At 47.4% G+C, this 68,401-nt stretch overlaps 1 protein-coding gene across 1 annotated transcript; it reads right to left on the minus strand.

Annotated features, from left to right (window-relative positions):
• Positions 1-40,961: 40,961 nt before the first annotated feature.
• Positions 40,962-57,192, minus strand: LOC120043410 (integral membrane protein 2A-like). Its single transcript, XM_038987992.1, has 6 exons — positions 56,987-57,192; positions 54,808-54,951; positions 54,512-54,697; positions 52,707-52,817; positions 52,140-52,284; positions 40,962-41,173 (listed from the first exon to the last, which is right to left on the minus strand). Exons 1-6 carry the CDS (start codon positions 57,062-57,064, stop codon positions 41,079-41,081), a joined length of 759 nt encoding a protein of 252 aa, XP_038843920.1. The 5' UTR covers positions 57,065-57,192; the 3' UTR covers positions 40,962-41,078.
• Positions 57,193-68,401: the final 11,209 nt, after the last annotated feature.

Raw genomic sequence — 68,401 nt, forward strand, 5'->3', positions numbered from 1 at the left:
ACATTGGCAGCACAATGTAACCTACAGTAATTCACAATGTAACCTACAGTAATTCACAACGTAACCTACAGTAATTTACAACGTAACCTACAGTAATTTACAACGTAACCTACAGTAATTTACAACGTAACCTACAGTAATTCACAACGTAACCTACAGTAATTTACAACGTAACCTACAGTAATTCACAACGTAACCTACAGTAATTTACAACGTAACCTACAGTAATTTACAACGTAACCTACAGTAATTCACAACGTAACCTACAGTAATTTACAACGTAACCTACAGTAATTCACAACGTAACCTACAGTAATTTACAACGTAACCTACAGTAATTCACAACGTAACCTACAGTAATTTACAACGTAACCTATACTAATCTACAGTGAGTTGGATGAAGCTGCATCTCCAAAAGTCTTTCACTCTCAGCTTTGTTTGACACTATAGTCTGTCACCACTATAGGCCATATCAAGATGCATTGTCACAGCACTGATATCAATGGTAGATGTGTAGAACGGTGCATTGTCACAGATTTAATATCTCTCCCCCTGCTCTCTGCCCCTGCTCTCTCTCCCCCTGCTCTCTCTCCCCCTGCTCTCTGGACCCTGTTCTCCCCCCCTGCTCTCTGCCCCTGCTCTCTCTCCCCCTGCTCTCTCTCCCCCTGCTCTCTGCCCCTGCTCTCTCTCCCCCTGCTCTCTGGACCCTGCTCTCTCTCCCCCTGCTCTCTCTCCCCCTGCTCTCTCTCCCCCTGCTCTCTCTCCCCCTGCTCTCTGGACCCTGTTCTCTCCCCCTGCTCTCTGCCCCTGCTCTCTGGACCCTGCTCTCTCTCCCCCTGCTCTCTGCCCCTGCTCTCTCTCCCCCTGCTCTCTCTCCCCCTGCTCTCTACCCCTGCTCTCTCTCCCCCTGCTCTCTCTCCCCCTGCTCTCTGGACCCTGTTCTTTCCCCCTGCTCTCTCTCCCCCTGCTCTCTCTCCCCCTGCTCTCTGGACCCTGTTCTCTGGACCCTGTTCTCTCCCCCTGCCCTCTGGACCCTGCTCTCTCTCCCCCTGCTCTCTCCCCCTGCTCTCTCTCCCCCTGCTCTCTCTCCCCCTGCTCTCTCTCCCCCTGCTCTCTGGACCCTGTTCTCTCCCCCTGCTCTCTGCCCCTGCTCTCTGGACCCTGCTCTCTCTCCCCCTGCTCTCTGCCCCTGCTCTCTCTCCCCCTGCTCTCTCTCCCCCTGCTCTCTGCCCCTGCTCTCTCTCCCCCTGCTCTCTGGACCCTGCTCTCTCTCCCCCTGCTCTCTCCCCCTGCTCTCTCTCCCCCTGCTCTCTCTCCCCCTGCTCTCTCTCCCCCTGCTCTCTGGACCCTGTTCTTTCCCCCGGCTCTCTCTCCCCCTGCTCTCTCTCCCCCTGCTCTCTGGACCCTGTTCTCTGGACCCTGTTCTCTCCCCCTGCCCTCTGGACCCTGCTCTCTCTCCCCCTGCTCTCTGCCCCTGCTCTCTCTCCCCCTGCTCTCTCTCCCCCTGCTCTCTCTCCCCCTGCTCTCTGGACCCTGCTCTCTCTCCCCCTGCTCTCTGGACCCTGCTCTCTCTCCCCCTGCTCTCTGGACCCTGCTCTCTGGACCCTGCTCTCTGGACCCTGTTCTCTCCCCCTGCTCTCTGGACCCTGCTCTCTCTCCCCCTGCTCTCTGCCCCTGCTCTCTCTCCCCCTGCTCTCTCTCCCCCTGCTCTCTGGACCCTGCTCTCTGGACCCTGCTCTCTCTCCCCCTGCCCTCTGGACCCTGTTCTCTGGACCCTGTTCTCTGGACCCTGTTCTCTCCCCCTGCTCTCTGGACCCTGTTCTCTGGACCCTGTTCTCTGGACCCTGTTCTCTCCCCCTGCTCTCTGGACCCTGTTCTCTGGACCCTGTTCTCTCCCCCTGCTCTCTGGACCCTTCTCTCTGGACCCTGTTCTCTGGACTCTGCTCTCTCTCCCCCGGCTCTCTGGACCCTGCTCTCTGGACCCTGCTCTCTGGACCCTGCTCTCTGGACCCTGTTCTCTGGACCCTGTTCTCTCCCCCTGCTCTCTGGACCCTTCTCTCTGGACCCTGCTCTCTCTCCCCCGGCTCTCTCTCCCCCTGCTCTCTGGACCCTGTTCTCTCCCCCTGCTCTCTGGACCCTGTTCTCTGGACCCTGCTCTCTCTCCCCCGGCTCTCTGGACCCTGCTCTCTGGACCCTGTTCTCTCCCCCTGCTCTCTGGACCCTGTTCTCTGGACCCTCCTCTCTGGACCCTGCTCTCTCTCCCCCTGCTCTCTGGACCCTGTTCTCTCCCCCTGTTCTCTGGACCCTGCTCTCTGGACCCTGCTCTCTCTCCCCCTGCTCTCTGGACCCTGCTCTCTGGACCCTGTTCTCTCCCCCTGTTCTCTGGACCCTGTTCTCTGGACCCTGCTCTCTCTCCCCCTGCTCTCTGGACCCTGCTCTCTCTCCCCCTGCTCTCTGGACCCTGTTCTCTCCCCCTGCTCTCTGGACCCTGTTCTCTGGATCCTGCTCTCTCTCCCCCTGCTCTCTGGACCCTGCTCTCTCTCCCCCTGCTCTCTGGACCCTGTTCTCTCCCCCTGCTCTCTGGACCCTGTTCTCTGGACCCTGCTCTCTCTCCCCCTGCTCTCTGGACCCTGTTCTCTCCCCCTGCTCTCTGGACCCTGTTCTCTGGACCCTGCTCTCTCTCCCCCTGCTCTCTGGACCCTGTTCTCTCCCCCTGCTCTCTGGACCCTGTTCTCTGGACCCTGTTCTCTGGACCCTGTTCTCTGGACCCTGCTCTCTCTCCCCCTGCTCTCTGGACCCTGTTCTCTCCCCCTGCTCTCTGGACCCTGCTCTCTGGACCCTGCTCTCTGGACCCTGCTCTCTCTCCCCCTGCTCTCTGGACCCTGTTCTCTCCCCCTGCTCTCTGGACCCTGCTCTCTGGACCCTGCTCTCTCTCCCCCTGCTCTCTGCCCCTGCTCTCTCTCCCCCTGCTCTCTGGACCCTGTTCTCTGGACCCTGTTCTCTGGACCCTGTTCTCTCCCCCTGCTCTCTGGACCCTGCTCTCTCTCCCCCTGCTCTCTGGACCCTGTTCTCTGGACCCTGTTCTCTCCCCCTGCTCTCTGGACCCTTCTCTCTGGACCCTGCTCTCTCTCCCCCTGCTCTCTGGACCCTGTTCTCTGGACCCTGTTCTCTGGACCCTGCTCTCTCTCCCCCGGCTCTCTGGACCCTGCTCTCTGGACCCTGCTCTCTCCCCCTGCTCTCTGGACCCTGTTCTCTGGACCCTGCTCTCTGGACCCTGCTCTCTCTCCCCCTGCTCTCTGGACCCTGCTCTCTGGACCCTGTTCTCTCCCCCTGCTCTCTGGACCCTGTTCTCTGGACCCTGCTCTCTCCCCCTGCTCTCTGGACCCTGTTCTCTGGACCCTGCTCTCTGGACCCTGCTCTCTCTCCCCCTGCTCTCTGGACCCTGTTCTCTGGACCCTGTTCTCTGGACCCTGTTCTCTGGACCCTGCTCTCTCTCCCCCTGCTCTCTGGACCCTGTTCTTTCCCCCTGCTCTCTGGACCCTGTTCTCTCCCCCTGCTCTCTCTCCCCCTGCTCTCTGGACCCTGCTCTCTGGACCCTGCTCTCTCTCCCCCTGCTCTCTGGACCCTGCTCTCTCTCCCCCTGTTCTCTGGACCCTGCTCTCTGGACCCTGCTCTCTCTCCCCCTGCTCTCTGGACCCTGCTCTCTCTCCCCCTGTTCTCTGGACCCTGCTCTCTGGACCCTGCTCTCTCTCCCCCTGTTCTCTGGACCCTGCTCTCTGGACCCTGTTCTCTCCCCCTGCTCTCTGGACCCTGCTCTCTGGACCCTGCTCTCTCTCCCCCTGTTCTCTGGACCCTGCTCTCTGGACCCTGCTCTCTCTCCCCCTGTTCTCTGGACCCTGCTCTCTGGACCCTGCTCTCTCTCCCCCTGTTCTCTGGACCCTGCTCTCTCTCCCCCTGCTCTCTGGACCCTGCTCTCTCTCCCCCTGTTCTCTGGACCCTGCTCTCTCTCCCCCTGTTCTCTGGACCCTGCTCTCTGGACCCTGCTCTCTCTCCCCCTGTTCTCTGGACCCTGCTCTCTCTCCCCCTGTTCTCTGGACCCTGCTCTCTGGACCCTGCTCTCTCTCCCCCGGCTCTCTGGACCCTGCTCTCTGGACCCTGTTCTTTCCCCCTGCTCTCTCCCCCTGCTCTCTCTCCCCCTGCTCTCTGGACCCTGCTCTCTCTCCCCCTGCTCTCTGGACCCTGTTCTCTCCCCCTGCTCTCTGGACCCTGCTCTCTGGACCCTGTTCTTTCCCCCTGCTCTCTGGACCCTGCTCTCTCTCCCCCTGCTCTCTGGACCCTGCTCTCTGGACCCTGCTCTCTCTCCCCCTGCTCTCTGGACCCTGCTCTCTGGACCCTGCTCTCTCTCCCCCTGCTCTCTGGACCCTGCTCTCTCCCCCTGCTCTCTGGACCCTGTTCTCTCCCCCTGCTCTCTGGACCCTGCTCTCTGGACCCTGCTCTCTCTCCCCCTGTTCTCTGGACCCTGCTCTCTGGACCCTGCTCTCTCTCCCCCTGTTCTCTGGACCCTGCTCTCTGGACCCTGCTCTCTCTCCCCCTGTTCTCTGGACCCTGCTCTCTCTCCCCCTGCTCTCTGGACCCTGCTCTCTCTCCCCCTGTTCTCTGGACCCTGCTCTCTCTCCCCCTGTTCTCTGGACCCTGCTCTCTGGACCCTGCTCTCTCTCCCCCTGCTCTCTGGACCCTGTTCTTTCCCCCTGCTCTCTGGACCCTGCTCTCTCTCCCCCTGCTCTCTGGACCCTGCTCTCTCTCCCCCTGCTCTCTGGACCCTGTTCTTTCCCCCTGCTCTCTGGACCCTGTTCTCCCCCCCTGCTCTCTGGACCCTGCTCTCTGGACCCTGTTCTTTCCCCCTGCTCTCTGGACCCTGCTCTCTCTCCCCCTGCTCTCTGGACCCTGCTCTCTCCCCCTGCTCTCTGGACCCTGCTCTCTGGACCCTGCTCTCTCTCCCCCTGCTCTCTGGACCCTGCTCTCTCTCCCCCTGCTCTCTGGACCCTGTTCTCTCCCCCTGCTCTCTGGACCCTGTTCTCTGGACCCTGTTCTCTCCCCCTGCTCTCTGGACCCTGTTCTCTGGACCCTGTTCTCTGGACCCTGTTCTCTGGACCCTGTTCTCTCCCCCTGCTCTCTGGACCCTGCTCTCTGGACCCTGTTCTCTGGACCCTGTTCTCTGGACCCTGTTCTCTGGACCCTGTTCTCTGGACCCTGCTCTCTCTCCCCCTGTTCTCTGGACCCTGTTCTCTCCCCCTGCTCTCTGGACCCTGCTCTCTCTCCCCCTGCTCTCTGGACCCTGCTCTCTCTCCCCCTGCTCTCTGGACACTGCTCTCTCTCCCCCTGCTCTCTGGACCCTGTTCTCTCCCCCTGCTCTCTGGACCCTGTTCTCTCCCCCTGCTCTCTGGACCCTGCTCTCTGGACCCTGCTCTCTCTCCCCCTGTTCTCTGGACCCTGCTCTCTGGACCCTGCTCTCTCTCCCCCTGTTCTCTGGACCCTGCTCTCTGGACCCTGCTCTCTCTCCCCCTGTTCTCTGGACCCTGCTCTCTCTCCCCCTGCTCTCTGGACCCTGCTCTCTCTCCCCCTGTTCTCTGGACCCTGCTCTCTCTCCCCCTGTTCTCTGGACCCTGCTCTCTGGACCCTGCTCTCTCTCCCCCTGCTCTCTGGACCCTGTTCTTTCCCCCTGCTCTCTGGACCCTGCTCTCTCTCCCCCTGCTCTCTGGACCCTGCTCTCTCTCCCCCTGCTCTCTGGACCCTGTTCTTTCCCCCTGCTCTCTGGACCCTGTTCTCCCCCCCTGCTCTCTGGACCCTGCTCTCTGGACCCTGTTCTTTCCCCCTGCTCTCTGGACCCTGCTCTCTCTCCCCCTGCTCTCTGGACCCTGCTCTCTCCCCCTGCTCTCTGGACCCTGCTCTCTGGACCCTGCTCTCTCTCCCCCTGCTCTCTGGACCCTGCTCTCTCTCCCCCTGCTCTCTGGACCCTGTTCTCTCCCCCTGCTCTCTGGACCCTGTTCTCTGGACCCTGTTCTCTCCCCCTGCTCTCTGGACCCTGTTCTCTGGACCCTGTTCTCTGGACCCTGTTCTCTGGACCCTGTTCTCTCCCCCTGCTCTCTGGACCCTGCTCTCTGGACCCTGTTCTCTGGACCCTGTTCTCTGGACCCTGTTCTCTGGACCCTGTTCTCTGGACCCTGCTCTCTCTCCCCCTGTTCTCTGGACCCTGTTCTCTCCCCCTGCTCTCTGGACCCTGCTCTCTCTCCCCCTGCTCTCTGGACCCTGCTCTCTCTCCCCCTGCTCTCTGGACACTGCTCTCTCTCCCCCTGCTCTCTGGACCCTGTTCTCTCCCCCTGCTCTCTGGACCCTGTTCTCTCCCCCTGCTCTCTGGACCCTGCTCTCTGGACCCTGCTCTCTCTCCCCCTGCTCTCTGGACCCTGCTCTCTCTCCCCCTGCTCTCTGGACCCTGTTCTCTGGACCCTGCTCTCTGGACCCTGTTCTCTCCCCCTGCTCTCTGGACCCTGTTCTCTCCCCCCCTGCTCTCTGGACCCTGCTCTCTGGACCCTGCTCTCTCTCCCCCTGCTCTCTGGACCCTGTTCTCTCCCCCTGCTCTCTCCCCCTGCTCTCTGGACCCTGCTCTCTCTCCCCCTGTTCTTTCCCCCTGCTCTCTGGACCCTGCTCTCTCTCCCCCTGTTCTTTCCCCCTGCTCTCTGGACCCTGCTCTCTGGACCCTGTTCTCTCACCCTGCTCTCTGCCATTGGTCATTGGGCTGATCAGTTACTGAAGGTGCATTGCTCCCACCTGCTGGATCACAAAAATACTGCCGCTGTAATTCATTACATTACCCCTCTTACCTTCCTACTGTTGATCTCAACCATCAAAGCAACAATGCAAATTAAGGGCATTTAATTAAGTTGGACATTAAGGGTGTCATTTCCAATGCTATCAAGTTGCCAACACCGATTGGAAGGTGAGTGTTCAGCCAATATTTTCTCTGTATCTATCTGCAGATCCAGAGGCATCAGGTAGGAGCTCCTCTGTTATCCTGGTCAAATTAATTGTAGAGAATTCCTATGACATTCTGAATCACGATCTAGCTTTATTGTGGCCATGGAACCTTTGGGTCAAAATAGTGCCCACCAAAATTCTACAAAAACCATATGAGAGCTTTTATACCTAAGTCTTACTTCTAGCTTTGTACACTTTTGTAATTACTATGCTATGGGGAGAAAAAAGAGACTGAGTTTCTAGACCAGGGGCATGATTTACTACAAAAAATACCACATTGGTGCACATTGTTGAAATTAGGACAGAGACTGGTGTGTTTTACTAAGCCAAAACCAACTGGAAAATGGGCTTTATGCTTCAAGTTACCCTCTAAAACGTAGAGTTCCAAGTGTCATCTGTCGATTTTCAGTCAAAAAAAGCACACTTGAAGCAAATGTAAATATTTAATGAAACCAATTTAATCAAAGAGCAGTTGAACAAGAGGAAGCAAAGTTGAAGGGGGATAAAGTGGGTGATGTTTGCCAGCGTGAGATTGGTGCCAACAGCAAAGCAATTTCCCCTAATCAAATCAAACTTTGTGCGCCGAATACAACAAGTGTAGACTTTACCGTGAAATGCCGAATACAACAAGTGTAGACTTTACCGTGAAATGCTGAATACAACAAGTGTAGACTTTACCGTGAAATGCTGAATACAAGTGTAGACTTTACCGTGAAATGCTGAATACAACAAGTGTAGACTTTACCGTGAAATGCTGAATACAACAAGTGTAGACCTTACCGTGAAATGCCGAATACAACAAGTGTAGACTTTACCGTGAAATGCCGAATACAACAAGTGTAGACTTTACCGTGAAATGCTGAATACAACAAGTGTAGACTTTACCGTGAAATGCTGAATACAACAAGTGTAGACTTTACCGTGAAATGCCGAATACAACAAGTGTAGACTTTACCGTGAAATGCCGAATACAACAAGTGTAGACTTTACCGTGAAATGCTGAATACAACAAGTGTAGACTTTACCGTGAAATGCTGAATACAACAAGTGTAGACTTTACCGTGAAATGCCGAATACAACAAGTGTAGACATTACAGTGAAATGCTGAATACAACAGGTGTAGTAGACCTTACAGTGAAATGCTGAATACAACAGGTGTAGTAGACCTTACAGTGAAATGCTGAATACAACAGGTGTAGTAGACCTTACAGTGAAATGCTGAATACAACAGGTGTAGTAGACCTTACAGTGAAATGCTGAATACAACAGGTGTAGTAGACCTCACAGTGAAATGCTGAATACAACAGGTGTAGACCTTACAGTGAAATGCTGAATACAACAGGTGTAGTAGACCTTACAGTGAAATGCTGACTACAACAGGTGTAGTAGACCTTACAGTGAAATGCTGAATACAACAGGTGTAGTAGACCTTACAGTGAAATGCTGAATACAACAGGTGTAGTAGACCTTACAGTGAAATGCTGAATACAACAGGTGTAGTAGACCTTACAGTGAAATGCTGAATACAACAGGTGTAGTAGACCTTACAGTGAAATGCTGAATACAACAGGTGTAGTAGACCTTACAGTGAAATGCTGAATACAACAGGTGTAGTAGACCTTACAGTGAAATGCTGAATACAACAGGTGTAGTAGACCTCACAGTGTAATGCTGAATACAACAGGTGTAGTAGACCTTACAGTGAAATACTGAATACAACAAGTGTAGACATTACAGTGAAATACTGAATACAACAGGTGTAGTAGACCTTACAGTGAAATGCTGAATACAACAGGTGTAGTAGACCTCACAGTGAAATGCTGAATACAACAGGTGTAGTAGACCTCACAGTGAAATGCTGAATACAACAGGTGTAGACATTACAGTGAAATGCTGAATACAACAAGTGTAGACATTACAGTGAAATGCTGAATACAACAAGTGTAGACATTACAGTGAAATGCTGAATACAACAAGTGTAGACATTACAGTGAAATGCTGAATACAACAAGTGTAGACATTACAGTGAAATGCTGAATACAACAAGTGTAGACATTACAGTGAAATGCTGAATACAACAAGTGTAGACATTACAGTGAAATGCTGAATACAACAAGTGTAGACATTACAGTGAAATGCTGAATACAACAGGTGTAGTAGACCTCACAGTGAAATGCTTACTTACAAGCCCTTAACCAACAATGCAGTTAAGAAAAAAATACCTACAAAAAAAGAAATAAAAGTAAAAAATATTTAAAGAGCAGCTGTAAAACAATAATAGCGAGGCTATATACAGGGTATTACGGTACAGAGTCAATGTGGAGGCTATATACAGGGTATTACGGTACAGAGTCAATGTGGAGGCTATATACAGGGTATTACGGTACAGAGTCAATGTGGAGGCTATATACAGGGTATTACGGTACAGAGTCAATGTGGAGGCTATATACAGGGTATTACGGTACAGAGTCAATGTGGAGGCTATATACAGGGGGTACCGGTACAGAGTCAATGTGGAGGCTATATACAGGGTATTACGGTACAGAGTCAATGTGGAGGCTATATACAGGGTATTACGGTACAGAGTCAATGTGGAGGCTATATACAGGGTATTACGGTACAGAGTCAATGTGGAGGCTATATACAGGGTGTTACGGTACAGAGTCAATGTGGAGGCTATATACAGGGTATTACGGTACAGAGTCAATGTGGAGGCTATATACAGGGTATTACGGTACAGAGTCAATGTGGAGGCTATATACAGGGTATTACGGTACAGAGTCAATGTGCGGGGGTACAGGTTAGTCAAGGTAATTGAGGTAATATGTACATGTAGGTAGATTTATTAAAGTGACTATGCATAGATAAACAGAGAGTAGCAGCAGTGTAAAAGGGGGGCTATACAAATATTCTGGGTAGCTATTTGATTAGATGTTCAGGTGTCTTAGAATATGTGGACAACTACAAATACCTAGGTGTCTGGTTAGACTGTAAACTCTCCTTCCACACTTACATCAAACATCTCCAATCCAAAGTTAAATCTAGAATCGCCTTCCTATATCGCAACAAAGCATCCTTCACTCATGCTGCCAAACATACCCTCGTAAAACTGACCATCCTACCGATCCTCGACTTCGGCGATGTCATTTACAAAATAGCCTCCAACACTCTACTCAAAAAATTGGATGCAGTCTATCACAGTGCCATCCATTTTGGCACCAAAAGCCCCATATACTACCCACCACTGCGACCTGTACGCTCTCGTTGGCTGGCCCTCGCTTCATACTCGTCGCCAAACCCACTGGCCCCAGGTCATCTACAAGTCTTTGCTAGGTAAAGCCCCGCCTTATCTCAGTTCACTGGTCACCATAGCAGCACCCACCCGCAGCACCCACCCGCAGCACACGCACCAGCAGGTATATTTCACTGGTCATCCCCAAAGCCAATTCCTCTTTTGGCCGCCTTTCCTTCCAGTTCTCTGCTGCCAATGACTGGAACGAACTGCAAAAATCACTGAATCTGGAGACTCATATCTCCCTCACTAACTTCAAGGTCCAGCTGTCAGAGCAGCTCACAGATCACTGCACCTGTACATAGCCCATCTGTAAATAGCCCATCCAACTACCTCATCCCCATACTGTATTTATTTATTTATTTTGCTCCTTTGCACCCTGGTATCTCTACTTGCACATTCATCTTCTGCACATCTATCAGTCCAGTGTTTAATTGCTATATCATAATTACCTCGCCACCATGGCCTATTTTATTGCCTTACCTCCCTTATCTTACCTCATTTGCACACACTGTATATATACTTTTTTTCTACTGTATTATTGACTGTATGTTTGTTTATTCCATGTGTAACTCTGTGTTGTTGTATGTCTCGTACTGCTATGCTTTATCTTGGCCAGGTCGCAGTTGTAAATGAGAACTTGTTCTCAACTGGCCTACCTGGTTAAATAAAGGTGAAAAAATAAAATAATGATGGCTTGGAACTAGACTTGGCGCTCCGATACCGCTTGCCGTGCGGTAGCAGAGAGAGCAGTCTATGACTAGGGTGGGTGGAGTCTTTGACAATCTCTAGTCAATGAATAGCATTCTCACATAGGTGTTCCTTTTGTCCAGGTGTGAAAGGGCAGTGTGGAGTGCAATAGAGATTGCATCATCTGTGGATCTGTTGGGGAGGTATGCAAATTGGAGTTGGTCTAAGGTTTCTGGGATAATGGTGTTGATGTGAGCCATGACCAGCCTTTCAAAGCACTTCATGGCTACAGACCTGAGTACTACAGGTTGGTAGTCATTTAGGCAGGTTACCTTAGTGTTCTTGGGCACAGGGACTATGGTGGTCTGTTTGAAACTTGTTGGTGTTACAGACTCAGACAGGGAGAGGTTGAAAATGTCAGTGAAGACACTTGCCAGTTGGTCAGTGCATAACTGGATATTGTTGTATTGAATGTGTAAGAAATAGCTATGCTAAGGATCAAATACTAATTACACTAATTGCAGCTCTTTATTAGCCTACACAGTCAATAAGCACCAACCAGACAGAAGATCTAGCAAAGTTACATACAGAAAGTCATGTAGAAATCTTTCTGCAGCAGGTACCTCTGGCCGGGCCACTTCATCTTGTAGCAGATTGAGGGACTAACGTTAACTTGCTTCCACTAGCTAGCATGAGGGACTAACTTACTTCCACTAGCTAGCATGATTATAGCCGGTAGCCAGGTAGGGCTAGCTAGCTAGTCAGTTAGCCAGCTTGCTAGCTAGTCAGCAATAACTTTAGCCGGCTAATGCTAGCTAGGCAGGTAGTGCAAGCCAACTTTGTTCAGTTGTTGTTGAGTTCATTCTATTGGCATGCAAACTTCATGATAAGTTAAACATCTTAGCTAACATTTCTATTTGTATCTTCCTGTCACTAATCCTTTCTCTGTGCTGCTGACACTGCAGCTCAACCTAGACCGTAAACACATCTGCTTCATGAATATTATATTACGGATCGTGTACTTTCAGGTATGAACAAAATAAAATAAAATCATTTTTAATGATACATCATTATTATTTGTTACCCAAGTGGAAATTAATAGTTTTATATTTTTTCTAGTTTAAAACCAAAAACATCCAAATTGGGCATTTACTAACAGAAAACAAATAATGACAACATTGGTCAGTGTGGGTCCAACGTTGGTCATTGTGGGTCCAACGTTGGTCAGTGTGGGTCCAACGTTGGTCAGTGTGGGTCCAACGTTGGTCAGTGTGGGTCCAACGTGGGTCCAACGTTGGTCAGTGTGGGTCCAACGTTGGTCAGTGTGGGTCCAACGTTGGTCAGTGTGGGTCCAACATTGGTCAGTGTGGCATTTACTAACAGAAAACAAATAATGACAACATTGGTCAGTGTGGGTCCAACGTTGGTCATTGTGGGTCCAACGTTGGTCAGTGTGGGTCCAACGTTGGTCAGTGTGGGTCCAACGTTGGTCAGTGTGGGTCCAACGTTGGTCAGTGTGGGTCCAACGTTGGTCAGTGTGGGTCCAACGTGGGTCCAACGTTGGTCAGTGTGGGTCCAACGTTGGTCAGTGTGGGTCCAACGTTGGTCAGTGTGGGTCCAACGTTGGTCAGTGTGGGTCCAACGTGGGGCCAACGTTGGTCAGTGTGGGTCCAACGTGGGTCCAACGTTGGTCAGTGTGGGTCCAACGTGGGGCCAACGTTGGTCAGTGTGGGTCCAACGTGGGTCCAACGTTGGTCAGTGTGGGTCCAACGTTGGTCAGTGTGGGTCCAACGTTGGTCAGTGTGGGTCCAACATTGGTCAGTGTGGGTCCAAGTACTTTTTGGCCAATCGTTTTTGGCCAATCGGTTATCATCGTTGCGGTCCCCCCTCTGGTGGTTGACATTGGTAGGTTCTATTGGGAATTTTCCAGTACATGTGTGCCCATTATACATTTTAGAGTAGTCAGCAGGATAAGTGCACTCGTGTGTCTAGGTCATTAGACACCATTAGACATGCACCTGTCTGGGGAGTGGACATGTCTGTTTATTTTTGTACCATTGCTATGGCCTAATGTTTCTATGCCCTAATGTGAAACCAAACTAAAATTAGTGCAAGGCAGAGGGGATGAATCATTAGTTAGGAGTTACTATGTGTGTGATGTAAGGATGAAACCTGTATAAAGAGTGTGTGCCAAGGCTGGAAAGGGAGTTGCTTCATGAACCAACTCGGCTTCTATTACTTTGTAATAAAGTCTATTTAAACTCACAAGCTCCGGTATTTGAGAAATATTATTGACTGAATATTTCCACGACAGTTCTCTGAAAGCGCAAAGTACCACAGGAATGGCCAGGGGATGTCCTAGTTGGTGATCGTTGTTGTGGTCCCCCTCTGGTGGATGACCTTGTTAGGCTCTCTGAAAGCGGAGCAGTCCAACCCAAGGATGTGCAGCGGATGTCGGGATTGGGAACGCCGTTCCGGACCCTGCTCTCTCTCCCCCTGCTCTCTGGACCCTGTTCTCTCCCCCTGCTCTCTGGACCCTGCTCTCTGGACCCTGCTCTCTGGACCCTGCTCTCTCTCCCCCTGCTCTCTGGACCCTGTTCTCTCCCCCTGCTCTCTGGACCCTGCTCTCTGGACCCTGCTCTCTCTCCCCCTGCTCTCTGCCCCTGCTCTCTCTCCCCCTGCTCTCTCTCCCCCTGCTCTCTGGACCCTGTTCTCTGGACCCTGTTCTCTGGACCCTGTTCTCTCCCCCTGCTCTCTGGACCCTGCTCTCTCTCCCCCTGCTCTCTGGACCCTGTTCTCTGGACCCTGTTCTCTCCCCCTGCTCTCTGGACCCTTCTCTCTGGACCCTGCTCTCTCTCCCCCTGCTCTCTGGACCCTGTTCTCTGGACCCTGTTCTCTGGACCCTGCTCTCTCTCCCCCGGCTCTCTGGACCCTGCTCTCTGGACCCTGCTCTCTCCCCCTGCTCTCTGGACCCTGTTCTCTGGACCCTGCTCTCTGGACCCTGCTCTCTCTCCCCCTGCTCTCTGGACCCTGCTCTCTGGACCCTGTTCTCTCCCCCTGCTCTCTGGACCCTGTTCTCTGGACCCTGCTCTCTCCCCCTGCTCTCTGGACCCTGTTCTCTGGACCCTGCTCTCTGGACCCTGCTCTCTCTCCCCCTGCTCTCTGGACCCTGTTCTCTGGACCCTGTTCTCTGGACCCTGTTCTCTGGACCCTGCTCTCTCTCCCCCTGCTCTCTGGACCCTGTTCTTTCCCCCTGCTCTCTGGACCCTGTTCTCTCCCCCTGCTCTCTCTCCCCCTGCTCTCTGGACCCTGCTCTCTGGACCCTGCTCTCTCTCCCCCTGCTCTCTGGACCCTGCTCTCTCTCCCCCTGTTCTCTGGACCCTGCTCTCTGGACCCTGCTCTCTCTCCCCCTGTTCTCTGGACCCTGCTCTCTGGACCCTGCTCTCTCTCCCCCTGTTCTCTGGACCCTGCTCTCTGGACCCTGCTCTCTCTCCCCCTGTTCTCTGGACCCTGCTCTCTGGACCCTGTTCTTTCCCCCTGCTCTCTCCCCCTGCTCTCTCTCCCCCTGCTCTCTGGACCCTGCTCTCTCTCCCCCTGCTCTCTGGACCCTGTTCTCTCCCCCTGCTCTCTGGACCCTGCTCTCTGGACCCTGTTCTTTCCCCCTGCTCTCTGGACCCTGCTCTCTCTCCCCCTGCTCTCTGGACCCTGCTCTCTGGACCCTGCTCTCTCTCCCCCTGCTCTCTGGACCCTGCTCTCTGGACCCTGCTCTCTCTCCCCCTGCTCTCTGGACCCTGCTCTCTCCCCCTGCTCTCTGGACCCTGTTCTCTCCCCCTGCTCTCTGGACCCTGCTCTCTCTCCCCCTGTTCTCTGGACCCTGCTCTCTGGACCCTGCTCTCTCTCCCCCTGTTCTCTGGACCCTGCTCTCTGGACCCTGCTCTCTCTCCCCCTGTTCTCTGGACCCTGCTCTCTCTCCCCCTGCTCTCTGGACCCTGCTCTCTCTCCCCCTGTTCTCTGGACCCTGCTCTCTCTCCCCCTGTTCTCTGGACCCTGCTCTCTGGACCCTGCTCTCTCTCCCCCTGCTCTCTGGACCCTGTTCTTTCCCCCTGCTCTCTGGACCCTGCTCTCTCTCCCCCTGCTCTCTGGACCCTGCTCTCTCTCCCCCTGCTCTCTGGACCCTGCTCTCTCTCCCCCTGCTCTCTGGACCCTGTTCTTTCCCCCTGCTCTCTGGACCCTGCTCTCTCTCCCCCTGCTCTCTGGACCCTGTTCTCTCCCCCTGCTCTCTGGACCCTGCTCTCTGGACCCTGTTCTTTCCCCCTGCTCTCTGGACCCTGCTCTCTCTCCCCCTGCTCTCTGGACCCTGCTCTCTCCCCCTGCTCTCTGGACCCTGCTCTCTGGACCCTGCTCTCTCCCCCTGCTCTCTGGACCCTGTTCTCTGGACCCTGTTCTCTCCCCTGCTCTCTGGACCCTGTTCTCTGGACCCTGTTCTCTGGACCCTGTTCTCTCCCCCTGCTCTCTGGACCCTGCTCTCTGGACCCTGTTCTCTGGACCCTGTTCTCTGGACCCTGTTCTCTGGACCCTGTTCTCTGGACCCTGTTCTCTGGACCCTGCTCTCTCTCCCCCTGTTCTCTGGACCCTGTTCTCTCCCCCTGCTCTCTGGACCCTGCTCTCTCTCCCCCTGCTCTCTGGACCCTGCTCTCTCTCCCCCTGCTCTCTGGACCCTGTTCTCTCCCCCTGCTCTCTGGACCCTGCTCTCTGGACCCTGCTCTCTCTCCCCCTGCTCTCTGGACCCTGCTCTCTGGACCCTGCTCTCTCTCCCCCTGCTCTCTGGACCCTGTTCTCTGGACCCTGCTCTCTGGACCCTGTTCTCTCCCCCTGCTCTCTGGACCCTGTTCTCTCTCCCCCTGCTCTCTGGACCCTGCTCTCTGGACCCTGCTCTCTCTCCCCCTGCTCTCTGGACCCTGTTCTCTCCCCCTGCTCTCTCCCCCTGCTCTCTGGACCCTGCTCTCTCTCCCCCTGTTCTTTCCCCCTGCTCTCTGGACCCTGCTCTCTGGACCCTGCTCTCTCTCCCCCTGTTCTCTCCCCCTGCTCTCTCCCCCTGCTCTCTGGACCCTGCTCTCTCTCCCCCTGTTCTTTCCCCCTGCTCTCTGGACCCTGCTCTCTCTCCCCCTGTTCTTTCCCCCTGCTCTCTGGACCCTGCTCTCTGGACCCTGTTCTCTCACCCTGCTCTCTGCCATTGGTCATTGGGCTGATCAGTTACTGAAGGTGCATTGCTCCCACCTGCTGGATCACAAAAATACTGCCGCTGTAATTCATTACATTACCCCTCTTACCTTCCTACTGTTGATCTCAACCATCAAAGCAACAATGCAAATTAAGGGCATTTAATTAAGTTGGACATTAAGGGTGTCATTTCCAATGCTATCAAGTTGCCAACACCGATTGGAAGGTGAGTGTTCAGCCAATATTTTCTCTGTATCTATCTGCAGATCCAAAGGCATCAGGTAGGAGCTCCTCTGTTATCCTGGTCAAATTAATTGTAGAGAATTCCTATGACATTCTGAATCACGATCTAGCTTTATTGTGGCCATGGAACCTTTGGGTCAAAATAGTGCCCACCAAAATTCTACAAAAACCATATGAGAGCTTTTATACCTAAGTCTTACTTCTAGCTTTGTACACTTTTGTAATTACTATGCTATGGGGAGAAAAAAGAGACTGAGTTTCTAGACCAGGGGCATGATTTACTACAAAAAATACCACATTGGTGCACATTGTTGAAATTAGGACAGAGACTGGTGTGTTTTACTAAGCCAAAACCAACTGGAAAATGGGCTTTATGCTTCAAGTTACCCTCTAAAACGTAGAGTTCCAAGTGTCATCTGTCGATTTTCAGTCAAAAAAAGCACACTTGAAGCAAATGTAAATATTTAATGAAACCAATTTAATCAAAGAGCAGTTGAACAAGAGGAAGCAAAGTTGAAGGGGGATAAAGTGGGTGATGTTTGCCAGCGTGAGATTGGTGCCAACAGCAAAGCAATTTCCCCTAATCAAATCAAACTTTGTGCGCCGAATACAACAAGTGTAGACTTTACCGTGAAATGCCGAATACAACAAGTGTAGACTTTACCGTGAAATGCCGAATACAACAAGTGTAGACTTTACCGTGAAATGCTGAATACAAGTGTAGACTTTACCGTGAAATGCTGAATACAACAAGTGTAGACTTTACCGTGAAATGCTGAATACAACAAGTGTAGACCTTACCGTGAAATGCCGAATACAACAAGTGTAGACTTTACCGTGAAATGCCGAATACAACAAGTGTAGACTTTACCGTGAAATGCTGAATACAACAAGTGTAGACTTTACCGTGAAATGCTGAATACAACAAGTGTAGACTTTACCGTGAAATGCCGAATACAACAAGTGTAGACTTTACCGTGAAATGCCGAATACAACAAGTGTAGACTTTACCGTGAAATGCTGAATACAACAAGTGTAGACTTTACCGTGAAATGCTGAATACAACAAGTGTAGACTTTACCGTGAAATGCCGAATACAACAAGTGTAGACTTTACCGTGAAATGCTGAATACAACAAGTGTAGACTTTACCGTGAAATGCCGAATACAACAAGTGTAGACTTTACCGTGAAATGCCGAATACAACAAGTGTAGACTTTACCGTGAAATGCTGAATACAAGTGTAGACTTTACCGTGAAATGCTGAATACAACAAGTGTAGACTTTACCGTGAAATGCTGAATACAACAAGTGTAGACTTTACCGTGAAATGCCGAATACAACAAGTGTAGACTTTACCGTGAAATGCCGAATACAACAAGTGTAGACTTTACCGTGAAATGCTGAATACAACAAGTGTAGACTTTACCGTGAAATGCTGAATACAACAAGTGTAGACTTTACCGTGAAATGCCGAATACAACAAGTGTAGACATTACAGTGAAATGCTGAATACAACAGGTGTAGTAGACCTTACAGTGAAATGCTGAATACAACAGGTGTAGTAGACCTTACAGTGAAATGCTGAATACAACAGGTGTAGTAGACCTTACAGTGAAATGCTGAATACAACAGGTGTAGTAGACCTTACAGTGAAATGCTGTATACAACAGGTGTAGTAGACCTTACAGTGAAATGCTGAATACAACAGGTGTAGTAGACCTTACAGTGAAATGCTGAATACAACAGGTGTAGTAGACCTTACAGTGAAATGCTGAATACAACAGGTGTAGTAGACCTTACAGTGAAATGCTGAATACAACAGGTGTAGTAGACCTCACAGTGTAATGCTGAATACAACAGGTGTAGTAGACCTTACAGTGAAATACTGAATACAACAAGTGTAGACATTACAGTGAAATACTGAATACAACAGGTGTAGTAGACCTTACAGTGAAATGCTGAATACAACAGGTGTAGTAGACCTCACAGTGAAATGCTGAATACAACAGGTGTAGTAGACCTCACAGTGAAATGCTGAATACAACAGGTGTAGACATTACAGTGAAATGCTGAATACAACAAGTGTAGACATTACAGTGAAATGCTGAATACAACAAGTGTAGACATTACAGTGAAATGCTGAATACAACAAGTGTAGACATTACAGTGAAATGCTGAATACAACAAGTGTAGACATTACAGTGAAATGCTGAATACAACAAGTGTAGACATTACAGTGAAATGCTGAATACAACAAGTGTAGACATTACAGTGAAATGCTGAATACAACAAGTGTAGACATTACAGTGAAATGCTTACTTACAAGCCCTTAACCAACAATGCAGTTAAGAAAAAAATACCTACAAAAAAAGAAATAAAAGTAAAAAATATTTAAAGAGCAGCTGTAAAACAATAATAGCGAGGCTATATACAGGGTATTACGGTACAGAGTCAATGTGGAGGCTATATACAGGGTATTATGGTACAGAGTCAATGTGGAGGCTATATACAGGGTATTACGGTACAGAGTCAATGTGGAGGCTATATACAGGGTATTACGGTACAGAGTCAATGTGGAGGCTATATACAGGGTATTACGGTACAGAGTCAATGTGGAGGCTATATACAGGGGGTACCGGTACAGAGTCAATGTGGAGGCTATATACAGGGTATTACGGTACAGAGTCAATGTGGAGGCTATATACAGGGTATTACGGTACAGAGTCAATGTGGAGGCTATATACAGGGTATTACGGTACAGAGTCAATGTGGAGGCTATATACAGGGTGTTACGGTACAGAGTCAATGTGGAGGCTATATACAGGGTATTACGGTACAGAGTCAATGTGGAGGCTATATACAGGGTATTACGGTACAGAGTCAATGTGGAGGCTATATACAGGGTATTACGGTACAGAGTCAATGTGCGGGGGTACAGGTTAGTCAAGGTAATTGAGGTAATATGTACATGTAGGTAGATTTATTAAAGTGACTATGCATAGATAAACAGAGAGTAGCAGCAGTGTAAAAGGGGGGCTATACAAATATTCTGGGTAGCTATTTGATTAGATGTTCAGGTGTCTTAGAATATGTGGACAACTACAAATACCTAGGTGTCTGGTTAGACTGTAAACTCTCCTTCCACACTTACATCAAACATCTCCAATCCAAAGTTAAATCTAGAATCGCCTTCCTATATCGCAACAAAGCATCCTTCACTCATGCTGCCAAACATACCCTCGTAAAACTGACCATCCTACCGATCCTCGACTTCGGCGATGTCATTTACAAAATAGCCTCCAACACTCTACTCAAAAAATTGGATGCAGTCTATCACAGTGCCATCCATTTTGGCACCAAAAGCCCCATATACTACCCACCACTGCGACCTGTACGCTCTCGTTGGCTGGCCCTCGCTTCATACTCGTCGCCAAACCCACTGGCCCCAGGTCATCTACAAGTCTTTGCTAGGTAAAGCCCCGCCTTATCTCAGTTCACTGGTCACCATAGCAGCACCCACCCGCAGCACCCACCCGCAGCACACGCACCAGCAGGTATATTTCACTGGTCATCCCCAAAGCCAATTCCTCTTTTGGCCGCCTTTCCTTCCAGTTCTCTGCTGCCAATGACTGGAACGAACTGCAAAAATCACTGAATCTGGAGACTCATATCTCCCTCACTAACTTCAAGGTCCAGCTGTCAGAGCAGCTCACAGATCACTGCACCTGTACATAGCCCATCTGTAAATAGCCCATCCAACTACCTCATCCCCATACTGTATTTATTTATTTATTTTGCTCCTTTGCACCCTGGTATCTCTACTTGCACATTCATCTTCTGCACATCTATCAGTCCAGTGTTTAATTGCTATATCATAATTACCTCGCCACCATGGCCTATTTTATTGCCTTACCTCCCTTATCTTACCTCATTTGCACACACTGTATATATACTTTTTTTCTACTGTATTATTGACTGTATGTTTGTTTATTCCATGTGTAACTCTGTGTTGTTGTATGTCTCGTACTGCTATGCTTTATCTTGGCCAGGTCGCAGTTGTAAATGAGAACTTGTTCTCAACTGGCCTACCTGGTTAAATAAAGGTGAAAAAATAAAATAATGATGGCTTGGAACTAGACTTGGCGCTCCGATACCGCTTGCCGTGCGGTAGCAGAGAGAGCAGTCTATGACTAGGGTGGGTGGAGTCTTTGACAATCTCTAGTCAATGAATAGCATTCTCACATAGGTGTTCCTTTTGTCCAGGTGTGAAAGGGCAGTGTGGAGTGCAATAGAGATTGCATCATCTGTGGATCTGTTGGGGAGGTATGCAAATTGGAGTTGGTCTAAGGTTTCTGGGATAATGGTGTTGATGTGAGCCATGACCAGCCTTTCAAAGCACTTCATGGCTACAGACCTGAGTACTACAGGTTGGTAGTCATTTAGGCAGGTTACCTTAGTGTTCTTGGGCACAGGGACTATGGTGGTCTGTTTGAAACTTGTTGGTGTTACAGACTCAGACAGGGAGAGGTTGAAAATGTCAGTGAAGACACTTGCCAGTTGGTCAGTGCATAACTGGATATTGTTGTATTGAATGTGTAAGAAATAGCTATGCTAAGGATCAAATACTAATTACACTAATTGCAGCTCTTTATTAGCCTACACAGTCAATAAGCACCAACCAGACAGAAGATCTAGCAAAGTTACATACAGAAAGTCATGTAGAAATCTTTCTGCAGCAGGTACCTCTGGCCGGGCCACTTCATCTTGTAGCAGATTGAGGGACTAACGTTAACTTGCTTCCACTAGCTAGCATGAGGGACTAACTTACTTCCACTAGCTAGCATGATTATAGCCGGTAGCCAGGTAGGGCTAGCTAGCTAGTCAGTTAGCCAGCTTGCTAGCTAGTCAGCAATAACTTTAGCCGGCTAATGCTAGCTAGGCAGGTAGTGCAAGCCAACTTTGTTCAGTTGTTGTTGAGTTCATTCTATTGGCATGCAAACTTCATGATAAGTTAAACATCTTAGCTAACATTTCTATTTGTATCTTCCTGTCACTAATCCTTTCTCTGTGCTGCTGACACTGCAGCTCAACCTAGACCGTAAACACATCTGCTTCATGAATATTATATTACGGATCGTGTACTTTCAGGTATGAACAAAATAAAATAAAATCATTTTTAATGATACATCATTATTATTTGTTACCCAAGTGGAAATTAATAGTTTTATATTTTTTCTAGTTTAAAACCAAAAACATCCAAATTGGGCATTTACTAACAGAAAACAAATAATGACAACATTGGTCAGTGTGGGTCCAACGTTGGTCATTGTGGGTCCAACGTTGGTCAGTGTGGGTCCAACGTTGGTCAGTGTGGGTCCAACGTTGGTCAGTGTGGGTCCAACGTTGGTCAGTGTGGGTCCAACGTGGGTCCAACGTTGGTCAGTGTGGGTCCAACGTTGGTCAGTGTGGGTCCAACGTTGGTCAGTGTGGGTCCAACATTGGTCAGTGTGGCATTTACTAACAGAAAACAAATAATGACAACATTGGTCAGTGTGGGTCCAACGTTGGTCATTGTGGGTCCAACGTTGGTCAGTGTGGGTCCAACGTTGGTCAGTGTGGGTCCAACGTTGGTCAGTGTGGGTCCAACGTTGGTCAGTGTGGGTCCAACGTTGGTCAGTGTGGGTCCAACGTGGGTCCAACGTTGGTCAGTGTGGGTCCAACGTTGGTCAGTGTGGGTCCAACGTTGGTCAGTGTGGGTCCAACGTTGGTCAGTGTGGGTCCAACGTGGGGCCAACGTTGGTCAGTGTGGGTCCAACGTGGGTCCAACGTTGGTCAGTGTGGGTCCAACGTGGGGCCAACGTTGGTCAGTGTGGGTCCAACGTGGGTCCAACGTTGGTCAGTGTGGGTCCAACGTTGGTCAGTGTGGGTCCAACGTTGGTCAGTGTGGGTCCAACATTGGTCAGTGTGGGTCCAAGTACTTTTTGGCCAATCGTTTTTGGCCAATCGGTTATCATCGTTGCGGTCCCCCCTCTGGTGGTTGACATTGGTAGGTTCTATTGGGAATTTTCCAGTACATGTGTGCCCATTATACATTTTAGAGTAGTCAGCAGGATAAGTGCACTCGTGTGTCTAGGTCATTAGACACCATTAGACATGCACCTGTCTGGGGAGTGGACATGTCTGTTTATTTTTGTACCATTGCTATGGCCTAATGTTTCTATGCCCTAATGTGAAACCAAACTAAAATTAGTGCAAGGCAGAGGGGATGAATCATTAGTTAGGAGTTACTATGTGTGTGATGTAAGGATGAAACCTGTATAAAGAGTGTGTGCCAAGGCTGGAAAGGGAGTTGCTTCATGAACCAACTCGGCTTCTATTACTTTGTAATAAAGTCTATTTAAACTCACAAGCTCCGGTATTTGAGAAATATTATTGACTGAATATTTCCACGACAGTTCTCTGAAAGCGCAAAGTACCACAGGAATGGCCAGGGGATGTCCTAGTTGGTGATCGTTGTTGTGGTCCCCCTCTGGTGGATGACCTTGTTAGGCTCTCTGAAAGCGGAGCAGTCCAACCCAAGGATGTGCAGCGGATGTCGGGATTGGGAACGCCGTTCCGGACCCTGCTCTCTCTCCCCCTGCTCTCTGGACCCTGTTCTCTCCCCCTGCTCTCTGGACCCTGCTCTCTGGACCCTGCTCTCTGGACCCTGCTCTCTCTCCCCCTGCTCTCTGGACCCTGTTCTCTCCCCCTGCTCTCTGGACCCTGCTCTCTGGACCCTGCTCTCTCTCCCCCTGCTCTCTGCCCCTGCTCTCTCTCCCCCTGCTCTCTCTCCCCCTGCTCTCTGGACCCTGTTCTCTGGACCCTGTTCTCTGGACCCTGTTCTCTCCCCCTGCTCTCTGGACCCTGCTCTCTCTCCCCCTGCTCTCTGGACCCTGTTCTCTGGACCCTGTTCTCTCCCCCTGCTCTCTGGACCCTTCTCTCTGGACCCTGCTCTCTCTCCCCCTGCTCTCTGGACCCTGTTCTCTGGACCCTGTTCTCTGGACCCTGCTCTCTCTCCCCCGGCTCTCTGGACCCTGCTCTCTGGACCCTGCTCTCTCCCCCTGCTCTCTGGACCCTGTTCTCTGGACCCTGCTCTCTGGACCCTGCTCTCTCTCCCCCTGCTCTCTGGACCCTGCTCTCTGGACCCTGTTCTCTCCCCCTGCTCTCTGGACCCTGTTCTCTGGACCCTGCTCTCTCCCCCTGCTCTCTGGACCCTGTTCTCTGGACCCTGCTCTCTGGACCCTGCTCTCTCTCCCCCTGCTCTCTGGACCCTGTTCTCTGGACCCTGTTCTCTGGACCCTGTTCTCTGGACCCTGCTCTCTCTCCCCCTGCTCTCTGGACCCTGTTCTTTCCCCCTGCTCTCTGGACCCTGTTCTCTCCCCCTGCTCTCTCTCCCCCTGCTCTCTGGACCCTGCTCTCTGGACCCTGCTCTCTCTCCCCCTGCTCTCTGGACCCTGCTCTCTCTCCCCCTGTTCTCTGGACCCTGCTCTCTGGACCCTGCTCTCTCTCCCCCTGTTCTCTGGACCCTGCTCTCTGGACCCTGCTCTCTCTCCCCCTGTTCTCTGGACCCTGCTCTCTGGACCCTGCTCTCTCTCCCCCTGTTCTCTGGACCCTGCTCTCTGGACCCTGTTCTTTCCCCCTGCTCTCTCCCCCTGCTCTCTCTCCCCCTGCTCTCTGGACCCTGCTCTCTCTCCCCCTGCTCTCTGGACCCTGTTCTCTCCCCCTGCTCTCTGGACCCTGCTCTCTGGACCCTGTTCTTTCCCCCTGCTCTCTGGACCCTGCTCTCTCTCCCCCTGCTCTCTGGACCCTGCTCTCTGGACCCTGCTCTCTCTCCCCCTGCTCTCTGGACCCTGCTCTCTGGACCCTGCTCTCTCTCCCCCTGCTCTCTGGACCCTGCTCTCTCCCCCTGCTCTCTGGACCCTGTTCTCTCCCCCTGCTCTCTGGACCCTGCTCTCTCTCCCCCTGTTCTCTGGACCCTGCTCTCTGGACCCTGCTCTCTCTCCCCCTGTTCTCTGGACCCTGCTCTCTGGACCCTGCTCTCTCTCCCCCTGTTCTCTGGACCCTGCTCTCTCTCCCCCTGCTCTCTGGACCCTGCTCTCTCTCCCCCTGTTCTCTGGACCCTGCTCTCTCTCCCCCTGTTCTCTGGACCCTGCTCTCTGGACCCTGCTCTCTCTCCCCCTGCTCTCTGGACCCTGTTCTTTCCCCCTGCTCTCTGGACCCTGCTCTCTCTCCCCCTGCTCTCTGGACCCTGCTCTCTCTCCCCCTGCTCTCTGGACCCTGCTCTCTCTCCCCCTGCTCTCTGGACCCTGTTCTTTCCCCCTGCTCTCTGGACCCTGCTCTCTCTCCCCCTGCTCTCTGGACCCTGTTCTCTCCCCCTGCTCTCTGGACCCTGCTCTCTGGACCCTGTTCTTTCCCCCTGCTCTCTGGACCCTGCTCTCTCTCCCCCTGCTCTCTGGACCCTGCTCTCTCCCCCTGCTCTCTGGACCCTGCTCTCTGGACCCTGCTCTCTCCCCCTGCTCTCTGGACCCTGTTCTCTGGACCCTGTTCTCTCCCCCTGCTCTCTGGACCCTGTTCTCTGGACCCTGTTCTCTGGACCCTGTTCTCTCCCCCTGCTCTCTGGACCCTGCTCTCTGGACCCTGTTCTCTGGACCCTGTTCTCTGGACCCTGTTCTCTGGACCCTGTTCTCTGGACCCTGCTCTCTCTCCCCCTGTTCTCTGGACCCTGTTCTCTCCCCCTGCTCTCTGGACCCTGCTCTCTCTCCCCCTGCTCTCTGGACCCTGCTCTCTCTCCCCCTGCTCTCTGGACCCTGTTCTCTCCCCCTGCTCTCTGGACCCTGCTCTCTGGACCCTGCTCTCTCTCCCCCTGCTCTCTGGACCCTGCTCTCTGGACCCTGCTCTCTCTCCCCCTGCTCTCTGGACCCTGTTCTCTGGACCCTGCTCTCTGGACCCTGTTCTCTCCCCCTGCTCTCTGGACCCTGTTCTCTCTCCCCCTGCTCTCTGGACCCTGCTCTCTGGACCCTGCTCTCTCTCCCCCTGCTCTCTGGACCCTGTTCTCTCCCCCTGCTCTCTCCCCCTGCTCTCTGGACCCTGCTCTCTCTCCCCCTGTTCTTTCCCCCTGCTCTCTGGACCCTGCTCTCTCTCCCCCTGTTCTTTCCCCCTGCTCTCTGGACCCTGCTCTCTGGACCCTGTTCTCTCACCCTGCTCTCTGCCATTGGTCATTGGGCTGATCAGTTACTGAAGGTGCATTGCTCCCACCTGCTGGATCACAAAAATACTGCCGCTGTAATTCATTACATTACCCCTCTTACCTTCCTACTGTTGATCTCAACCATCAAAGCAACAATGCAAATTAAGGGCATTTAATTAAGTTGGACATTAAGGGTGTCATTTCCAATGCTATCAAGTTGCCAACACCGATTGGAAGGTGAGTGTTCAGCCAATATTTTCTCTGTATCTATCTGCAGATCCAAAGGCATCAGGTAGGAGCTCCTCTGTTATCCTGGTCAAATTAATTGTAGAGAATTCCTATGACATTCTGAATCACGATCTAGCTTTATTGTGGCCATGGAACCTTTGGGTCAAAATAGTGCCCACCAAAATTCTACAAAAACCATATGAGAGCTTTTATACCTAAGTCTTACTTCTAGCTTTGTACACTTTTGTAATTACTATGCTATGGGGAGAAAAAAGAGACTGAGTTTCTAGACCAGGGGCATGATTTACTACAAAAAATACCACATTGGTGCACATTGTTGAAATTAGGACAGAGACTGGTGTGTTTTACTAAGCCAAAACCAACTGGAAAATGGGCTTTATGCTTCAAGTTACCCTCTAAAACGTAGAGTTCCAAGTGTCATCTGTCGATTTTCAGTCAAAAAAAGCACACTTGAAGCAAATGTAAATATTTAATGAAACCAATTTAATCAAAGAGCAGTTGAACAAGAGGAAGCAAAGTTGAAGGGGGATAAAGTGGGTGATGTTTGCCAGCGTGAGATTGGTGCCAACAGCAAAGCAATTTCCCCTAATCAAATCAAACTTTGTGCGCCGAATACAACAAGTGTAGACTTTACCGTGAAATGCCGAATACAACAAGTGTAGACTTTACCGTGAAATGCTGAATACAAGTGTAGACTTTACCGTGAAATGCTGAATACAACAAGTGTAGACTTTACCGTGAAATGCTGAATACAACAAGTGTAGACTTTACCGTGAAATGCCGAATACAACAAGTGTAGACTTTACCGTGAAATGCCGAATACAACAAGTGTAGACTTTACCGTGAAATGCCGAATACAACAAGTGTAGACTTTACCGTGAAATGCTGAATACAACAAGTGTAGACTTTACCGTGAAATGCTGAATACAACAAGTGTAGACTTTACCGTGAAATGCCGAATACAACAAGTGTAGACTTTACCGTGAAATGCTGAATACAACAAGTGTAGACTTTACCGTGAAATGCCGAATACAACAAGTGTAGACTTTACCGTGAAATGCCGAATACAACAAGTGTAGACTTTACCGTGAAATGCCGAATACAACAAGTGTAGACTTTACAGTGAAATGCTGAATACAACAGGTGTAGTAGACCTTACAGTGAAATGCTGAATACAACAGGTGTAGTAGACCTCACAGTGTAATGCTGAATACAACAGGTGTAGTAGACCTTACAGTGAAATGCTGAATACAACAGGTGTAGTAGACCTTACAGTGAAATGCTGAATACAACAGGTGTAGTAGACCTTACAGTGAAATGCTGAATACAACAGGTGTAGTAGACCTTACAGTGAAATGCTGAATACAACAGGTGTAGTAGACCTCACAGTGTAATGCTGAATACAACAGGTGTAGTAGACCTTACAGTGAAATACTGAATACAACAAGTGTAGACATTACAGTGAAATACTGAATACAACAGGTGTAGTAGACCTTACAGTGAAATGCTGAATACAACAGGTGTAGTAGACCTTACAGGGAAATGCTGAATACAACAGGTGCAGTAGACCTTACAGTGAAATGCTGAATACAACAGGTGTAGTAGACCTCACAGTGAAATGCTGAATACAACAGGTGTAGACATTACAGTGAAATGCTGAATACAACAAGTGTAGACATTACAGTGAAATGCTGAATACAACAAGTGTAGACATTACAGTGAAATGCTGAATACAACAAGTGTAGACATTACAGTGAAATGCTGAATACAACAAGTGTAGACATTACAGTGAAATGCTGAATACAACAAGTGTAGACATTACAGTGAAATGCTGAATACAACAAGTGTAGACATTACAGTGAAATGCTTACTTACAAGCCCTTAACCAACAATGCAGTTAAGAAAAAAATACCTACAAAAAAAGAAATAAAAGTAAAAAATATTTAAAGAGCAGCTGTAAAACAATAATAGCGAGGCTATATACAGGGTATTACGGTACAGAGTCAATGTGGAGGCTATATACAGGGGGTACCGGTACAGAGTCAATGTGGAGGCTATATACAGGGTGTTACGGTACAGAGTCAATGTGGAGGCTATATACAGGGTATTACGGTACAGAGTCAATGTGGAGGCTATATACAGGGTATTACGGTACAGAGTCAATGTGGAGGCTATATACAGGGTATTACGGTACAGAGTCAATGTGGAGGCTATATACAGGGTATTACGGTACAGAGTCAATGTGGAGGCTATATACAGGGTATTACGGTACAGAGTCAATGTGGAGGCTATATACAGGGTATTACGGTACAGAGTCAATGTGGAGGCTATATACAGGGTATTACGGTACAGAGTCAATGTGGAGGCTATATACAGGGTATTACGGTACAGAGTCAATGTGGAGGCTATATACAGGGTATTACGGTACAGAGTCAATGTGGAGGCTATATACAGGGTATTACGGTACAGAGTCAATGTGGAGGCTATATACAGGGTATTACGGTACAGAGTCAATGTGCGGGGGTACAGGTTAGTCAAGGTAATTGAGGTAATATGTACATGTAGGTAGATTTATTAAAGTGACTATGCATAGATAAACAGAGAGTAGCAGCAGTGTAAAAGGGGAGCTATACAAATATTCTGGGTAGCTATTTGATTAGATGTTCAGGTGTCTTAGAATATGTGGACAACTACAAATACCTAGGTGTCTGGTTAGACTGTAAACTCTCCTTCCACACTTACATCAAACATCTCCAATCCAAAGTTAAATCTAGAATCGCCTTCCTATATCGCAACAAAGCATCCTTCACTCATGCTGCCAAACATACCCTCGTAAAACTGACCATCCTACCGATCCTCGACTTCGGCGATGTCATTTACAAAATAGCCTCCAACACTCTACTCAACAAACTGGATGCAGTCTATCACAGTGCCATCCATTTTGGCACCAAAAGCCCCATATACTACCCACCACTGCGACCTGTACGCTCTCGTTGGCTGGCCCTCGCTTCATACTCGTCGCCAAACCCACTGGCCCCAGGTCATCTACAAGTCTTTGCTAGGTAAAGCCCCGCCTTATCTCAGTTCACTGGTCACCATAGCAGCACCCACCCGCAGCACCCACCCGCAGCACACGCACCAGCAGGTATATTTCACTGGTCACCCCCAAAGCCAATTCCTCTTTTGGCCGCCTTTCCTTCCAGTTCTCTGTTGCCAATGACTGGAACGAACTGCAAAAATCTCTGAAGCTGGAGACTCTTACCTCCCTCACTAGCGTCAAGCACCAGCTGTCAGAGCAGCTCACAGATCACTGCACCTGTACATAGCCCATCTGTAAATAGCCCATCCAACTACCTCATCCCCATACTGTATTTATTTATTTATTTTGCTCCTTTGCACCCTGGTATCTCTACTTGCACATTCATCTTCTGCACATCTATCAGTCCAGTGTTTAATTGCTATATCATAATTACCTCGCCACCATGGCCTATTTTATTGCCTTACCTCCCTTATCTTACCTCATTTGCACACACTGTATATATACTTTTTTTCTACTGTATTATTGACTGTATGTTTTGTTTATTCCATGTGTAATTCTGTGTTGTTGTTTGTGTCACACTGCTTTGCTTTATCTTGGCCAGGTCGCAGTTGTAAATGAGAACTTGTTCTCAACTTGCCTACCTGGTTAAATAAAGGTGAAAAAATAAAATAATGATGGCTTGGAACTAGACTTGGCGCTCCGATACCGCTTGCCGTGCGGTAGCAGAGAGAGCAGTCTATGACTAGGGTGGGTGGAGTCTTTGACAATCTCTAGTCAATGAATAGCATTCTCACATAGGTGTTCCTTTTGTCCAGGTGTGAAAGGGCAGTGTGGAGTGCAATAGAGATTGCATCATCTGTGGATCTGTTGGGGAGGTATGCAAATTGGAGTTGGTCTAAGGTTTCTGGGATAATGGTGTTGATGTGAGCCATGACCAGCCTTTCAAAGCACTTCATGGCTACAGACCTGAGTACTACAGGTTGGTAGTCATTTAGGCAGGTTACCTTAGTGTTCTTGGGCACAGGGACTATGGTGGTCTGTTTGAAACTTGTTGGTGTTACAGACTCAGACAGGGAGAGGTTGAAAATGTCAGTGAAGACACTTGCCAGTTGGTCAGTGCATAACTGGATATTGTTGTATTGAATGTGTAAGAAATAGCTATGCTAAGGATCAAATACTAATTACACTAATTGCAGCTCTTTATTAGCCTACACAGTCAATAAGCACCAACCAGACAGAAGATCTAGCAAAGTTACATACAGAAAGTCATGTAGAAATCTTTCTGCAGCAGGTACCTCTGGCCGGGCCACTTCATCTTGTAGCAGATTGAGGGACTAACGTTAACTTGCTTCCACTAGCTAGCATGAGGGACTAACTTACTTCCACTAGCTAGCATGATTATAGCCGGTAGCCAGGTAGGGCTAGCTAGCTAGTCAGTTAGCCAGCTTGCTAGCTAGTCAGCAATAACTTTAGCCGGCTAATGCTAGCTAGGCAGGTAGTGCAAGCCAACTTTGTTCAGTTGTTGTTGAGTTCATTCTATTGGCATGCAAACTTCATGATAAGTTAAACATCTTAGCTAACATTTCTATTTGTATCTTCCTGTCACTAATCCTTTCTCTGTGCTGCTGACACTGCAGCTCAACCTAGACCGTAAACACATCTGCTTCATGAATATTATATTACGGATCGTGTACTTTCAGGTATGAACAAAATAAAATAAAATCATTTTTAATGATACATCATTATTATTTGTTACCCAAGTGGAAATTAATAGTTTTATATTTTTTCTAGTTTAAAACCAAAAACATCCAAATTGGGCATTTACTAACAGAAAACAAATAATGACAACATTGGTCAGTGTGGGTCCAACGTTGGTCATTGTGGGTCCAACGTTGGTCAGTGTGGGTCCAACGTTGGTCAGTGTGGGTCCAACGTTGGTCAGTGTGGGTCCAACGTTGGTCAGTGTGGGTCCAACGTGGGTCCAACGTTGGTCAGTGTGGGTCCAACGTTGGTCAGTGTGGGTCCAACGTTGGTCAGTGTGGGTCCAACGTTGGTCAGTGTGGGTCCAACATTGGTCAGTGTGGCATTTACTAACAGAAAACAAATAATGACAACATTGGTCAGTGTGGGTCCAACGTTGGTCATTGTGGGTCCAACGTTGGTCAGTGTGGGTCCAACGTTGGTCAGTGTGGGTCCAACGTTGGTCAGTGTGGGTCCAACGTTGGTCAGTGTGGGTCCAACGTGGGTCCAACGTTGGTCAGTGTGGGTCCAACGTTGGTCAGTGTGGGTCCAACGTTGGTCAGTGTGGGTCCAACGTTGGTCAGTGTGGGTCCAACGTGGGGCCAACGTTGGTCAGTGTGGGTCCAACGTGGGTCCAACGTTGGTCAGTGTGGGTCCAACGTGGGGCCAACGTTGGTCAGTGTGGGTCCAACGTGGGTCCAACGTTGGTCAGTGTGGGTCCAACGTTGGTCAGTGTGGGTCCAACGTTGGTCAGTGTGGGTCCAACGTTGGTCAGTGTGGGTCCAACGTTGGTCAGTGTGGGTCCAAGTACTTTTTGGCCAATCGTTTTTGGCCAATCGGTTATCATCGTTGCGGTCCCCCCTCTGGTGGTTGACATTGGTAGGTTCTATTGGGAATTTTCCAGTACATGTGTGCCCATTATACATTTTAGAGTAGTCAGCAGGATAAGTGCACTCATGTGTGTCTAGGTCATTAGACACCATTAGACATGCACCTGTCTGGGGAGTGGACATGTCTGTTTATTTTTGTACCATTGCTATGGCCTAATGTTTCTATGCCCTAATGTGAAACCAAACTAAAATTAGTGCAAGGCAGAGGGGATGAATCATTAGTTAGGAGTTACTATGTGTGTGATGTAAGGATGAAACCTGTATTAAGAGTGTGTGCCAAGGCTGGAAAGGGAGTTGCTTCATGAACCAACTCGGCTTCTATTACTTTGTAATAAAGTCTATTTAAACTCACAAGCTCCGGTATTTGAGAAATATTATTGACTGAATATTTCCACGACAGTTCTCTGAAAGCGCAAAGTACCACAGGAATGGCCAGGGGATGTCCTAGTTGGTGATCGTTGTTGTGGTCCCCCTCTGGTGGATGACCTTGTTAGGCTCTCTGAAAGCGGAGCAGTCCAACCCAAGGATGTGCAGCGGATGTCGGGATTGGGAACGCCGTTCCGGACCCATCATCTGGTCGTCCAGACTGGAAGATCTGGGCAGTATGGCAGATGTTAACAACGCACGCACACACACACTCACAAAATATCGAATTACATTTATTCCCAAATGAGTGGCGTTGTGGCACTAAGTGATGGTTGTATGGGGACTTTGTTAATTCCTAAGTGTCAAATTAAATTAAATGAAAAGGAATGAAAGCAAACAAAATACACAAAATATAGTTATCACACCTTAATCATCTAATTCTACATAGGTTCAAGATCTTGGCAAAATGACCCACGGCATTGTCTAATGTCATTACTAGGGCTTCCTAATTTGCAGTGTGTTGCTTAGTGCACTATCCTAAGTTGATAACTACATGATAAGTCTACAGCTGTAATGCACCAGTTTCGGGCAGTCTACAGGGATGACCTATAGACCTCTGTGGAGAAACTGGTGAGTACCGTAGCTGTAGAGTCAAAAGGCCTAAGAGGAAATTTAACTTTACTAAGGCTGGTATTTTTTTCGGACCCTTAAGTGATCCGAGCATAAATTCTTGTTAAGTGTTCCATTGTACATGTGTGTTTCTGTTTACACAAGCGCACATACCAAGGGAAAGAAACCAAGTATCCGTGTAGGCTGCAACCTGTTCAGAATGAGACTGATGTCATCAGATCATTTCCAGGTCGATGCCTGGAGGTCTATGGAGGTTAGGAAGTGCATTAATCTTTTACCCTTGTCTCTCTTTTACCCTTGAATCAGTTACAATGCATTAATGTATTGTTTAGTGTTGTGCCAGGTGTAGCAGTGGTAAGATGTTGGGACAGCATTATGTAGGCCCTAAGCGTGTGTGGGCACAGTGTGTTAGACCCAACCAAATCATGAGAAAACAAAAAGATAATTACTTGACACATTGGAAAGTATTAACAAAAAAACAGAGCAAACTAGAATTCTATTTGGTCCTAAACAGAGAGTACACAGTGGCAGAATACCTGACCACTGTGACTGACCCAAACTTAAGGAAAGCTTTGACTATGTGCAGACTCAGTGAGCATAGCCTTGCTATTGAGAAAGGCCGCCGTAGGCAGACATGGCTCTCAAGAGAAGACAGGCTATGTGCTCACTGCCCACAAAATGAGGTGGAAACTGAGCTGCACTTCCTAACTTAAAAGTGCATTAAGTGCACTTATCTTTTACCCTTTTCACAAATTGTTCCCGCTTTAGTTCTTCACGTAGCAGAACTTCTAGAGAACATTGGTCTATGTTCTGATCGTCCTTTAACCCTTTGTTAACCTTGTGCTCTGACACTTTGTGTGGGTTGGGTGCAGGAACATAGTGAACAGGTCGATTGTAGCGGTAGTCGTTTCGATGGTTACATACTTTAGTTATTTCGACCGCTGAGGTTATTGGAATCGTGGTTTCGTGGTAGAAACCGTTGTTGGGCGTCATCTCTCAACGCTCCAATACCTGATAATGCACCCTCTAACTGGAGTGAGTTCACCTGGTCAAACTTCAAAAACCGAGTGGTCAGGGCTCTTAGTGTTGCGAGCCTTTGATGCCTCAAAAGCTGTGCTTGCAAGCTCTCTGAGTTGTAAAATAGGCAAGCCAACGTGGGCTGCAGTGCCCAAGTAGGTAATGAAAGTGGGATACATGTTCGACAGAAACATTTATTTGAATGGTAACAGCTCTTCCATTCCTGTTTCAGTGAGTAGGCCAAAGTAAGCTGAACGAAGCCTATGATAGTAAGCTTGTGGGTGTTCATTCCAAGCTTGTTTGACAGTGTTAGCCAGTGTGCTATCGTGTTTGCGAGTCGCAGAACCACTAATTTCAAAGCTGTGGCAAGTTTAGCGTAGTCGTTAAACACGTGTTGCTGTTGTAGAGGAATGAAGCTCGTCACGTGTCTATTTGATGTTCGCTTCAACAGGTAAACCCTGTCAGAACCCGTAGCGTTCGGGTAGCCATCCAACGCGTCCTCTATCTCAGCTAGGAACGTCTCAGTATTGTTTGGCTGACCTGGAACGGGGGTCAAAAGTGGGGAAATTCTTGACAAGTTTGTCAAGGTATTCAGCGTCAAGCGGGCGGAGAGGGTTGGCTTCATCCTGTGGAGAAATTGGGTCTGAAAGGCCAAGAGGAGAAGCCAAGCTTTGGCTTTGTTGGCGAAGAGGCGCCATAGTACTCAGTGCCGAATGGCCAAGAGGAGAAGAATGAGGGACTGTTGTGGAAATATTCAGTCAATAATATTTCCCAAATACTGTAGCTTGTGAGTTCAAATAGACTTTATTACAAAGTAACAGAAGCCGAGCTGGTTCATGGAGCAACTGACTTTCCAGCCTTGGCTTTTATACAGGTTTCATCCTTACATCACACACATAGTAACTATGTTAATGAATCATCCCCTCTGGCATTTAGCCACCGTTATCTTTTGCCTTGCACTAATTTTAGCTTGGTTTCACATTAGGGCATAGATTCCATTGGTGGCGTAACCATAGCAATGGTACAACAGTAAATATTAGGCCATAGCAATGGTACAAAAATAAACAGACATGTACACTCCCAAGGCAGGTGCATGTCTAATGGTGCTTAAGTAATACAAACCTATGCTCCTAATGCACGTCTAATGAACCTCACTGTAATTTTTATAATAGGTACACTTCAACTGTGAGAGACGGAATCTAAAACAAAAATCCAGAAAATCACATTGTATGATTTTTAAGTAACGTCTACGGCCTGAATCATGCTGGTCAATGGAATACAATCCTACTCCAATGCGCTCTGCCTTCAAGAAAATCTCTTGCACAGTTGCATACTAAATATTGCACAGTTCGTTTTGTTTCGGTATATTACAATTGAAAATGGTTAATGTTGGGTTGATTCGATCACAATTCCCACAGTAGAGCGAAACGATGACAGTGTTAACTAAAGGGAAAAACTGTAGAATGTTGAGTGAAGTTCAATCTCATGCTTCTCTGCGCCGGCTAATATTTATTCTGCGCGGCAATGTGAGGGGAGCTGCGCACTCTTGCAGTTGAGGGAACATTGCTTACTAACCCTAAACCAATCCAACCTCATCACAGCAGTCAACAACAGCATCAGACAGATGTGTTTTCATCACTTCCTCAAACCAGACACTAATTAACACCGTTAAGGGTTAGGGTAACCCTAACCCTAACCCCAACCCCAACCCCAACCCAATCCTAACCCCAACCCTAACCCCAACCCTAACCCCAACCCTAACCTTAACCCCAACCCTAACCCCAACCCTAACCCCAACCCTAACCTTAACCCCAACCCCAACACCGTTAAGGGTTAGGGTAACCCCAACCCTAACCCTAACCCCAAACCCAACCCCTAACCCCAACCCTAACCCTAACCCCAAACCCAACCCCTAACCCCAACCCCAACTCCAACCCCCAACCCTAACCCTAACCCAACCCTAACTCCAACCCCAACCCTAACCCCAAACCCCAAACCCCAACCCCAACTCCAACCCCAACTCCAACCCCAACCCCAACCCCAACCCTAACCCCAAACCTAACCCCCAACCCCAAACCTAACCCTAACCCCAACCCCAACCCTAACCCCCAACCCTAACCCCCAACCCTAACCCCCAACCCCAAACCCAACCCCAACTCCAACTCCAACTCCAACCCCAACCCCAACCCCAACCCCAACCCCAACCCCAACCCCCAAACCCAACCCAACCCTAACCCCAACCCTAACCCCAACTCCAACCCCCAACCCTAACTCCTACCCTAACCCTAACCCCAACCCTAACTCCTATCCTAACCCTAACCCCAACCCTAACCCCAACCCTAACCCCAACCCCCAACCCCAACCCTAACCCCCAACCCCAACTCCAACTCCAACCCCAACCCCAACTCCAACCCCAACCCTAACCCCCAACCCCCAACCCCAACCCCAACCCTAACCCCAACCCCAACCCTAACCCCAACCCCAACCTTTAGGTAAAGACATGGATCTTTATTGGACAACGAAAAAGTGCATTTTATTCTAACATTCTACTCTTTCTGAAAAAACATCGACCCAGCATCTTTAAGTTCTGTAAAACACACACACAAGCATGTGCACAGTGGTGTAAAGTAACTAAGTAAAAATACTTTGAAGTACTACTTAAGTTGTTTTTGGGGGGGTATCTCAAATCAAATTTTATTAGTCACATGCTGAATACAACAGGTGTAGTAGACCTTACAGTGAAATGCCAAATACAACAGGTGTAGTAGACCTCACAGTGAAATGCTGAATATAACAGGTGTAGTAGACCTTACAGTGAAATGCTGAATACAACAGGTGTAGTAGACCTCACTTTTTATATTTATATTTATATTATTATTATTATTTATATTTTTTTACAACTTCTACTTTTAATCCACTACATTCCTAAATAAAATAATGTACTTTTTATTCCTTACATTTTCCCTGACACCCAAAAGTACTTGTTGCATTTCTAATGCTTAGCAGGACAGGAAAATGGTCCAATTAACCCACTTATCAAGAGAACATCTGTGGTCATCCCCACTGTCTCTGAAATGGTGGACTCACTAAACACAAATGCTTTGTTTGTAAATGATCTGAGTGTTGGTGTGTACCCCTGACTATCTGTACATTTAAAATACAAGAACATCATGCTGTCTGCTTTAAGGTACTTCAGGATATTTAAACCCCAATACTTTCACCAGAGTAGGATTTAAATGGAGTCATTTTCTATGAAGGTCCTGCCTCTCACATCCAACTGTGTAGCCCGTCGCCTCTATACCATCAGCCCTTTACTTCAATATGAAGACAGTGCTGTAGGGTCGAGTCTGTCGGGGTTAGGGTCGAGTCTGTCGGGGTTAGGGTCGAGTCTGTCGGGGATAGGGTCGAGTCTGTCGGGGATAGGGTCGAGTCTGTCGGGGATAGGGTCGAGTCTGTCGGGGATAGGGTCGAGTCTGTCGGGGATAGGGTCGAGTCTGTCGGGGTTAGGGTCGAGTCTGTCGGGGATAGGGTCGAGTCTGTCGGGGTTAGGGTCGAGTCTGTCGGGGATAGGGTCGAGTCTGTCGGGGATAGGGTCGAGTCTGTCGGGGATAGGGTCGAGTCTGTCGGGGATAGGGTCGAGTCTGTCGGGGTTAGGGTCGAGTCTGTCGGGGTTAGGGTCGAGTCTGTCGGGGATAGGGTCGAGTCTGTCGGGGTTAGGGTCGAGTCTGTCGGGGTTAGGGTCGAGTCTGTCGGGGATAGGGTCGAGTCTGTCGGGGTTAGGGTCGAGTCTGTCTGGGTTAGGGTCGAGTCTGTCGGGGTTAGGGTCGAGTCTGTCGGGAATAGGGTCGAGTCTGTCGGGGTTAGGGTCGAGTCTGTCGGGGTTAGGGTCGAGTCTGTCGGGGATAGGGTCGAGTCTGTCGGGGATAGGGTCGAGTCTGTCGGGGTTAGGGTCGAGTCTGTCGGGGTTAGGGTCGAGTCTGTCGGGGTTAGGGTCGAGTCTGTCGGGGATAGGGTCGAGTCTGTCGGGGATAGGGTCGAGTCTGTCGGGGATAGGGTCGAGTCTGTCGGGGATAGGGTCGAGTCTGTCGGGGATAGGGTCGAGTCTGTCGGGGATAGGGTCGAGTCTGTCGGGGTTAGGGTCGAGTCTGTCGGGGTTAGGGTCGAGTCTGTCGGGGTTAGGGTCGAGTCTGTCGGGGTTAGGGTCGAGTCTGTCGGGGTTAGGGTCGAGTCTGTCGGGGTTAGGGTCGAGTCTGTCGGGTTTAGGGTCGAGTCTGTCGGGGATAGGGTCGAGTCTGTCGGGGCTAGGGTCGAGTCTGTCGGGGATAGGGTCGAGTCTGTCGGGGATAGGGTCGAGTCTGTCGGGGATAGGGTCGAGTCTGTCGGGGATAGGGTCGAGTCTGTCGGGGATAGGGTCGAGTCTGTCGGGGATAGGGTCGAGTCTGTCGGGGATAGGGTCGAGTCTGTCGGGGATAGGGTCGAGTCTGTCGGGGTTAGGGTCGAGTCTGTCGGGGTTAGGGTCGAGTCTGCCGGGGATAGGGTCGAGTCTGCCGGGGTTAGGGTCGAGTCTGCCGGGGTTAGGGTCGAGTCTGCCGGGGTTAGGGTCGAGTCTGCCGGGGTTAGGGTCGAGTCTGTCGGGGATAGGGTCGAGTCTGCCGGGGTTAGGGTCGAGTCTGTCGGGGATAGGGTCGAGTCTGTCGGGGTTAGGGTCGAGTCTGTCGGGGTTAGGGTCGAGTCTGTCGGGGATAGGGTCGAGTCTGTCGGGGTTAGGGTCGAGTCTGTCGGGGTTAGGGTCGAGTCTGTCGGGGATAGGGTCGAGTCTGTCGGGGTTAAGGTCGAGTCTGTCGGGGATAGGGTCGAGTCTGTCGGGGTTAGGGTCGAGTCTGTCGGGGTTAGGGTCGAGTCTGTCGGGGTTAGGGTCGAGTCTGTCGGGGCTAGGGTCGAGTCTGTCGGGGTTAGGGTCGAGTCTGTCGGGGTTAGGGTCGAGTCTGTCGGGGATAGGTTCGAGTCTGCCGGGGTTAGGGTCGAGTCTGCCGGGGATAGGGTCGAGTCTGCCGGGGTTAGGGTCGAGTCTGCCGGGGTTAGGGTCGAGTCTGCCGGGGTTAGGGTCGAGTCTGTCGGGGATAGGGTCGAGTCTGTCGGGGTTAGGGTCGAGTCTGTCGGGGATAGGGTCGAGTCTGTCGGGGTTAGGGTCGAGTCTGTCGGGGTTAGGGTCGAGTCTGTCGGGGATAGGGTCGAGTCTGTCGGGGTTAGGGTCGAGTCTGTCGGGGTTAGGGTCGAGTCTGTCGGGGTTAGGGTCGAGTCTGTCGGGGATAGGGTCGAGTCTGTCGGGGTTAGGGTCGAGTCTGTCGGGGATAGGGTCGAGTCTGTCGGGGTTAGGGTCGAGTCTGTCGGGGTTAGGGTCGAGTCTGTCGGGGCTAGGGTCGAGTCTGTCGGGGATAGGGTCGAGTCTGTCGGGGATAGGGTCGAGTCTGTCGGGGTTAGGGTCGAGTCTGTCGGGGTTAGGGTCGAGTCTGTCGGGGTTAGGGTCGAGTCTGTCGGGGTTAGGGTCGAGTCTGTCGGGGTTAGGGTCGAGTCTGTCGGGGTTAGGGTCGAGTCTGTCGGGGATAGGGTCGAGTCTGTCGGGGTTAGGGTCGAGTCTGTCGGGGCTAGGGTCGAGTCTGTCGGGGATAGGGTCGAGTCTGTCGGGGATAGGGTCGAGTCTGTCGGGGTTAGGGTCGAGTCTGTCGGGGTTAGGGTCGAGTCTGTCGGGGTTAGGGTCGAGTCTTTCGGGGTTAGGGTCGAGTCTGTCGGGGATAGGGTCGAGTCTGTCGGGGATAGGGTCGAGTCTGCCGGGGATAGGGTCGAGTCTGCCGGGGATAGGGTCGAGTCTGCCGGGGTTAGGGTCGAGTCTGTCGGGGTTAGGGTCGAGTCTGTCGGGGATAGGGTCGAGTCTGTCGGGGTTAGGGTCGAGTCTGTCGGGGTTAGGGTCGAGTCTGTCGGGGTTAGGGTCGAGTCTGTCGGGGTTAGGGTCGAGTCTGTCGGGGTTAGGGTCGAGTCTGTCGGGGATAGGGTCGAGTCTGTCGGGGATAGGGTCGAGTCTGTCGGGGATAGGGTCGAGTCTGTCGGGGTTAGGGTCGAGTCTGTCGGGGATAGGGTCGAGTCTGTCGGGGTTAGGGTCGAGTCTGTCGGGGTTAGGGTCGAGTCTGTCGGGGCTAGGGTCGAGTCTGTCGGGGATAGGGTCGAGTCTGTCGGGGTTAGGGTCGAGTCTGTCGGGGTTAGGGTCGAGTCTGTCGGGGATAGGTTCGAGTCTGCCGGGGTTAGGGTCGAGTCTGCCGGGGATAGGGTCGAGTCTGCCGGGGTTAGGGTCGAGTCTGCCGGGGATAGGGTCGAGTCTGTCGGGGTTAGGGTCGAGTCTGTCGGGGATAGGGTCGAGTCTGTCGGGGATAGGGTCGAGTCTGTCGGGGTTAGGGTCGAGTCTGTCGGGGATAGGGTCGAGTCTGTCGGGGATAGGGTCGAGTCTGTCGGGGATAGGGTCGAGTCAGGGTAGACCTCTAGGTCCCAGGCTTGGGGTTAGGGCCAGGCCTTGTCACTAGGAGGCAGGAGGCCATCTCTAGGTCCCAGGCTTGGGGTTAGGGCCGGGCCTTGTCAGTTGGAGGCAGGAGGCCAGCTCTAGGTCAGAGGTTAGTCACCTACAGCAGGGTAACATACTGGACATGGTTCAGACATGTTGTGGTATACATGGTAACCACTAGGTGTCATCAGGAAATGGAGAAACAGCGTCAGACCTCTAAGGCTGTGTTCACACAAGCAGCCCAATTCTGATATTTTTTCCACTAATTTGTCTTTTAACAAATCACATCAGGTCTTTTGACATCAGATCTTTTCCAGAGCTGATCTGATTAGTGAAAATAGATCAGAATTGGTCTCCCTGTGTGAATGCAGCCTAACAGTCATCAGGCCAGAAGAGGTCAGCTAGCACAACCAGGTTATGGACTAGCTGAGGATGGGTTTGGCTCTGTAGACAGGGGTCAGATGGTAGAGGTTAATGGTGACAGAGTGGAGGGGTTAATCATAGAAGCAAAACAGATCATTGTAAGTCTACAGTGGGATGCAGGGAAGCAGGGAAACATTACATCTAGGGTTTCATATAAAATTATCTTTACTACCACATTCACTCCCTCCTTATACCGCTATCCATCTTTCTCCCTCTCTCTTTATGTGCCCGGCCTCTCTCCCTCTACGCCTCTCTCTCCCTCTACGCCTCTCTCTCCCTCTACGCCTCTCTCTCCCTCTACGCCTCTCTCTCCCTCTACGCCTCTCTCTCCCTCTACGCCTCTCTCTCCCTCTACGCCTCTCTCTCCCTCTACGCCTCTCTCTCCCTCTACGCCTCTCTCTCCCTCTACGCCTCTCTCTCCCTCTACGCCTCTCTCTCCCTCACTCCATGTGTGCGGGTGTTCTCCCATTAGGCCTTGCAGATCTTGGTCTCGGTGACGAAGGTGTTCTCAAAGTGACGGATGGTGAAACACTCCTCTACCGAACGCTTATGAATCCCTCCTCCTAGAGAGAGACAGAGAGAGGAAATAGAGAATAGAGAGAGTGGGAGAGAGAGAATAGAGAGCGGAAGAGAGAATAGAGAGAGAATAGAGAGTGGGAGAGAGAGAATAGAGAGCGAAGAGAAGAGAATAGAGCATGAGAATAGAACGCGAGAGAGGATAGAGAGAATAGAGATGATAGAGAGAATAAAGGATAGAGAGAATAGAGGATAGAGAGAATAGAGGATAGAGAGAATAGAGAGGATAGAGCGAGAGAGGATAGAGAGAATAGAGAGGATAGAGCAAGAGAGGATAGAGAGGATAGAGCGAGAGAGAGAATAGAGAGGAGAGAGCGAGAGAGAGGATAGAGAGAAGAGCGAGAGAGAGGATAGAGAGAAGAGCGAGAGAGAGGATAGAGAGGATAGAGAGAAGAGCGAGAGAGAGGATAGAGAGGAGAGCGAGAGATTAGACCCAACAAGAACAGGTCCAAGTACAACAACAATCTACACACACAAGCCTTTAACACATAAGTATTCAGACCCTTTGCTATGGGACTCAAAATTGAGCTCAGATGCATCCTCTTTCCATTAATTATCATGTTTCTACAACTTGATTGGTGTCCACCTGTGATAAATTCAATTGATTGGACATGATTTGGAAAGGTACACACCTGTCTATATAAGGTCCCACAGTTGACAGTATATGTCCGAGCAAAAACCTGTGGAGATGGGAGAACCTTCCAGAAGGACAACCATCTCTGCAGCACTCCACCAATCAGGCCTTTGTAGTAGAGTGGCCAGACAGAAGCCACTCCTCAGTAAAAGGCACATGACAGCCCGCTTGCAGTTTGCCAAAAGGCACCTAAAAGGACTCTGACCATGAGGAACAAGAATCTCTGGTCTGATGAAACCAAGATTGAACTCTTTGGCCTGAATGCCAAGCGTCACGTCTGGAGGAAACCTGGCACCATCCCTACTGTGAAGCATGGTGGTGGCAGCATCATGCTGTGGGGATGTTTATCAGCGGCGGGGACTGGGAGTCTAGTCAGGATCGAGGGAAAGATGAACAGAGCAAAGTACAGAGAGATCCTTGATGAAAACCTTCTCCAGATCTCTCAGGACCTCAGACTGGGGTGAAGGTTCACCTTCCAACAGGACAACAACCCTAAGCACACAGCCAAGATAACGCAGGAGTGGCTTCGGGACAAGACTCTGAATGTCCTTGAGGGGCCCAGCCTGAGCTCGGACTTGAACCTGATCGAACATCTCTGGAGAAACCTGAAAATAGCTGTGCAGTGACGCTCCCCGACCAACCTGACAGAGCCTGAAGGGATCTGCAGAGAAGAATGGGAGAAACTCCCCAAATACAGGTGCCAAGCTTGTAACGTCATACCCAAGAAGACTTGAGGCTTTAATCGCTGCCAAAGGTGCTTCAACAAAGTACTGAGTAAAGGGTCTGAATACTTATGTAAATGTGATATATCCAGTTTTTGTATATATTTTCAAAAATTTCTAAAAACCTGTTTTGCTTTGTCATTACGGGGTATTGTGTGTAGATTGATGAGGGGGGAAAATGTCATCCATTTTAGAACAAGGCTGTAACGTAATAAATGCGGAAAAAGTCAAGGGGTCTGAATACTTTCCGAATGCACTATGTCTGTCAACGTTCTGGTTGGTGTAGGTGGAGAGAAATGTCAAACTGTCACATTAGCTGTGGTTTCCTGTTGTTGCTGTTGTTATCGTCATAAAACTACAGCTTACCTCAGTCTGATGTAACGTCAGTATCTTAGTCTACACTGACTTCAAAACCTCAGTCTGATGTAACGTCAGTATCTTAGTCTACACTGACTTCAAAACCTCAGTCTGATGTAACGTCAGTATCTTAGTCTACACTGACTTCAAAACCTCAGTCTGATGTAACGTCAGTATCTTAGTCTACACTGACTTCAAAACCTCAGTCTGATGTAACGTCAGTATCTTAGTCTACACTGACTTCAAAACCTCAGTCTGATGTAACGTCAGTATCTTAGTCTACACTGACTTCAAAACCTCAGTCTGATGTAACGTCAGTATCTTAGTCTACACTGACTTCAAAACCTCAGTCTGATGTAACTTCAGTATTAGTCTACACTGACTTCAAAACCTCAGTCTGATGTAACGTCAGTATTAGTCTACACTGACTTCAAAACCTCAGTCTGATGTAACGTCAGTATCTTAGTCTACACTGACTTCAAAACCTCAGTCTGATGTAACGTCAGTATTAGTCTACACTGACTTCAAAACCTCAGTCTGATGTAACGTCAGTATCTTAGTCTACACTGACTTCAAAACCTCAGTCTGATGTAACGTCAGTATTAGTCTACACTGACTTCAAAACCTCAGTCTGATGTAACGTCAGTATATTAGTCTACACTGACTTCAAAACCTCAGTCTGATGTAACGTCAGTATTAGTCTACACTGACTTCAAAACCTCAGTCTGATGTAACGTCAGTATCTTAGTCTACACTGACTTCAAAACCTCAGTCTGATGTAACGTCAGTATTAGTCTACACTGACTTCAAAACCTCAGTCTGATGTAACGTCAGTATATTAGTCTACACTGACTTCAAAACCTCAGTCTAATGTAACGTCAGTATCTTAGTCTACACTGACTTCAAAACCTCAGTCTGATGTAACGTCAGTATCTTAGTCTACACTGACTTCAAAACCTCAGTCTGATGTAACGTCAGTATCTTAGTCTACACTGACTTCAAAACCTCAGTCTGATGTAACGTCAGTATTAGTCTACACTGACTTCAAAACCTCAGTCTGATGTAACGTCAGTATCTTAGTCTACACTGACTTCAAAACCTCAGTCTGATGTAACGTCAGTATATTAGTCTACACTGACTTCAAAACCTCAGTCTGATGTAACGTCAGTATTAGTCTACACTGACTTCAAAACCTCAGTCTGATGTAACGTCAGTATCTTAGTCTACACTGACTTCAAAACCTCAGTCTGATGTAACGTCAGTATTAGTCTACACTGACTTCAAAACCTCAGTCTGATGTAACGTCAGTATATTAGTCTACACTGACTTCAAAACCTCAGTCTAATGTAACGTCAGTATCTTAGTCTACACTGACTTCAAAACCTCAGTCTGATGTAACGTCAGTATCTTAGTCTACACTGACTTCAAAACCTCAGTCTGATGTAACTTCAGTATTAGTCTACACTGACTTCAAAACCTCAGTCTAATGTAACGTCAGTATCTTAGTCTACACTGACTTCAAAACCTCAGTCTGATGTAACGTCAGTATATTAGTCTACACTGACTTCAAAACCTCAGTCTGATGTAACGTCAGTATTAGTCTACACTGACTTCAAAACCTCAGTCTGATGTAACGTCAGTATCTTAGTCTACACTGACTTCAAAACCTCAGTCTGATGTAACGTCAGTATTAGTCTACACTGACTTCAAAACCTCAGTCTGATGTAACGTCAGTATCTTAGTCTACACTGACTTCAAAACCTCAGTCTGATGTAACGTCAGTATTAGTCTACACTGACTTCAAAACCTCAGTCTGATGTAACGTCAGTATTAGTCTACACTGACTTCAAAACCTCAGTCTGATGTAACGTCAGTATCTTAGTCTACACTGACTTCAAAACCTCAGTCTGATGTAACGTCAGTATATTAGTCTACACTGACTTCAAAACCTCAGTCTAATGTAACGTCAGTATCTTAGTCTACACTGACTTCAAAACCTCAGTCTGATGTAACGTCAGTATCTTAGTCTACACTGACTTCAAAACCTCAGTCTGATGTAACGTCAGTATCTTAGTCTACACTGACTTCAAAACCTCAGTCTGATGTAACGTCAGTATTAGTCTACACTGACTTCAAAACCTCAGTCTGATGTAACGTCAGTATATTAGTCTACACTGACTTCAAAACCTCAGTCTGATGTAACGTCAGTATTAGTCTACACTGACTTCAAAACCTCAGTCTGATGTAACGTCAGTATCTTAGTCTACACTGACTTCAAAACCTCAGTCTGATGTAACGTCAGTATTAGTCTACACTGACTTCAAAACCTCAGTCTGATGTAACGTCAGTATATTAGTCTACACTGACTTCAAAACCTCAGTCTAATGTAACGTCAGTATCTTAGTCTACACTGACTTCAAAACCTCAGTCTGATGTAACGTCAGTATCTTAGTCTACACTGACTTCAAAACCTCAGTCTGATGTAACTTCAGTATTAGTCTACACTGACTTCAAAACCTCAGTCTGATGTAACGTCAGTATCTTAGTCTACACTGACTTCAAAACCTCAGTCTGATGTAACGTCAGTATCTTAGTCTACACTGACTTCAAAACCTCAGTCTGATGTAACGTCAGTATCTTAGTCTACACTGACTTCAAAACCTCAGTCTGATGTAACGTCAGTATTAGTCTACACTGACTTCAAAACCTCAGTCTGATGTAACGTCAGTATATTAGTCTACACTGACTTCAAAACCTCAGTCTAATGTAACGTCAGTATCTTAGTCTACACTGACTTCAAAACCTCAGTCTGATGTAACGTCAGTATCTTAGTCTACACTGACTTCAAAACCTCAGTCTGATGTAACGTCAGTATCTTAGTCTACACTGACTTCAAAACCTCAGTCTGATGTAACGTCAGTATTAGTCTACACTGACTTCAAAACCTCAGTCTGATGTAACGTCAGTATATTAGTCTACACTGACTTCAAAACCTCAGTCTGATGTAACGTCAGTATTAGTCTACACTGACTTCAAAACCTCAGTCTGATGTAACGTCAGTATCTTAGTCTACACTGACTTCAAAACCTCAGTCTGATGTAACGTCAGTATTAGTCTACACTGACTTCAAAACCTCAGTCTGATGTAACGTCAGTATATTAGTCTACACTGACTTCAAAACCTCAGTCTGATGTAACGTCAGTATCTTAGTCTACACTGACTTCAAAACCTCAGTCTGATGTAACTTCAGTATTAGTCTACACTGACTTCAAAACCTCAGTCTGATGTAACGTCAGTATTAGTCTACACTGACTTCAAAACCTCAGTCTGATGTAACGTCAGTATCTTAGTCTACACTGACTTCAAAACCTCAGTCTGATGTAACGTCAGTATTAGTCTACACTGACTTCAAAACCTCAGTCTGATGTAACGTCAGTATATTAGTCTACACTGACTTCAAAACCTCAGTCTAATGTAACGTCAGTATCTTAGTCTACACTGACTTCAAAACCTCAGTCTGATGTAACGTCAGTATCTTAGTCTACACTGACTTCAAAACCTCAGTCTGATGTAACGTCAGTATTAGTCTACACTGACTTCAAAACCTCAGTCTGATGTAACGTCAGTATATTAGTCTACACTGACTTCAAAACCTCAGTCTAATGTAACGTCAGTATCTTAGTCTACACTGACTTCAAAACCTCAGTCTGATGTAACGTCAGTATCTTAGTCTACACTGACTTCAAAACCTCAGTCTGATGTAACTTCAGTATTAGTCTACACTGACTTCAAAACCTCAGTCTAATGTAACGTCAGTATCTTAGTCTACACTGACTTCAAAACCTCAGTCTGACCTTAAGTATTCAGACCCTTTACTGATGTTATGGAAATGTGATATCAGTTTAATATTTTTTTTTTTTAAGAAAACTGTTTTCACTTTGTCATTATGGGGTATTGTGTGTAGATTGATGAGGGAAAAAAATATTTAATCCATTTTAGAATAAGGATGTAACGTAACAAAATGTGGAAAAGGTCAAGGGGTCAGAATCCTTTCTGAATCCTGTATATGGATGATGTATAACGCCAGGCATTTAACAGGCTGTTGATTATAGACCTAATTATGTTGGTTTCTCCTCACTTTTCTAAGACAATTAAGACAAGGGCTGTTTTCTCATCTCCTGACTCGAGCTGCTGCCTCCCGTGCATTGTTGTCAACAGCAACATGGTCTAGCAAAGGGCGCCAATTAGACACCGATGTTTCAGAACCACAGACGGCGACCTCTATCAAACGTGGGAGAAATCGCATGTTATAAGATCATATTTTTATTAGTGTTGCACCATTGTCTTAATCATGTACAATTTCAGTAGCACGTCTTAGAGTGATGGACTGTGCCATCCCCACGGCCTCGATAATGGATTAGTCCACTCAGACAATGGATTAGTCCACTCAGACAGGCACGAATCAGTCTACTCAGACAGGCACGAATCAGTCCACTCAGACAGGCACGAATCAGTCCACTCAGACAGGCACGAATCAGTCCACTCAGACAGGCACGGATCAGTCCACTCAGACAGGCACGAATCAGTCCACTCAGACAGGCACGAATCAGTCCACTCAGACAGGCACGAATCAGTCCACTCAGACAGGCACGAATCAGACCACTCAGACAGGCACGAATCAGACCACTCAGACAGGCACGAATCAGACCACTCAGACAGGCACGAATCAGACCACTCAGACAGGCACGAATCAGTCCACTCAGACAGGCACGGATCAGTCCACTCAGACAGGCACGGATCAGTCCACTCAGACAGGCACGAATCAGTCCACTCAGACAGGCACGAATCAGTCCACTCAGACAGGCACGAATCAGTCCACTCAGACAGGCACGAATCAGTCCACTCAGACAGGCACGAATCAGTCCACTCAGACAGGCACGAATCAGTCCACTCAGACAGGCACGAATCAGTCCACTCAGACAGGCACGAATCAGTCCACTCAGACAGGCACGAATCAGTCCACTCAGACAGGCACGAATCAGACCACTCAGACAATGGATTAGTCCACTCAGACAATGGATTAGTCCACTCAGACAATGGATTAGTCCACTCAGATAATGGATTTGTCCATTGATTAGTCCACTCAGACAATGGATTAGTCCACTCAGACAATGGATTAGTCCACTCAGATAATGGATTAGTCCATGGATTAGTCCACTCAGACAATGGATTAGTCCACTCAGATAATGGATTAGTCCATGGATTAGTCCACTCAGACAATGGATTAGTCCACTCAGATAATGGATTAGTCCATGGACCACCATGGATCACCACATTCTTTTGGAGAGATTGGAAACCCAAATTGGTCTACAAGGACAAGTTCTGGCCTGATTCAGATCATATCTGTCGGAAAGATATCAGTTTGTCTCTGTGGATGGTTTGTCTTCTGACAAATCAACTGTAAATGTCGGTGTTCCTCAAGGTTCCGTTTTAGGACCACTATTGTTTTCACTGTATATTTTACCTCACTGCTATGCGGACAATACACAGCTGTACATTTCAATAAAACATGGTGAAGACCAAAAATCACCCTCCCTGGAAGCCTGTGTTTCAGACATAAGGAAGTGGATGGCGGCAAATGTTTTACTTTTAAACTCTGACAAAACAGAGGTGTTAGTTCTAGGTCCCAAGAAACAAAGAGATATTCTGTTGGATCTGACAATTAATCTTGATGGTTGTACAGTCATCTCAAATAAAACTGAAGGACCTAGGCGTTACTCTGGTCTCTCTTTTGACGAACATATCAAGAATATTTCAAGGACAGCTTTTTTCCATCTTCGTAACATTGCAAAAATCAGAAATTTTATGTCCAAAAATGATGCAGAAAAATTAATCCATGCTTTTGTTACTTCTATGGTTAGACTACTGCAATGCTGTACTCTCCGGCTACCCGGATAAAGCACTACATAAACTTCAGCTAGTGCTAAATACGGCTGCTAGAATCCTGACTAGAACCAAGAAATTTGATCATATTACTCCAGTGCTAGCTTCCCTACACTGGCTTCCTGTTAAGGCAAGGGCTGATTTCAAGGTTTTACTGTTAACCTATAAAGCGTTACATGGGCTTGCTCCTACCTATCTTTCCGAGTTGGTCCTGCCGTACATACCTACACGTACGCTACGGTCACAAGACGCAGGCCTCCTAATTGTCCCTAGAATTTCTAAGCAAACAGCCAGAGGCAGGGCTTTCTGCTATAGAGCTCCATTTATATGGAATGGTCTGCCTACCCATGTGAGAGACGCAGACTCGGTCTCAACCTTTAAGTCTTTATTGAAGACTCATCTCTTCAGTAGGTCCTATGATTGAGTGTAGTCTGGCCCAGGAGTGTGAAGGTGAACGGAAAGGCTCTGGAGCAACGAACCACCAGTCTCTGCCTGGCTGGTTCCCCTCTCTCCACTGGGATTCTCTGCCTCTAATCCTATTACAGGGGTTGAGTTACTGGCTTACTGGTTCTCTTCCATGCCGTCCCTGGGAGGGGTGCGTCACTTGAGTCACTGACGTGATCTTCCTGTCCGGGTTGGTGGCCCCCTTGGGTTCGTGCCGTGGGGGAGATCTTCGTGGGCTATACTCAGCCTTATCTCAGGGTGGTAAGTTGGTGGTTGGAGATATCCCTCTAGTGGTGTGGGGGCTGTGCTTTAGCAAAGTGGGTGGAGTTATGTCCTGCCTGTTTGGCCCTGTCCGGGGGTATCGTAGGACAGGGCCACGGTGTCTCCGGACCCCTCCTCTCTCAGCCTCCAGTATTTATGCTGCAATAGTTTGTGTCGGGGGGCTAGGGTCAGTCTGTTATATCTGGAGTATTTCTTCTGTCTCATCCGGTGTCCTGTGTGAATTTAAGTATGTATGCTCTCCCTCTTAATCTCTTCTCTCTGAGACCTGAGCCCTAGGAACATGCCTCAGGACTACCTGGCCTGATGACTCCTTGCTGTCCCCAGTCCACCTGGCCGTGCTGCTGCTCCAGTTTCAACTGTTCTGCCTGCAGTAATGGAACCCTGACCTGTTCACCGGATGTGCTACCTGTCCCGGACGTGCTGTTGTTTTCGACTCTCTCTCTACCGCACCTGCTGTCTCTAACTGAATGATCGGCTATGAAAGGCCAACTGACATTTACTCCTGAGGTGCTGACCTGTTGCACCCTCTACAACTACTGTGATTATTATTATCTGACCCTGCAGGTCATCTATAAACATCTTGGCCATGTTCTGTTATAATCTCCATCCGGCACAGCCAGAAGGGGACTGGCCACCCCTCAGAGCCTGGTTCCCCTCTAGGTTTCTTCCTAGGTTTTGGCCTTTCTAAGGAGTTATTCCTAGCCACCGTGCTTCTACACCTGCATTGCTTGCTGTTTGGGGTTTTAGGCTGGGTTTCTGTACAGCACTTTGAGATATCAGCTGATGTAAGAAGGGCTTTATAAATACATTTGATTGATATACTGTACTTGACTAAAACACATAGGACAAGTCAATACTGTACTTGACTAAAACACATAGGACGAGTCTATACTAGAGGTATAGTATAGTATAACTAGTCCAACGCTCTAACCACCTGCCACTCATTGCACTCCACGAGGAGCCAGCCTGTTACGCGAATGCAGTAAGAAGCCAAGGTAAGTTGCTAACTAGCATTAAACTTATCTTATAAAAAACAATCAATCAATCATAATCACTAATTAAACTAGTAATATCATCAACCATGTGTAGTTATCTAGCGTGTCCTGCGTTGCATATAATCGATGCGGTGCGCATTCGCGAAAAAGGTACCTAACCATAAACATCAATGCCTTTCTTAAAATCAATACAAAGAAGTATATATTTTTAAACCTGCATATTTAGCTAAAAGAAATCCAGGTTAGCAGGCAATATTAACCAGGTGAAATTGTGTCACTTCTCTTGCGTTCATTGCACGCAGAGTCAGGGTATATGCAACAGTTTGGGCCGCCTGGCTCGTTGCGAACTAATTTGCCAGAATTGTACGTAATTATGACATCACATTGAAGGTTGTGCAATGTAACAGGAATATTTAGACTGATGGATGCCACCCGTTAGATAAAATACGGAACGGTTCCGTATTTCACTGAAAGAATAAACGTCTTGTTTTCGAGATGATAGTTTCCGGATTCGACCATATTAATGACCTAAGGCTCGTATTTCTGTGTGTTATTATGTTATAATTAAGTCTATGATTTGATAGAGCAGTCTGACTGAGCGATGGTAGGCACCAGCAGGCTCGCAAGCATTCATTCAAACAGCACTTTCGTGCGTTTTGCCAGCAGCTCTGCTGTTTATGACTTCAAGCCTATAAACTCCCGAGATTAGGCTGATGTAACCGATGTGAAATGGCTAGCTAGTTAGCGCGCGCTAATAGCGTTTCAAACGTCACTCGCTCTGAGACTTGGAGTAGTTGTTCCCCCTGCTCTGCATGGGTAACGCTGCTTCGAGGGTGGCTGTTGTCGATGTGTTCCTGGTTCGAGCCCAGGTAGGAGCGAGGAGAGGGATGGAAGCTATACTGTTACACTGGCAATACTAAAGTGCCTATAAGAACATCCAATAGTCAAAGGTATATGAAATACAAATGGTATAGAGAGAAATAGTCCTATAATTCCTATAATAACTACAACCTAAAACTTCTTACCTGGGAATATTGAAGACTCATGTTAAAAGGAACCACCAGCTTTCATATGTTCTCATGTTCTGAGCAAGGAACTGAAACGTTAGCTTTCTTACATGGCACATATTGCACTTTTACTTTCTTCTCCAACACTTTGTTTTTGCATTATTTAAACCAAATTGAACATGTTTCATTATTTATTTGATGCTAAATTGATTTTATTGATGTATTATATTAAGTTAAAATAAGTGTTCACTCAGTATTGTTGTAATTGTCATTATTACAAATAAATAAATATATATATATTTTTAAATCAGCCGATTAATCGGTATCGGCTTTTTCGGTCCTCCAATAATCGGTACCAGCGTTGAAAAATCATAATCGGTCGACCTCTAGTCTATACTGTATATGGAAAATGTCAACCAATCAATTGGCCAAAAGAACAGACGACTCTCGGTCGACCAATCAATTGGGGACAGCCCTACACACACAAGCTTTCAACACACACACACGCTTTCAACACACACAGACAATTGTAACACACACACCCACCCCCATAACAGACACACACCCACCTGTTAGGTCACTGCGGCGCTGCATCCTGTAGGTGTCCTTGCCCTCACACAGCCGGCGGATATAGAAGCCCATCTCTGTGACATCATCAACACGCTCCGTCACGACCAGGTCCTCCTGCACCAGGTAGCTACGGAACGACCCCGACTACACACACAAACATAGTGAATCATTAATCTGATACTTTAGCAGACAACTACCCAACAACAATATGTTCTCTACCCCCCTACTCCTCCGCCCCTCTACTCCTCCGCCCCTCTACTCCTCCGCCCCTCTACTCCTCCGCCCCTCTGCTCCTCCGCCCCTCTGCTCCTCCGCCCCTCCGCTCCTCCGCTCCTCCGCTCCTCCGCTCCTCCGTTCCTCCGCTCCTCCGCTCCTCCGCTCCTCCGCTCCTCCGCTCCTCCGCTCCTCCGCCCCTCCGCTCCTCCGCCCCTCCGCTCCTCCGCCCCTCTACTCCTCCGCCCCTCTACTCCTCCGCCCCTCTACTCCTCCGCCCCTCTACTCACAGTCTCAGGTCTGTTCTCACCATGAGACTGTGTTAGCCTGCTGAGCTAAAGGTTTGTTCTCACCATTAACTGCATGAAGAGGTCCATGAGGTCTTGAGGAGGCAGAACCACTGAAGTGTTCAGGGGAATCACAAAACATGTCCTCAGAGTCAGGTCCAGATATGCCGTCAGCTTCTACACACACCAGAACTATGTCAGAAAACTCTCGCTTATGTCTGCCATCATGCATTACAACAACATAACAGCCAGTTGTCATGTAATGGAATGTTTGTGTAGTTGTATTTAGGCCGTATGTTTGTGTGTCCGTGTGTGAGCGTGTGTCCGTCACTAGTGTAGCACACACACCCGCAGCTCCCGTTTTGGGTTGCTGTCACCCCAGAGGTTGTGACAGCAACCCTAACCCTAACTCTAACCCTAACCTAACCCTAACCCTAACCCCTAACCCTAACTCTAACCCTAACCCTAACCCCTAACCCTAACTCTAACCCTAACTCTAACCCCTAACCCTAACTCTAACCCTAACCCCTAACCCTAACTCTAACCCTAACCCCTAACCCCTAACCCTAACCCCTAACCCTAACTCTAACCCTAACCCTAACTCTAACCCTAACCCTAACCCCTAACCCTAACCCCTAACTCCCTTGACAGAATATAAATGCGTCATAAGCAATAATTTTTTTATTATAGGAAATTACCTTTAAAACTGCAAAGGTCTCTCTTAGCCTCAATTCAGGACAATCATTGTCCAGCAGGGAACCTTTATTTTAATTGTTGAAAAAAAAATGATTTTGCTGCATTAATTGAGCTTAAAATGTACATTTAAGGGAAAAAATGTGTTTTGGGAATTTTCTAAATAATTCCAATATAATTCAATTCCATGTTGGCTCTATTCCTGGAAATGCCCTTGTCCGGAACAAAGCATTCCATTTTCAACACTCTAAAAACTGTTAATAATGGATATAAACATGATGTTATGTAACCCTCTGTGACTTCACTGTTAATGGATATAAACATGATGTTATGTAACTCTCTGTGACTTCACTGTTAATGGATATAAACATGATGTTATGTAGCCCTCTGTGACTTCACTGTTAATGGATATAAACATGTTAAGTAGCCCTCTGTGACTTCACTGTTAATGGATATAAACATGATGTTATGTAGCCCTCTGTGACTTCACTGTTAATGGATATAAACATGATGTTATGTAACCCTCTGTGACTTCACTGTTAATGGATATAAACATGATGTTATGTAGCCCTCTGTGACTTCACTGTTAATGGATATAAACATGATGTTATGTAGCCCTCTGTGACTTCACTGTTAATGGATATAAACATGATGTTATGTAGCCCTCTGTGACTTCACTGTTAATGGATATAAACATGATGTTATGTAGCCCTCTGTGACTTCACTGTTAATGGATATAAACATGATGTTATGTAACCCTCTGTGACTTCACTGTTAATGGATATAAACATGATGTTATGTAGCCCTCTGTGACTTCACTGTTAATGGATATAAACATGATGTTATGTAGCCCTCTGTGACTTCACTGTTAATGGATATAAACATGATGTTATGTAGCCCTCTGTGACTTCACTGTTAATGGATATAAACATGATGTTATGTAGCCCTCTGTGACTTCACTGTTAATGGATATAAACATGATGTTATGTAACCCTCTGTGACTTCACTGTTAATGGATATAAACAGAAACATTATGTTATGTAACCCTGTGACGTTAAAGAATATTTCTATCAAAACTGTGATTCCTAAAATATGCATCTGAAGATTTTGTAAACTCCGTCAGATTTGTCAAATCCAAAATTAATCAGGAATCCGTGTGTGTCTAGGTGTGTGTGTACCTTTTGGAAGTCGTGCAGGATATATGCAGGGTCTCCCTGGGCAAAGCGAGGGGGTGGGACCTTGATGGTGGCCATGTTGTCAGAGATCTCTACTTCCTCCTCGACGCGGGGCAGATAGTAGGGCTGTCTCTCTACCGCCGCCCCGCTGGACACCTCACTGAACTGCATGGCCCCGTGGTACAGCCTCTACAGAGGGAGAACAGCAGGGGTGCAACTCAGCCAATCAAAATGTAAGGTCCCCAGAGAGGGGGTAACATGATAAAAATACACAAGGGTCCATCCAAAGGATTCAGTACCTTGGGTGTGTAGTATCGGTAGAGGCAGGCTGCCCCAACTATAGCCCCAGTCAGGATGAATGCTAGTCCCAGTAGAGTGAGGACACATTTTCCTGTAGCACCTTGGTTACTGCTGCTAAGGTCACCCACAGCTGCCTCAGGATCCTGGACACACACACACACACACACACACACAGGCAGAAAATGTAGCAACATGTAATCCCATCAATTGGGTCTCAATCAGTACAGTGCAACAATGTTTCATATAGAAAAAAAACGGTGTCAAATTGTGCAACAATGTTGAATGCAGTAACATAATATGTGCAATCTGACGGGAAATTTCACCAATAACTGACAGCTGTCAACATTCTAGAATGGGCAGTCCCAGATCAACATTCTAGAATGGGCAGTCCCAGATCAACATTCTAGAATGGGCAGTCCCAGATCAACATTCTAGAATGGGCAGTCCCAGATCAACATTCTAGAATGGGCAGTCCCAGATCAACATTCTAGAATGGGCAGTCCCAGATCGACATTCTAGAATGGGCAGTCCCAGATCAACATTCTAGAATGGGCAGTCCCAGATCAACATTCTAGAATGGGCAGTCCCAGATCAACATTCTAGAATGGGCAGTCCCAGATCAACATTCTAGAATGGGCAGTCCCAGATCAACATTCTAGAATGGGCAGTCCCAGATCAACATTCTAGAATGGGCAGTCCCAGATCAACATTCTAAAATGGGCAGTCCCAGATCAACATTCTAAAATGGGCAGTCCCAGATCAACATTCTAAAATGGGCAGTCCCAGATCAACATTCTAAAATGGGCAGTCCCAGATCAACATTCTAAAATGGGCAGTCCCAGATCAACATTCTAAAATGGGCAGTCCCAGATCAACATTCTAAAATGGGCAGTCCCAGATCAACATTCTAAAATGGGCAGTCCCAGATCAACATTCTAGAATGGGCAGTCCCAGATCAACATTCTAGAATGGGCAGTCCCAGATCAACATTCTAGAATGGGCAGTCCCAGATCAACATTCTAAAATGGGCAGTCGCAGATCAACATTCTAAAATGGGCAGTCCCAGATCAACATTCTAGAATGGGCAGTCCCAGATCAACATTCTAGAATGGGCAGTCCCAGATCAACATTCTAAAATGGGCAGTCCCAGATCAACATTCTAAAATGGGCAGTCCCAGATCAACATTCTAAAATGGGCAGTCCCAGATCAACATTCTAAAATGGGCAGTCCCAGATCAACATTCTAAAATGGGCAGTCCCAGATCAACATTCTAAAATGGGCAGTCCCAGATCAACATTCTAAAATGGGCAGTCCCAGATCAACATTCTAAAATGGGCAGTCCCAGATCAACATTCTAGAATGGGCAGTCCCAGATCAACATTCTAGAATGGGCAGTCCCAGATCAACATTCTAGAATGGGCAGTCCCAGATCAACATTCTAAAATGGGCAGTCGCAGATCAACATTCTAAAATGGGCAGTCCCAGATCAACATTCTAGAATGGGCAGTCCCAGATCAACATTCTAGAATGGGCAGTCCCAGATCAACATTCTAAAATGGGCAGTCCCAGATCAACATTCTAAAATGGGCAGTCCCAGATCAACATTCTAAAATGGGCAGTCCCAGATCAACATTCTAAAATGGGCAGTCCCAGATCAACATTCTAAAATGGGCAGTCCCAGATCAACATTCTAAAATGGGCAGTCCCAGATCAACATTCTAAAATGGGCAGTCCCAGATCATGGCGCATCTCACAACAAACTGAGCTGCGCATCTATTCTACTTTTATTTAACTAGACAAGTCAGTTAAGAACAAATTCCTATTTACAATGACCCAAACCCTAACCCGAACGATGCTGGGCCAATTGTGCGCCGCCCTCCCAATCACCGCCGGTTGTGATACAGCCTGGAATCAAACCAGGGTCTGTAGTGACGCCTCTAGCACTGAGATGCAGTGCCTTAGACCGCTGCGCCACTCAGAAGCAGCGATTGAACCACAGTAGCTGTGCTCTAGAGACCTCTAACGCACAAATACTGGTTCATTCTGCCATGTGCTTCTAGCTTCTATTCTATTCTACTAGTCTACCCGGGCTCTGAGTGGTGCTGTAGCCGGGGGAAGGCCTCTTCTGTCCCGCTGCAGCGCCATCAGACCGCTGATGTCCAGACAGAGAAACGTACCTTCTCCGAGGCCAGCCCAGCCTCCTTCCCTTGCAGGGCTTTCTGCGCCAGAGCAGAGTTGAATGCTATCTTCACCATGATACGATAGAACTTTGACGATTATTTATCCCCGGGTATAATAGCGCGCACTAGATCTCTCCTGTGCACTGCGTGATTCCGTGACGCACTTTGAATTAACTAGAGGGAGTTTGATCTCGGTTTGTTCTGGACTGGTCACATGTTTGTAGATGTCATTTGTGATTAAAGGGAGGCGAATATAATGAATATAATGAGGACAGAGCCTGAACTTCTGGGCTACACTGCAACTATAAAGTGATAGTCAGAAGAAAATGGCATTCAATAATATAGATTTTGTAAATTGTGCATTCCCTGTTTGACGGTCAGATTCGAACGAGTTCGAACCACATTATTATAACCACATTATAATGACCAGCAGGAGATGTGGATTAGTTATTTTGTATGATTGAGGGAGCCAGATCCAGGGGAGAACGACTGTCCCTCTCATTGAATCAACGGAAGTTCAAAGCCGGCCGTGGTACAACAGGATCCCCCTATTATAGCATTTGAAAAATTGCATTCTTCTTGGTCACTCGTCGTGTAAATAAAAATATGTTTAAAAGACCATCACCAGATGTGGGCAAAAATCACACGCAGAAGGATAATTTAGCCTGCAGTGCCTTCAACTTGAGTTACTCAATGAGAGAATGCAGCACTGAGCTAGCCTGCAACGTCCCTTCTTCCATGAGTAGCTCAAACTGGGCATATTGCCTCCATGACACACCGTTTTAACCGACTTGATTTGGCTTCAATGCGCTATAGAGAGCGATAGTAATGGCTTCTTTTTGTAGGCTTTAACTAGCCATGGTTCTTCGTCTATGAGTTTTTATTGGTGGATCGTAACCAACTGACAGGTGCATACAGCACCACCTACTGTACTGGAGTGTGAGGCCGGTGACAACCTGTCACTATATTCTCTTAATTAAACCTTAATTTCGGTCAAAATATAACAATTCCCTACAAACCTCACCACTCCAATCACCCTCACCCAAAATACCACCCACTCCCCATTCCTGTCCAACCTCTCTGACCCTGTCAAACAACCTCATCTACATAATACATTTCACAAAATACACTGAACAAAATTATAAACGCAATATGTAAAGTGTTGGTCCCATGTTTCATGAGCTGAAATAAAAGATTCAGCTATGGTCAGTGCTATTTTAAATTGCCACTGTAACGACTGAAGCCAGGGCGCAAATGGCAGGACTCAGCAAATTGTCAGTGGTATTGGGTTTTCGCACACAGTGGCATGTATTCTTGGATGTCAAGGGAAGCCAGGCTTCCCCCCCCAAAAAATTACAAATAAAAAAACATAAATTATAAATGTTCTTTCAATTCGCAAGAGGCTGAATGTATCCACTGGCTCCAGGTCGTCTATAAGTCTCAGCTAGGTAAAGCCCCACCTTATCTCAGCTCACTGGTCACCATAGCAACACCCACCTGTAGCACGCGCTCCAGCGGGTATATTTCACTGGTCATCCCCAAAGCCAACACCTCCTTTGGCCGCCTTTGCTTCCAGTTCTCTGCTGCCAATGACTGGAACGAATTGCAGAAATCACTGAAGCTGGAGACTCTTATCTCCCTCACTAACTTTAAGAATCAGCTATCAGAGCAGCTTACCAATCACTGTAACTGTACACAGCCCATCTGTAAATAGCCCACCCAACTACCTCATCCCCATATTGTTATTTTTATTTATTTTTGCTCATTTGCACCCCAGTATCTCTACTTGCACATCATCATCATCTGCACATCTATCACTCCAGTGTTAATGCTAAATTGTAATTATTTCGCCACTATGGCCTATTTATTGCCTACCTCCCTAATCTTACTACATTTGCACACACTGTATATAGATTTTTCTACTGTGTTATTGACTGTACGTTTCTTTATCCCGTGTGTAACTCTGTGTTGTTGTTTTTGTCGCACGGCTTTGCTTTTCTTGGCCAGGTCGCAGTTGTAAATGAGAACTTGTTCTCAACTGGCCTACCTGGTTAAACTGGCTGTGTCTTTGTATTGTCTCGGCCTTTAGGCCTCTATATCACAGTCGCAAGGCATATTAACTAAGAGGTTATAGAGCAAATAACACAATTACCACACCGCTACTGTTCGCTTGGAGAGTGAATTGAAGAGAGTGAGGTTCGGTGCGGACAATGTAGATGGCAACAACAAGTAGTAATTCACACATGAACTGTTTAGCGCCAGGTTGTATGATTTGGCTCCAAAATAATCCCTATGTAAACTACCATCGGCTACCCAAGGACCCACAACTTTTGAAGAAGTGGCTCCATGTCTTGAAGAGGAACAACGTGCCAGCTCGAGCTAGCAGGATCTGCAGCCAGCAAGTGGCATTGTTTAAAGTGGCTAGTGATACATTTATTACATTTATTATTATTACATCCAATTTTTAATTATTCAAGTTGCTAGAGATTTGAGTCAGTATGTTGGCAGCAGCCACTCAATGTTTACCTAGGCGCTAGTGATGGCTGTTTAACAGTCTGATGGCCTTGAGATAGAAGCTGTTTTTCAGTCTCTCTGTCCCTGCTTTGATGCACCTGTACTGACCTCGCCTTCTGGATGATAGCGGGGTGAACAGGCAGTGGCTCGGGTGGTTGATGTCATTGATGATCTTTTTGGCCTTCCTGTGACATCGGATGGTGTAGGTGTCCTGGAGGGCAGGTAGTTTGCCCCCGGTGATGTGTTGTGCAGACCTCACTACCCTTTGGAGAGCCTTACGGTAGTGGGTGGAGCAGTTGCCGTACCAGGCGGTGATACAGCCTGACAGGATGCTCTCGATTGTGCATCTGTAAAAGTTTGTGAGTGTTTTCGGTGACAAGCCAAATTTCTTAAGCCTCCTGAGGTTGAAGAGGCGCTGTTGCGCCTTCTTCACCACGCTGTCTGTGTGGGTGGACCATTTCCGTTTGTCCGTGATGTGTACGCCAAGGAACTTAAAACTTTCAACCTTCTCCACTACTGTCCCGTCGATGTGGATAGGGGGCTGCTCCCTCTGCTGTTTCCTGAAGTCCACGATCATCTCCTTTGTTTTGTTGACGTTGAGTGTGAGGTTATTTTCCTGACACCACATTCGGAGGGCCCTCACCTCTTCCCTGTAGGTCGTCTTGTCGTTGTTGGTAATCAAGCCTACCACTGTAGTGTCGTCTGCAAACTTGATGATTGAGATGGAGACGTGCATGGCCACGCAATCATGAGTGAACAGGGAGTACAGGAGAGGGCCGAGAAAGAACCCTTGTGGGGCCCCAGTGTTGAGGATCAGCGGGGTGGAGATGTTGTTTCCTACCCTCACCACCTGGGGGCGGCCCATCAGGAAGTCCAGGACCTAGTTGCACAGGGCGGGGTCGAGACCCAGGGTCTCGAGCTTGATGACGAGTTTGGAGGGTACTGTGGTGTTAAATGCTGAGCTGTAATCGATGAACAGCATTCTTACATAGGTATTCCTCTTGTCCAGATAGGTTAGGGCAGTGTGCAGTGTGATTGCGATTGCGTCGTCTGTGGACCTATTGGGACGGTAAGCAAATTGGAGTGGGTCTAGGGTGTCAGGTAGGGTGGAGGTGATATGGTCCTTGACTAGTCTCTCAAGGCACTTCATGATGACGGAAGTGAGTGCTACGGGGCGATAGTCGTTTAGGTTAGTTACCTTAGCTTTCTTAGGAACAGGAACAATGGTGGCCCTCTTGAAGGATGTGGGAACAGCAGACTGGGATAAGGATTGATTGAATATGTCCGTAAACACACCATCCAGCTGGTCTGCGCATGCTCTGAGGACGCGGCTGGGAATGCCGTCTGGGCCTGCAGCCTTGCGAGGGTTAACACGTTTAAATGTTTTACTCACGTTGGCCGCAGTGAAGGAGAGCCCGCAGGTTTAGGTAGCGGGCCGTGTCAGTGGCACTGTATTGTCCTTAAAGTGAGCAAAGACGTTGTTTAATTTGTCTGGGAGCAAGACGTCGTTGTCCGCGACGAGGCTGGTTTTCATTTTGTAATCCGTGTTTGAATGTAGACCCTGGCACATACATCTCGTGTCTGAGGCGTTGAATTGCGACTCTACTTTGTCTCTATACTGACGCTAAGCTTGTTTGATTGCCTTGCAGAGGGAATAACTACACTGTTTGTATTCGGTCATGTTTCCGGTCGCCTTGCCATGATTGAAAGCGGTGGTTTGCGCTTTCAGTTTTGCACGAATGCTGCCATCAATCCACGGTTTCTGGTTGGGGAAGGTTTTAATAGTCACCGTGAGTACAACATCATTTGCTAATCATTTGCTAATAAACTCGCTCACGAATCAGCGTATACATCAATGTTGTTGTCTGAGGCTATCCGTAACATATCCCAGTCCACGTGATCGAAGCAATCTTGAAGAGTGGAATCCTATTGGTCGGACCAGCGTTGAACAGACCTGAGCAAGGTCGTTTCCTATTTTAGTTTCTGTCTATAGGCTGGGAGCAACAAAATGGAGTCAATAAATCAATCAAATGTATTTATAAAGCCCTTCGTACATCAGCTGATGTCACAAAGTGCTGTACAGAAACCCAGCCTAAAACCCCAAACAGCAAACAATGCAGGTGTAGAAGCACGGTGGCTAGGAAAAACTCCCTAGAAAGAATCTAGGAAGAAACCTAGAGAGGAATCAAGCTATGAGGGGTGGCCAGTCCTCTTCTGGCTGTGCCGAGTGGAGATTATAACAGAACATGGCCAAGATGTTCAAATGTTCATAAATGACCAGCAGGATCAAATAATAATAATCACAGTGGTTGTCGAGGGTGCAACAGGTCAGCACCTCAGGGGTAAATGTCAGTTGGCTTTTCATAGCTGATCATTCAGAGTATCTCTACCGCTCCTGCTGTCTCTAGAGAGTTGAAAACAGAAGGTCTGGGACAGGTAGCACGTCCGGTGAACAGGTCAGGGTTCCATAGTCGCAGGCAGAACAGTTGAAACTGGAGCAGCAGCACTGCCAGGTGGACTGGGGACAGCAAGGAGTCATCATGCCAGGTAGTCCTGAACAGCCAAATAACAAGATGGTTCCTGTTGCTCCAACCTCAGGGGATAGGTACTCAGTGTAAAGCCAATTAGTACACAGCTGGGCCCACTAATTGCTTTGTGTTTTCCTCTATATAGGTGTGCCAAGAAAGGAGCTGGGGGAGAATTGGGAGTAGAGACGGGTACCTATGAGGACTTCGGATTTTCCTACCTCAGAGAAAGCTTCTGTGACTGGGCCCATTGTCTCTATGTTAACAAAGGCAGGCTTTAGGTAGAGAGAAGCGTTCCTCCTGTAACTATGGAGACGATAGTCTAAGACAGGAGTAACCGTTTGTTGCTTTGCTTTCTCATTTTGGCCTTTGGTCAACGGCTTAGTTTATGTTCATTTGTTTTGTTACACTGGTGTTTCAGTGTTGGACGTTCCCCTGTACTGGTTATTTTGTCGGGTGAAAGAAGACCCATTTAGTAAACAATACAAAAGAAAAGGAACCATAACCACTGCCTCTGGTCTGTTCATTGTATGCCTCCCGCCTGTGTTAGGGTGCTTCGGACAAGCTGATCCATTCACAATTGGTATATGATTGGCGTCTATGAAAGAAGCCAGTCTAGTCTGAGTCGATAATGGACGGTAGAATAGAATCCAATCTTTAGGTTAAGACCTTGACAAGGATTTTCTTATCATAATTCAATAGGGAAATGAGCCTATAGGAAGAAGGCTCTTCCGGGTCTTTGTTTTCTTTGGGTATTAGTGTAATTGAGACAGTCTGATGAGTCGGAGGTAGAGATTGAGACAGTCTGATGAGTCGGAGGTAGAGATTGAGACAGTCTGATGAGTCGGAGGTAGAGATTGAGACAGTCTGATGAGTCGGAGGTAGAGATTGATACAGTCTGGTGAGTCGGAGGTAGAGATTGAGACAGTCTGGTGAGTCGGAGGTAGAGATTGAGACAGTCTGATGAGTCGGAGGTAGAGATTGAGACAGTCTGATGAGTCGGAGGTAGAGATTGATACAGTCTGGTGAGTCGGAGGTAGAGATTGAGACAGTCTGGTGAGTCGGAGGTAGAGATTGAGACAGTCTGATGAGTCGGAGGTAGAGATTGAGACAGTCTGATGAGTCGGAGGTAGAGATTGAGACAGTCTGGTGAGTCGGAGGTAGAGATTGATGCAGTCTGATGAGTCGGAGGTAGAGATTGAGACAGTCTGATGAGTCGGAGGTAGAGATTGAGACAGTCTGGTGAGTCGGAGGTAGAGATTGAGACAGTCTGATGAGTCGGAGGTAGAGATTGAGACAGTCTGGTGAGTTGGAGGTAGAGATTGAGACAGTCTGATGAGTCGGAAGTAGAGATTGCGCTAAGAGTGAGTGAGAATACATTCTGGTTAGTTATGGGGCAGGGCAGTTTTTAAACATAAATATTTCTGGGGGAAACCCATCCAGCCCTGAAGCTTTTCCAGAGGGTAATTCATTGATTGATTCAGCTACTTCCGTACTAGTCATTGACATTTTCAGGATTGAGCTGTCATAAACGTGCTGTTAATCTCATTTGAGCAGAAACATCGTTTGCCTAATGCATCTTTAACGCACACAACAGAGTGTTAAAGAGACTTCCAGATGTAGTACCATGCTCATAGATAAACTAAGAGACTTCCAGATGTAGTACCATGCTCATAGATAAACTAAGAGACTTCCAGATGTAGTACCATGCTCATAGATAAACTAAGAGACTTCCAGATGTAGTACCATGCTCATAGATAAACTAAGAGACTTCCAGATGTAGTACCATGCTCATAGATAAACTAAGAGACTTCCAGATGTAGTACCATGCTCATAGATAAACTAAGAGACTTCCAGATGTAGTACCATGCTCATAGATAAACTAAGAGACTTCCAGATGTAGTACCATGCTCATAGATAAACTAAGAGACTTCCCGATGTAGTACCATGCTCATAGATAAACTAAGAGACTTCCCGATGTAGTACCATGCTCATAGATAAACTAAGAGACTTCCAGATGTAGTACCATGCTCATAGATAAACTAAGAGACTTCCCGATGTAGTACCATGCTCATAGATAAACTAAGAGACTTCCAGATGTAGTACCATGCTCATAGATAAACTAAGAGACTTCCAGATGTAGTACCATGCTCATAGATAAACTAAGAGACTTCCAGATGTAGTACCATGCTCATAGATAAACTAAGAGACTTCCAGATGTAGTACCATGCTCATAGATAAACTAAGAGACTTCCAGATGTAGTACCATGCTCATAGATAAACTAAGAGACTTCCCGATGTAGTACCATGCTCATAGATAAACTAAGAGACTTCCCGATGTAGTACCATGCTCATAGATAAACTAAGAGACTTCCAGATGTAGTACCATGCTCATAGATAAACTAAGAGACTTCCCGATGTAGTACCATGCTCATAGATAAACTAAGAGACTTCCAGATGTAGTACCATGCTCATAGATAAACTAAGAGACTTCCAGATGTAGTACCATGCTCATAGATAAACTAAGAGACTTCCAGATGTAGTACCATGCTCATAGATAAACTAAGAGACTTCCAGATGTAGTACCATGCTCATAGATAAACTAAGAGACTTCCAGATGTAGTACCATGCTCATAGATAAACTAAGAGACTTCCAGATGTAGTACCATGCTCATAGATAAACTAAGAGACTTCCAGATGTAGTACCATGCTCATAGATAAACTAAGAGACTTCCAGATGTAGTACCATGCTCATAAGATCAATGTAGACTGCTCATAGATAAACTAAGAGACTTCCAGATGTAGTACCATGCTCATAGATAAACTAAGAGACTTCCAGATGTAGTACCATGCTCATAGATAAACTAAGAGACTTCCCGATGTAGTACCATGCTCATAGATAAACTAAGAGACTTCCAGATGTAGTACCATGCTCATAGATAAACTAAGAGACTTCCAGATGTAGTACCATGCTCATAGATAAACTAAGAGACTTCCAGATGTAGTACCATGCTCATAGATAAACTAAGAGACTTCCAGATGTAGTACCATGCTCATAGATAAACTAAGAGACTTCCAGATGTAGTACCATGCTCATAGATAAACTAAGAGACTTCCAGATGTAGTACCATGCTCATAGATAAACTAAGAGACTTCCAGATGTAGTACCATGCTCATAGATAAACTAAGAGACTTCCAGATGTAGTACCATGCTCATAGATAAACTAAGAGACTTCCAGATGTAGTACCATGCTCATAGATAAACTAAGAGACTTCCAGATGTAGTACCATGCTCATAGATAAACTAAGAGACTTCCAGATGTAGTACCATGCTCATAGATAAACTAAGAGACTTCCAGATGTAGTACCATGCTCATAGATAAACTAAGAGACTTCCAGATGTAGTACCATGCTCATAGATAAACTAAGAGACTTCCAGATGTAGTACCATGCTCATAGATAAACTAAGAGACTTCCAGATGTAGTACCATGCTCATAGATAAACTAAGAGACTTCCAGATGTAGTACCATGCTCATAGATAAACTAAGAGACTTCCAGATGTAGTACCATGCTCATAGATAAACTAAGAGACTTCCAGATGTAGTACCATGCTCATAGATAAACTAAGAGACTTCCAGATGTAGTACCCATGCTCATAGATAAACTAAGAGACTTCCAGATGTAGTACCATGCTCATAGATAAACTAAGAGACTTCCAGATGTAGTACCATGCTCATAGATAAACTAAGAGACTTCCAGATGTAGTACCATGCTCATAGATAAACTAAGAGACTTCCAGATGTAGTACCATGCTCATAGATAAACTAAGAGACTTCCAGATGTAGTACCATGCTCATAGATAAACTAAGAGACTTCCAGATGTAGTACCATGCTCATAGATAAACTAAGAGACTTCCAGATGTAGTACCATGCTCATAGATAAACTAAGAGACTTCCAGATGTAGTACCATGCTCATAGATAAACTAAGAGACTTCCAGATGTAGTACCATGCTCATAGATAAACTAAGAGACTTCCAGATGTAGTACCATGCTCATAGATAAACTAAGAGACTTCCAGATGTAGTACCATGCTCATAGATAAACTAAGAGACTTCCAGATGTAGTACCATGCTCATAGATAAACTAAGAGACTTCCAGATGTAGTACCATGCTCATAGATAAACTAAGAGACTTCCAGATGTAGTACCATGCTCATAGATAAACTAAGAGACTTCCAGATGTAGTACCATGCTCATAGATAAACTAAGAGACTTCCAGATGTAGTACCATGCTCATAGATAAACTAAGAGACTTCCAGATGTAGTACCATGCTCATAGATAAACTAAGAGACTTCCAGATGTAGTACCATGTTCATAGATAAACTAAGAGACTTCCAGATGTAGTACCATGCTCATAGATAAACTAAGAGACTTCCAGATGTAGTACCATGCTCATAGATAAACTAAGAGACTTCCAGATGTAGTACCATGCTCATAGATAAACTAAGAGACTTCCAGATGTAGTACCATGCTCATAGATAAACTAAGAACTTCCAGATGTAGTACCATGCTCATAGATAAACTAAGAGACTTCCAGATGTAGTACCATGCTCATAGATAAACTAAGAGACTTCCCGATGTAGTACCATGCTCATAGATAAACTAAGAGACTTCCAGATGTAGTACCATGCTCATAGATAAACTAAGAGACTTCCAGATGTAGTACCATGCTCATAGATAAACTAAGAGACTTCCAGATGTAGTACCATGCTCATAGATAAACTAAGAGACTTCCAGATGTAGTACCATGCTCATAGATAAACTAAGAGACTTCCAGATGTAGTACCATGCTCATAGATAAACTAAGAGACTTCCAGATGTAGTACCATGCTCATAGATAAACTAAGAGACTTCCAGATGTAGTACCATGCTCATAGATAAACTAAGAGACTTCCAGATGTAGTACCATGCTCATAGATAAACTAAGAGACTTCCAGATGTAGTACCATGCTCATAGATAAACTAAGAGACTTCCCGATGTAGTACCATGCTCATAGATAAACTAAGAGACTTCCCGATGTAGTACCATGCTCATAGATAAACTAAGAGACTTCCAGATGTAGTACCATGCTCATAGATAAACTAAGAGACTTCCCGATGTAGTACCATGCTCATAGATAAACTAAGAGACTTCCAGATGTAGTACCCATGCTCATAGATAAACTAAGAGACTTCCAGATGTAGTACCATGCTCATAGATAAACTAAGAGACTTCCAGATGTAGTACCATGCTCATAGATAAACTAAGAGACTTCCAGATGTAGTACCATGCTCATAGATAAACTAAGAGACTTCCAGATGTAGTACCATGCTCATAGATAAACTAAGAGACTTCCAGATGTAGTACCATGCTCATAGATAAACTAAGAGACTTCCAGATGTAGTACCATGCTCATAGATAAACTAAGAGACTTCCAGATGTAGTACCATGCTCATAGATAAACTAAGAGACTTCCAGATGTAGTACCATGCTCATAGATAAACTAAGAAACTTCCAGATGTAGTACCATGCTCATAGATAAACTAAGAGACTTCCAGATGTAGTACCATGCTCATAGATAAACTAAGAGACTTCCAGATGTAGTACCATGCTCATAGATAAACTAAGAGACTTCCAGATGTAGTACCATGCTCATAGATAAACTAAGAGACTTCCAGATGTAGTACCATGCTCATAGATAAACTAAGAGACTTCCAGATGTAGTACCATGCTCATAGATAAACTAAGAGACTTCCAGATGTAGTACCATGCTCATAGATAAACTAAGAGACTTCCCAGATGTAGTACCATGCTCATAGATAAACTAAGAGACTTCCAGATGTAGTACCATGCTCATAGATAAACTAAAGAGGACTTTCCAGATGTATACCATTGCGGGGGGGGTCATAGATAAACTCAGAGACTTCCCGATGTAGTACCCATCAGTCATAGATAAACTAAGAGACTGCCCGGATGTAGTCCCATGCTTCATAGATAAACCTAAGAGACTTCCAGAGTAGTACCATGCTCATAGATAAACTAAGAGACTTGTCCAGAAGTGTAGTACCATGCTCATAGATAAACTAAGAGACTTCCAGATGTATTACCATGCTCATAGATAATACTAAGAGGACTTCCCAGATGTAGTACCATGCCATAGACTAAACTAAAGAGACTGCCAGATGTAGTACCATGCTCATATATAAACTACGAGAACTTCCAGTGTAGTACCATGCTCATAGATAAACTAGAGACTTCCAGATGGTAGTCCATGCTCATAGATAAACTAAGAAAAGACTTCCAGGATGTAGTACCATGCTCATAGATAAAC

Source organism: Salvelinus namaycush, unplaced genomic scaffold, assembly GCF_016432855.1.
Source record: "Salvelinus namaycush isolate Seneca unplaced genomic scaffold, SaNama_1.0 Scaffold902, whole genome shotgun sequence".
NCBI classification, from domain to species: Eukaryota; Metazoa; Chordata; class Actinopteri; order Salmoniformes; family Salmonidae; genus Salvelinus; species Salvelinus namaycush.

Excerpts from the sequence above, each read along its gene's own strand:
- LOC120043410 (XM_038987992.1), bottom strand. The coding sequence starts at position 57,064 with ATGGTGAAGATAGCATTCAACTCTGCTCTGGCGCAGAAAGCCCTGCAA. Across the intron at positions 54,698-54,807 it reads ACCGATACTACACACCCAAG|AGGCTGTACCACGGGGCCAT; the intron begins GTACTGAATCCT and ends CTCCCTCTGTAG. Across the intron at positions 52,285-52,706 it reads ACCTCTTCATGCAGTTAATG|TCGGGGTCGTTCCGTAGCTA; the intron begins GTGAGAACAAAC and ends TTGTGTGTGTAG.